The sequence below is a fragment of the Ptychodera flava genome, unplaced genomic scaffold (genome assembly GCF_041260155.1).
Source record: "Ptychodera flava strain L36383 unplaced genomic scaffold, AS_Pfla_20210202 Scaffold_28__1_contigs__length_4768798_pilon, whole genome shotgun sequence".
Lineage (NCBI taxonomy): Eukaryota > Metazoa > Hemichordata > Enteropneusta > Ptychoderidae > Ptychodera > Ptychodera flava.
In genome coordinates, this window is record NW_027248350.1 from 4,267,098 (window position 1) to 4,339,186 (window position 72,089).

The 72,089-nt window shown below is 38.8% G+C and overlaps 1 protein-coding gene across 1 annotated transcript; it reads left to right on the top strand.

The window, feature by feature from the left end:
- Positions 1 to 20,590: 20,590 nt before the first annotated feature.
- On the top strand, positions 20,591 to 22,433 carry LOC139126978 (uncharacterized). Its single transcript, XM_070692896.1, has 2 exons — positions 20,591 to 21,239; positions 21,775 to 22,433. Exons 1-2 carry the CDS (start codon positions 20,591 to 20,593, stop codon positions 22,431 to 22,433), a joined length of 1,308 nt encoding a protein of 435 aa, XP_070548997.1.
- Positions 22,434 to 72,089: the final 49,656 nt, after the last annotated feature.

The following is a 72,089-nucleotide window of genomic DNA, read 5'->3' on the forward strand; positions in this document are numbered from 1 at the left end:
TTAAAACATAATTCACTGGTACTTAGTTATTTTATGGATTTATAATTAACGACGTATAATAATGTTCATTTTATAATAATTTATTTTAATTTCTTTGCCTCATGCTAGGAAGAATAATGAAGACAAAGTATTTCTGATTCTTTAACTAAAGTAAAATTATGGCCATGTAGTGGTGCATTATTTTTTGTGTGACCTGGCGTGACCCCATAAACTCTATGATTCTGATGATTAGCTAGATCTCCCCTTTCCATGGTAGCAATGGCTAAATTTGAACATGGTCCTTGTATACCTTTAAACATTTTTCAAAACCCAGCAGGCCAAGACAAGGGGCAATATTACAAGTTAAATGTTTCATGTTTAATATTGCCCAGGGCTCGAAATAAACTTTTTTCCCTGGTAGTCCACTGGGCAACCATGTTCTGAATGTGGTAGGCCGGTGACACTGGCTGGTAGCCCATGCATATTTTAGGTCAGGGGTATCTTTTTTCGTTAACCAGATAAAAAAGGGCTATTTTACAAGGTTCTGCCCATGAAGTGAATTTTCTAGTCTTTTGATGTGTATACTTGCACACCTTTAATGCCCAAGGAAACAGTTGTAATGGACGACAGTGGGACGCAAAGTTTTGTGACCTATAAACAACCCGTTTCACTCTCACAGTTGTATGCAAATTTTAAAAGTCGCCATGACAACATGACAACAATATGGCATTTTCAGCACTGAGATATACTGTAGCAGGGCTAAAAATAGACCGTGGCCCTTCTGTTGGGAGGAGGCATAATGTCCGTGTCATTGTGATTGATACTTTATTATCAAAATGCAACGACAATGCATTTGTATTAGCCATCGTTCCTGTGCCTGTCATTCAAGTACGTCAGTTCAGATATGGAAACTTTGTTGCAAAGTTCCACCGCACGGCCGGTCGTCTCTAGAACAAGTCATACTATGGCAGATTTCTACGCCCAGCTGGGTTTGACTGCATTTATCTAGCTCGTCCCAAAGTGACGGACGCATCTTTCAACCTTTCAGCTTGGTGAAAAACGCATTTATTGATTCGCCAAAGCCTGTGGACTCGCTTATTTTTTGCACAAGTGCTACATGGATATACGAAAAAGTTGTTGAATACTCACTGTTTCAGTGAATCCGTCATGATCAGAGTTCTCAAATCAAAAAATGTTGCCGAGCTCGAATACAAAGGTCTTCTCATTAAATTACGTCATTGTTATACAAGAGTTAGCCAAAGTCTGTCACCCTGATTTTTTCAAAGTTTGGAGAAGGCCGGCATTTCCATCTGAATGATTGAACGACGTGAAACGCAAATTCCATCGCATATTAATTATCTGTCAATATTTACAGTAGAAATACGGTATACCGTCGCTCCACACCTCCAGTCCAGGTTCGTATAAGCTTATACTCCACAAAATGGCCACAGGCCGCGTGAACTTTCTGAAAGGATTTCCTAAACGTCCTACTTGTTACCTTAGGGACTCACTTGTGATCTCCTGAAAAGTATTCTCTGCAGTAATTCCAGTTTCTGTCAACATGCAAAGCTCAACGACAAGATTATAGCACGAGACGTAGTGTACAGACGACACATTCACGGGCAAACGAGTGTGCATGCGTGAAGTTATATTTGCAGCACAGATTTCGCGGAAAAACTCATGCTTTTGCTCTATTTCCATCCCAAAACTTCCTCGATCGCTCACAGTAAATGCACATGAACAAAATAAAACTCAACAACGCGTCAGCACAGGGAGAGGGTTTATGGTTTTCGCCACAACTACGACAAATGCCACGCTGAAGATACATTTAACATTCCACTGGCATAGACTCTCCACAGTCGCTGTGCCTTGTTTGGTGGCGCCCACGACTGCCACGATGGGCCTGCGATCCGAAAGGCTACGCTTTGCAGCTCAGCAGCTGTGAGCACGCGCTGCCAGAGACAACGACTGTTGGTTTTTGCAAGTATATGAATATTCATAAGGGTAGTGATGTCAAAAGAAACACCTATCTAACTGGGCGGAGAGAATATACGTACGACAATTAGAAGTCACCCCTATTGACAAAATTAAAATAAACAACACCTTTTTCCTTTTTTTCAGAATTCCCACAGCTTCAATGAATTTTTATTAGATTTCTATATAATACTTATAGCCCCTAAACTTGTAATAATAATAATAATAATAATAATAATAATAATAATAATAATAATAATAACAATAATAAATAAAAGTAGGTCACATTCTTGTGCAAGCCGTTTGTTGCAATCCGTCCGCTATTTCCTTGATGAACCATTCATATGGACAAAAGATTTAACCATGCCTGATACTTGTACAGACACACAAGGGGACATCCCAATGACTTTTAGACATTCACACATCAGCCCACCCAGTTATGCAGAAGCCATGAGTACATGTACATGTAGTTCTACTGAACCAAGTCTGCCATTTCTTCAACACATCTCTCCACAACCATATGATGACACACTTCCAGTTGTGATGTCTGGAGACTATCCAAACTCACAGGCAACTATTGAGCCTTTTCCAGTGAATTCTGCTGGTATAAGTGATACATCAGCACATCAGATACTGGAAGTGGTCTTCCAGTTAATAATCACCAACCAAAGCTCAGTTGAATGAAGAAAAGAAAGCAGCTGAAAAACAGGCCAGAATAGCAAAACAGAAACTTAAGTCTGTCACAATACAGAAAGAACAACTCAGTAGTTTAGTAGATGTAAGAGTGAAAACTTTAATGCATGAGAACGATTCACTACTACAAGTGGCAGATAGAGCATCCAAGTCAGTGAAAGCTGTTAATAAGGCAGTCAGAAATATGCAGAAAGAAAGAGACAGTCTATCTCGAAAGTAAGATGAAAAGAGCAAAGAAGCGGAGCCATGGAAAGAAACGGCAAATGAGATGATGGATATTGCAAATATCAAGGAACTGGAAGCTAAAACATCTCTTCAGAGAAAAGACCATATTGAAGTTTTAAAGACGAAAAAGCAAAATCTCAAGAAAATTATATATAGACGTGAAAAGAACATTCTTGATTTGAAGGGTGAAAGTGCAGAAGAGAAAATGGACGAGTTGGAAGACAGAGAAACAGCAGCCATAGTTTTCTTTGGAGTAATTGTGGATGAATTAAAAGAACAACTGAAAGAGAGAAAGGACAGAGAAGAGATTCTCCAAAAGCTAATATCAGAATTAGAAAACCTAGAAACACTTGATGGTGGCATCTATAAACCAGAAGTGCGACTTACTTACTATCGCTTACTAACATTGGGTGTGTCATCAAACATAATCGAATCTTTTGTAAGATCTGTTCTTACAAACCTTACAAACATTAATACGGAAAACATTGTGCTGCCCAAGAGAACCACTGCTCAGAGGATGAAGATAGAGGCAGGTCATTTAGCAACTGTAAAGGGACTAATCAACTGGTCAAAAACAAGTGATAAGAATGTTGCATACCAGAGTGACCACACAACCAAAGGTCAGTTACATTGGTTGATACACAAAATCATACTCGGCCCAAGTGCAAGTGATGACGGAATAAAGGACAGAGTTTTCTCACTTGCTATGACTCCAGTGGGAAATGAAACAGATGAAGAGACTGTGGCGGATTTGGCAAGCCATGTATCGGATTTGCAGTCAGTCAGTAGCCAAGGATGTTGATGTAAATGCTGAATTTGTGGGCTTCGACCAAATTAAATCACACATAAAAGATAGAGCAAATGTTGAGACTAAAGTGACAAGACTGCAGACCGCTGACAGAAAGAAAGTGGCTGACTTGCAGGAACATGACTCTAATTGGTCAAATCTGTCAGATGCTGAAAGGGCGAGACGAAGCAAAATTTATTATTTCACATGCGCTGCTCACGAGTACCAGAATATTACAGCTACCATGAGCAAATCAGCTGTCAACTTCCTTAAATACCAACGGCATGAAAATAGGAGACGTATGGTTGGTGCCAAGGCCCACATATATGCAAGTGACAAACAACTTTGTACAGAGAGCAGAAAAGAGTATGCCCAAGGGAAATAATTCAGAGGCTTTTCCCTTGCTCACTGTGAACTAGATAAAAATGTTCAAAAATGTTCAAGCCGATAGTTGGTAACAGATTTTGAATTTTCTGCCACAATGCCATTCCATACTATGTTGGAAGACAGATGATACAACTATATATCAACAAAAAGGTTCCCTAAACAGACTTTGAACCGCTGTACATAATGAGTATTTCAATGAAAAGGTCATGGCAGAAGAAAGAGCCTATGGAATACTATATTATGATGTATGCTTGCCCCTCATGGATATGGCTGTGAAAGTTAAAAGCCCACTGGACATGAATATGTACTATCAACTTATGTTTGACAAACTTACTGTCTGGAGTGAAGATGCAACTTCACTTTTCAATGGTACAGACAGTGTGTGGCTTGATGTAGCAAAATGTGAAACACTATCACAGTACATGGAGGCTGTCAGGGAACCGTGTGACACAGACCAGTGTGTTCTTGAACTGTTACAAGTGATGTGCAAAGCTAGGGCAGAGAAGCTGCAGAGCCATGCAAAGGAACATATCACTGAAGGAGAATATCATCATCCATCAGCAGAACACATAGCAGCTGCCAAACTTGTTGGAGATGCCACCAATCTACGTGTAGAACAAGACTTAGGTATCCTTGCACAGCCACACTATAGTGCCCCTGCATCTAACCCCTTAACTTTACAATGTATGGTACGCGCCAAACAAGATCGCCGGGCAAAGTAGCTCCAGCAGAAATCAAAGCAAACCAGATGAAATCGTGTTCAGTAGCACGCAAAGGAGCCTCAAAATTGTCACAGAAATGGGGTACAAAAGAGACACAATTGAAACGAATGTATGAGCTGGAAAAACCTCGTCGAGAACGCAGAAATGGAGGCGGGCTGCTGCAGCACAGAGAAAAGCAGACAGGAAGAGAATACTAATTCAAAAATTTGCAGTTGGAGAATTTGTAACCAACACCAGGAAAGTGACCAAAATGTCGTTGACTGCTGTCAATACTCAACTACAACTGTGGGCTGGCCTAGGCGAGTTGGATATTGATATTGAATCTGATGACAAGTTGCGTGGACGCAGCAAACTGAGCATGAATGGAAAGAAAACATTGCTGAAACACTTAATCCTGCATAATCCACAAATTATAAATGACATTGAAACTTCAGTTCCGCTGAGTGTGTATGCACATGGTGACAGAGGCAACCAGGTGAACACTGAGTCGGACTCTTCATCAAGTGAAGACCTGCCATTGAGTGCTATAGCTCAGCAAAGCAGCCATGGGTGTGAATTAGGTGGATCCTCGGAGGAGAATTTACCGTTGAGCATGTTGGTACAGCGAGGCAACCAGTGTGAATCCAGCACATTTTTGCCGATGGATAACTTGCCATTAAGTACATTTGTTCAGGGACAAAACAATGACTATGAATCAAGTGGGTCATCTGAGGAAGATCTCCAAACTGTCTAATAAATTTGATGTAGCAGCTTATTGACTATGCATATGTAGGATTTGAACCCTTTCAAGCCTGACAATGTATTGCATACATGTATATGATAATATTTAGCAATGCTCCCAGACTCAAATTTTGCTGCATATGGATAGATTTAGTCACAAACAAATGAGATCACTGGCTGAAATTGTAAAATCAATTCTCCAGCATCCCTTATACATACATACATATATATATATATATATATATATATATATATATATATATATATATATATATATATATATATATATATATATATATATATATATATATATATATATATATATATATATATAAATGTGTGTGTGTGTGTGTGTGTGTGTGTTTGTGTGCGTGTGTGTGTGGGTGTGTGTGTGTGTGTGTGTGTGTGTGTTCTATAATAAAGATACATTTCAACAGAGTGTGTTTTGCATTAATGACTCGTCGGACATGAATTGAATAATGTGTAAAAATGTTACCATGACCTATGTAAAATAACAAATTTGGCATTTTGTTACCCAAAATTGAACACTTCAGGATTAATACATATGGGTTGCATGGATACAATTTTACAGAACAGTAATGGTAGAACAGATAATCCATATATTTGAAAACAGGAATTCAAATATATGGATTTTTTTGTTGCCAAAACTTTGCAATTTCTCCATTTTTTGTGTTGAAAATTGGCTTTTTTGTAACTTTTATACCCACTTTTGCCAGCCTTCTTGCTGTCAGATGTTCTGAAAGTGAGTTTTATCTTGTCTTTGATACTTTGCTGAGTATACATTTCAAAAAATCAGACTAAAGATATTTATTTTTAAAAATAGCAGGAGCTAAAAAGTGACAAATTTCACACGAGAATATCATTTTTGGGACAACTAATTTGCATAAATTTGCATAATTGGCAATTTGACAGGATTTTTTGGTATGTGTGATTTATTTCAACCAAAATGTCACACTTTCTGAAAGTTTCAACATTCTAGCTCATTCAATTAAAAAAATCAAATTTTGCCTGATGTTGACAATTTCCAATGTATAAAATAGCAAAATTAGTGGATTTTACCCCAATTTTCAATAAAATCTAAGCATTTGTTATTTTCACTGACCATGTGACTCTCTTGACATGACACCAGAGTTTTGGCCCACAAAAAATTGTCACTGTAAATCCATTCCTTTAAATGTTATGGCTTTTTTAAAAGTCAGATTTATTCAATTTGACACTATTATTATACCATGGGCCTCCCTAGTATTGCTGCTGGCATCCTCTCTTATCTCAATCAGGTGATCTTGGAACTGGCCAACACCATCAGGGTGAGTATGTTGGCTTCTATTTCCAGATTGACGAGTTGCCCTACATAGGGGGTAACGGCTAAGAACTTAGGTATGCGATTGTAGACATCTAAGGCCTCTCCATCTGGGGCTTCTCCTAAGACATCTCTTAAAATTTCTCTCCTGGTATTTTCTCTTCTCAGTGTCGCATCTTTGTATTGTATTTTTCCTTCATTGAATGTCAACCATTGTAGGACAGCTCCCTACTTATTACCTTTGCAATGAGCCTTAAGCTTTCCACACCTGCTGGGTTGATGCCTTTTGCCTGTTTTACTAGCTCTATTTGCTGTCTTGTCAGTCTGTCTACCACAGGAATAGCCTCAGCAATAGCACCCATTTCCCCAAGCAATTTCTTCCTCAAAAATCTCGATTGGAGCATAATCATACACCTCCTCCCCAGCCCTAATAATTCGACATTTTTCATATATATTATATGCGAAAATGCCTCATAGCATATCTCTGACACCTGCTTATAGCCACAAGGTTCAACAAGGAAGAAGAGCAATGAGAACTCATCATGTGGTCACTCATAATCCCAGCTAAGCGCAGCTGAGAGAGACACTGTACATCCGGTGTCCAGGATTGGAATCTAGTGTAGTGTTTATGCCAGATTCTCTCGACCTGGTGTTTGACCTCGACATAAAAAGTGACGAGGGCGCTGTTCCTAGATGTACAGTACTTCGACATCGCTTCCAGGTAAGGACGAGATTTCCATCTTTGTAGACAGCTTTCATCAACGAATGTTGATGTATCTTGCCGTTAAAAGACTGGAGTGACTAGCCAACAACAGTTTTTGCAGGTAAAATAACAAATTTACTAACAAATGTGAGTTGGCATTTTCTTGTTGTACTACAAAGCAATCCAGCAGAAATCCAACTTGATCAAGTTCAACTTCATTATGCTTGCTGAGTGGAGTCTGTAAAAATTGTTGTCAATATCTTCAATCAACTGTAACATTCCATGACTGTCATCATCTACATTAATTACCATGCCGCCAAAGAAAATCAAAGCTACATTTGTATTAACAAGCTCTCCCCCATCAACACCTATCGGTATTTCACAATCAATAGAAGACCGTCTGGAAGAAATATGTTCTCAAGTCAGCCACATACTAGCACTTATGACCAGCATTCCGGGACTGAAAAAATGCCAAACTACAATTAAGTCATCTCTAGATTTCGTCAACGGCCTTGTAGAAGATTTGCGTGGGCGAGTCTCTGTACTTGAGGTTGCAAAATCATGAACTTAAACAAGCAAATAATCATCTTAATAATCGCATCACAGAGTTAGAGAAGTCAGCAGAAAGTTTGAACCAGTACAGTAGATGAGAAAACATAGAATTACATGGGATTCTAGAATCTACAGGCAATGAAAACACAGACGAGATTGTAGTAAGTGTGCTCCAGAAGATCGATCCAGAAGTAACAGAAAGTGACATCGACGTAACACACAGATTACGTCAGAAGCACACAGGTGATGGAAGCGGATCATTCTTACCAAAACCGATCACAGTGAGATTTTAAAGCAAGAGGAAACGGGGCTACATCTACCACAACAAAGAGAAACTAGCGAACATTACAACCAGCAACATCGGATATGACCAGCGCAGTTAAGTCTACATGAATGAAAATCTTACACCACAAGCACGCAAAGTCTTACAGTTGGCGAACGAAAAGCGCAAAACAGTACATTACAAATACATAAGGACACGTAGTTCATGGGAAGGAAAGCGAACAATCACCTTATTTAGTGATACGAAGTGAGCTTGATCTGACAAAAATTGCGTAGAGCGTACCTAATACAGTATGTTTTGTACAAGACTTTAGACTGCCATGGATTTTATCTCCGATTACGATGACATTGTTAATAATGATGTCAGATGCACAAATTATTCGTTGTTTCAATTTAATGATGAATTTTCTGTTATTGATAATAGATTTTCTATATCCCATTTAATTTAGGTCTCTAAGAACGAACTTTGATAGTTTCAAGTTATTTTTTGAAGATTGGTTGAAAACCCAATTCGAAGTGATTGCGTCGTCTGAAATTTGGCAAACAGAGGATAAAAATTTATATAATCTGCCCGACTATTCATTTGAAATTAATATACAAGGGGTCTATGTAGAGGTGGATAAGTTGGAAAGTATCTTCACAAGTCTTTAATTTACAATTTATTAAATGTTGATATCAATAATGCGGAAACACTTTGAGTTGAGGTTAATGTAGGTAAAACTGCATATTTAGTAGGTGCATTGTATAAGCCCCATATACCAATGATGATGATTTCATTACTTGCCTGGAAGATACTTTTGCTTAACTTGCTAATAAGTACAAGGGTTGTTTCTCATTGGTGATTTCAATATTGATGTGAACAGTTTGTCCAATTCAAGAGGGGCCCATTTGCTGGTAACAGATAATAACATGTCCTACAAGAATTACACAATATACCTTAACAATAATAGATAATCTTTACACTAATAACACTGGTACACAAATCAAACCTGGTACAATAATCTCGGACATCTCACATTACTTACCTATTTTTGCTATTTTTCATTCAATTCACACACCCTCTCATACTTCTACTACTGTACTATATGCCGATGATTCAAATTTGTTTCATTCTATATGCGAATCAAAAATGATATTAACTCGGAATTTGTGAAGGTGATTCAGTGGTGTGATGCTAACAAACTGACCATTAATGCTTATGATTATTGGGGGAAAGTAAACTTTTAATAGGGCTTGGGGATCGATATCTTTGAAGGGGGTTGCTTTGAAAGAAGTTGAGTACACATCTTCCGTTGGTGTTCTTATGGATAATACGTTAAAATTGAAACATCATATAGCGGAGGTGAAAAATAGATTTCTATGTTATGTGGAATTTTTTAAGTTGAGATTGATAGTACCACAGTCGACATTGATTATGCTTTATAACACTTTTATTTTACCTCATATTTCCTTAGGATTGGAAGTATGGGGAAGTACATTTAAAACTTTCTTAATGACATTCTTTTAATTCAAAAACGAATTGTACGTATTATATCAGCCAGTAATTATTATCCTCACAGTGCTCCATTATTCAAAACACTTCAAATCTTGATACATAAGAAGTTAAAATTTCAAGTCGCTATTTTTGTTCATGACACACTCCATGACAGACTCCCCCCCCCCCCCGTATTTTAACTCATATATTTCCCTTCTAGAGCATGTTTATGGCACCATGTCTAAAAAATAAAAATATTCTTCATCCCCTAAATTTAACAGAAGATTAGACCAGACTTTAATCAAATTTGTTGGTCCAGTGCTGTGGAACAGTATTCCAGAAAACATTAAAGACACTATTCAAATGTGAATTGGGAAAGTATCTCTTATTCGGCTAAAACTTGTAATTTTATATTTTACTTTTCATGCGTGCATTGCTTTTCTTAGAAACTGTTGTATTGTTTTGATTTATATTTATTTTCTTATACTTTACTGATTTACTGAGTCTGAAATTGTTCATCCATATTTCTTTTCTAAAAGGAACAGTGTAACCTAAATTACTAGTATTTTGAAAACTTGTACAGTGATTTGTGAGGCTGAACCCGATAAGTTGTGGAATACAACTATTTTTTAGTCCTTTTCTTATTGAATTTCGCCAGGTTTAATAGTGTTGTATTGTCATTTTTTCATGACCTATGAAAATAAATTATTATTATTATTATTATTATTATTATTATTATTATTATTATTATTATAAAAAAGGCCATGCAAACAATAGTGTGGTGCAGAATGTGTCCAAAAAAACATAGTCAGCCAGCTGGTTCTCAATTTCGAATGTGATATCCTGCAAGATTTGTCGCAATACCACACGATCGAGACATACAGAGATCTTTACAGACATGAAAAAGCAAGAAAGAATATGACGCTTTATGGCATCCAGGTCCTAAACTTTCAAAAGCTTCGAAGCGGTGCTGGTGATGCCAATGCCTAAGACGAAGGAGACAACTGCTTGAATCGCATTTATCAGAAAAAGTATTTTGTCATGCTCTGGACCCACTCATGAGTGGCCATGGCCCCACTTAACCCAGCACACTCAGCACACACATTGAGTGGAAAATCACCTTGGCACTGGTGGCTCAACTGATAGTCTATGAGGATACTGCTGATTGATGGTACTCACTGATGAATATCCAGATGGAGTACGAAACGATAAAAGACGGGGTTTGGCTGAGACATCACTGGCAACTGTAACAGCAGCAAGAGCTTGTTGTACGAGCATGTCCACCATTTTTACACAATCTCCTTAGAAAGCTATACCATCATCAATGAGAATGTCAATGTTCCTCACCCAAGTATGAAAGGGCTGCTCATTCTGTTCACAAAAAACACAGGCGCAAGCCTGGCTAGACAGTGGCTGTTCATGAATCCAGACCTTCAAAGCGTTAGTGTGATGATCGAAGAGATTGCGAAAACAGTCTATGCTCAGCGAATGCCCCCCCTGCATTTCTGGAAAGAGGCCCGCCAATACTTTGCAGAGGGTGCCGAAGATCAGGCCATTCATATTTCTGAGGTTGATTTTGTTAAGAATATGTTCTGCCTGTTTGTGAACTTGAGAAGCGTCAAGGATGAAATGTTACGTTGCAATGGCCTGAGAGTGTTTACCACCAAGGAGGGGAGTGCAGCTGGAAATCCGCTGAAATTAACACTGCCACAGCACATCTTGTGGCAGACACGCACACCTGGGTCAAGTCTTGCCCGAGCTGGTCACGAATTATAACAGCACCAAGCATGGCAGCATCCTCATGAAGCCAAAGGACGTGACAGTTGCAAATGACCACATAGCCTTCCAAGCCCTGTACAGGCAAGAATTTGCAGCCAGAGGGGTGAAGCCCAAGTTCCATGTGTGGGGAGGGGGAGTGCGACTTTTGAAGTAAGGGCATAAATACCAAAGGGTACCTACCAAACTGGACAGAGGAGATCTTCACTGTCTCCAGGGTCCTTCTCGACTCGAGCCCCCTCTGTACAAAATTGCCGACCTGCAGGGCGAAAAGGTCCTTGGCATCATTTACCAGGGTGAGCTGCAGAAGGTGATGAAGGTGCATGACGACGACGTCTATAAAGTCCAAAGGGTGCTTAAGATGAAGAAAATGAATGGCAAAAGTTCTTCCTGATCAAATAGAAGGGCTACCAGAACAGCTTCAACTCATGGTCTTGCTCTATTGAAAAAGGAAGTCGCTGCGGGTCCTCATCCCCATGCAATCTTGTAAGAGGCCTCAGCCTGAAGGCTAGCTTGCCGTGTTCCTGTTCCTTTGGCCTGCCAAGCAGTCACTTCACTTCGTTTTTGTCCAGCTCCATCCCGTATTATTTGATGATGATCTCATTGTCAGTCTTGCTCTGAGTGTAGAAAAGCACGAGCATCTCCATTATCTCTAAATCCCTTGCTGGTGCTGGTGTGTTGCTGTGTAAGGGCCACACATCAAGGTTGTAGTGCTGGGCGCTAAACGCCAAGTTGACAAGCTTGTTGCTCAATTTCTTGATGTATTTCGACATGGCACAGTCATCTAAAATAATCAGCGTCTGCGTTCCTGCTTATATTTTGGGGCCATCTTCATATCTGGACATTTTACTTGAATTTGACTCTGATGGTCACCTTTCTACTAGGCTATATGACAAGAGAGATGATTTCAACTTCAGTATAATCAATTTTCCACACCTCATAAGTAATATTCCACTCTCACCAGCTTATGGGGTATACATTTCCCAGCTTATTCGATATGCTAGAGCATGCAGTTCATATGGTGATTTTGTAGAGAGACATGGCCATCTCTCTTACAAACTGTTAAATCAAGGTTACACCAGAGCAAGACTTGTCTCTACATTCAAACGCTTTTTTGGCAGGTATCGCAAGCTGGTAGATAAATACAATATCTCTCTTCGACAAATGATTGCTGATGGCATCAGTGACATTGGGCCTTAGTTAGTGACCACTACCTATTTGACTTACAGATTGATATATGGCGGGTGCCACATGTGGGGCAGGATGCACTTACTTTTTTCGAAACACCTGACATCACTTCTTGGTCTTCTGGCCAGAGGTCCATATATCTTTCTTTCATGAATATAACTTTGTTTGTGTACCATCTATTTCTGTTCTTTGCTGTTTTGTGTCTATGTTTACAACTATTGTCTTACAAATTCTGACCTAATGTCATTGGATTATGGATTGGTATGATTGCGATTATTTTAGCCACTCATTTACACCTGTGCAAGAGACCGGGAGGAGGATGACATCATCGTCTTCAAAAAGGAACCTCTTGTCATAGGCTTTGTTGTTCAGGAAAGTGGGGTACAAGAAAAGGACTTGATCAACTTCAGAGAATAGGACCCCGTCAACAGGCTCAACAGGTACTCTGACTAGCTGCAATAGGTGGGCGCAGGGGACACAATCATCCATCTCTCTTTCGTTTGCTGTGAGTTGTGCATGCCTATATTTGGAAGAGGATACTGCTGAGATGGTTTTGTTCCAATGAAACCTGCGCGTCGACCAGCACATAGACTTGTGCTGGTAGTCTGTTGCCCCGCATCTTGTCACTGCTGTTGTTGTTATTGTTGTTGTTATTGTTGTTGTTATTGTTGTTGTTGTTAGGGGTGCTGATGATAATAATAATACTGCTGTGCCCCTTCTTGAAGAAACCAAGCCAGTGCTACAAGAGTGACCGCGACATTGAAGAGACCCTCGGGACTGTGATGTGAGAGAAGGATCAGGACCCCAAGGGCTGAATGGTTGTGGAGGTTTCGGCGCTCTAGTAACATTTTTGCTCCTGATAAAAGAAGGAATAGTACCCGCTCTCGACTAGATTTATAGCTGGGAGGCTTAGCCAGGTGTGGCTCAATACACTCTTCACCTATGTGCAGGGCCTCGCAATGCTAGGGGTTTCCAGGATACGGAAGGGGAGGGATTTCTAGGACATGAAGGGGGGTCCAGTGGATCTCTTTCCCTTCTCTATTGCAGAAGGCCTCGATCTTGCCAATCTCGAGGCGCATCTGGGTTTCATTGATTGCTGGCAGCCAGTAGAAGTAGCGATCATTTTTCTGCAGGCCTTCTTGCTGGAAGGCCCAGCATGTGTCCTCCAGGATCTTGGCCAGGCCTTTTATCGCCCAATAGCAGTGCATGGTTCAGAGCTAAGGCTTTTCGGTGAAAGAATCTGCAGCACGAACGGAAGGCCTTGAGGGTTCCATCCTGTGTGCTTAATGGCAAAACCCCACACCCGGACCTGTTTGCCAGCAATGTGTCCAATCGTTTCCACTGGGCTTCAAAGCGCCACTTCTACTTTGCCCATAGGGGCTGTCTACACGTCGGTCCTTAGTGATGGGTAGGTAGGTGTTTTGTTGTATTGCGAATTAAGGTTTATTCTACCAACCTTTGGTGTTTTGGTCTTAACTTAGCACCGCCCTTGACAATCTTCTGTTAACGTTTTGTCACCATGCTACATCTATTGTCTGAAGAGTTTGATCGCCTGAGCAAGTGAAAATTACTTATCTGTGGACGCTATCACCAGATTATCACTGGATTAACTTTGATAAAGTCAACAAAAGAATGACCAGCAAGGTATAACAGAAGAAAGGGGAGAAACTCTCAAAAGCCGTGTCCAGATGTGATCTGTAAACCTAGTGGACACTTTATATTCATGTATTCAGAAACAAACAGAGGCAAAAAAAAAACTTGAATATTCATTTGTAAACGAACAGGCCTGAAAGGAGGACCTCCAATGCATACGTGGTATGTGTTCAATACACCTTGCTAACGTATCAGACGTGGGTTTCAACTCTTCCGGCTGGCCCGGCAAAATGATGTTGGTCTATGTGTATAACACTGCATCGAACTTAACCAGACTTCATTGGTATGCTGAACATTTCCGTGTTAGTCAAGAACAAGAACGGGAAAGGCTTCATTTACTCGACGTTCGCCTTCAGCTTGTTCAGTTTATCAACTGCGTTCTTGCAGTACGATAAGGCACTTTCTTATTAGTCTTTTTTCAAATTACAAAACAAGACATGTTCTACATACGATGCAAGTTTTAGAGCGATATATCATGTGCCGTTCGGTTGTGTGCTCGACAATACAAGCCGGGTTGTCGGTTGGTCACTGCGACCTTGCCTGCAGATTTTACACCCTGGTATTTTGCTTTGAATTTTCAGTTGACCCCATGTGCAAGAAGAGCGTGGTATTCTCTCTGTAAATCAAGAAGCATTTCGGACATCTTGACTACAACATTACTAGCTACGAAGCTGAGCGAAAGTTATTCTCTGAAACTGGAACATTAGTCAAGCTGGGTTTTCCACGGTAGCTATAAAAGGAAACAGGCTTTTCTTTCTCAGAAAGCATGCAATGTACTGCATACTGCATATGTTCCCTTGGGTCTAAGGTTTTCGCCCTCATTGCCATAAATGTCAGTGAACTATCAGGAACTTGATAGTTTAGTCGCGTGAATCTGTCTATGTTTGATTCATTAATCTATAAATCCTTATACTCAACTACCCAACGCATCAAGCAAGGCTCGCAGCAAGTTCTTAGGGCATTTTCGATGAGGAGACATACTCGATTAGTGTTGATGTCGCAGAATGTTTTTGACTAGTTTTGAGAAGTAATAAAATAACTGGTCAACAGTGCATCTTCGCACATTAAATCGACAAGTGTATTGGTAACTTCGAACTTTTACAACCCTCACTGTAAAGTTGCTTTTATACAAAACACATTTCGAGAAAGCAGGTGTGCAAAGGAAAGACACAGTTACTTATACCAACAGTGGGACGAAAAAGTGTTTTCCCCGACAGTTTAGTCAGACATGATACAGTAGATAGTCGTTATATCATACATCTTTAAAGGGTGTCCAAACATTGACATGAAAAGATATGTCCAAAACATTGGTTCATACATAGTTTTATATTGTCACGCAATGTTTCAGGCGGATTCAAAACCTGACATAGAAAGATATGACGTCCAAAAGATTTCTTTTATTCAACTGACTGATTTATCGTCTTTGCTATCGCCTAATTTTCCCAATTTTCGTTAAAAAAGACTTAGACATTATATCTCCAAGACAATATCCCCCCCAACGCATAGATCGACCTGGTGGGGTATGGATGTGCTTTCAGTGTATCTTCCCAGTTTTACAAAACATCTTGTCAACTATTTGCATAGTGCATGGGCCATGTCTTGCAGGTTAATTGCTAGTCAGAAACGAATGACATTAACTTAGGATATTTATTGGTCATATTAGGATGGAATATTGAACATGAAAGTACTTTTGCCGACTTGTCAGTTTTTATGCAAGAAGCTGCGAGTTTCTCCCTCAAACGTTGACCAGCCTTCGTCAACTTGAAAGCGCATACATTGTAATGTCCGTATTTATAAACAGCGCTGAGCTTGACCCTCAAACCACGTATCCCAAATCATCTTGGTTATTTTGTTCACCCGTATCGATCATGTGAGCTGAAATCAAAACATTATGAAGGCCAAAGGTTGCTAGTTCCAGCTTCTGGTCTGACAGACCACATCAGGACAACGACTCCACATCTTTGAACAGTGTTCTGCAGCCCAAAGAAGCAACCCATGAATTGATCTGTCCGCCTTCCAACATGTTACAAAACTGCTGGCGTTCATAAAATTGGGAAGTGTTTATCATAAAGTAGGTTTCTGTGGACACGACTTTTGAGAGTTTCATCCCTTCCTTTGTTATACCTTTCTGGTGGGTCGTTGTTGACTTTGTCAAAGTTAATCCTGTGATGATCTGGTGACAGCGCCCAGAGATTAGCAATTCACCCTTACTTGTTTTGGAGCATTAGGCAATCAAACGTATCAGATAATAGAGCAACACGGTGACAAACTGCGTAAGATTGTCAAAGGACAAACACGTGACACGGCGAAGGAGAAAGAAATCGTTACAAAACCAGTGCTAACATAAAACCAAGACACCAAAGGTTGGCAGTATTCTTTATTGGCAATACATATCATATCATAGTCAAACGTATTAAAATGAAATAAACAATAGCATGAAGAATCTTGTGCTGAGACCAAGACATCCTTACCCTGTCTCTGCCCCTTGGGACAGACATTTTGTGCAGCCCCTATACTTTGCCCCTGCCAGTCTCCCATGCCTCGTTGGTATCTGCCATCGTGCATTGAAGGGGGGATCCCTATATCAATTTTATTTTCTTACAAACAGTTTGATCCAGTTCCCAAATGGTGTTGGGAGACATCCTGGGTGCATCAACATATCCAGCACGAAATATTGTAAGCTCGCATAGGCGCAGTTCCCTTTAAATAACAGATATCATTACTTTTTACATGAAGTACTTTGTGTAATTATAATTTATATCGCTCTGATAGATAGATAGATAGATAGATAGATTGATAGATGGATGGATAGATATATTGATAGATGGATGGATAGATATAAAATTAGGATACTGTACGTACAAAGTACTAATATCTCTAACTTGAGAATGAATCATGAAATCATCAGAAGATACATGAAACTCTGTGCATATGTGTGTATGTATACAGGGCAAGAATAAAAACAAATCACTTCAAAAAAAATCACACACATTTCTTAGATAAAACATACGCAGTTATGATTTAACAATACGCAACTGTATGTTTACACCAACAGCAACCACCCACTATATATAATCAACAATATTCTGGTAACAATCAACAGAAGAATGTCCAGCATCTCGCTAGCAAACAGTCATTCAACGCAGCCATTTCCATATGTAACCCATGGTTACTTTGACATCGATTTCTGTATTGCTATATAGCGAAACTTGCAAAGTTCCCTTTATAGAGGGCGCTTTTTAGTTTGTGTTTATTATGCTAATCAGTAAGTTGTACGCAACATAAACAACTAAAAACAAAGTTTTAGCAGTATATGCACTGTAGTTTATGTCGACATTATTCAGCCATTACAATACTTACCTGTCGGCAGTATGGATTTTGCAACACAATGATTACAGTATTTCAGTAGGTTTCAGTACCTTCTGTAACACATACAGTGAGAAATTCCACTTTTGTATTCCAGATGCTGTTATCATGTGAAGCGCAGTGTTTTGAAAATCGCGCGAGTGAAAGGGTTGTTTCAGGTATCATTGTTTGCATTATAAACCATCAAAATGACATGCTTTATTTCTATATTGTACTCTCTGTATGATATCAGTAGTCAGGAACGTCTATTTTGTTTGCATTTTAACAAAGTTTAGTATATTTTTGAAGAACTCATTTGGCGTATGAATTTCAAAGAGTTGTTTGGTGTTTCAATTTAAAGGGACAATAGAAAATTGTCCGTGGTCGTTGCGCAGTGTTGGTTTTCAGTGCAGGTCGTGTAAACGTGTGCGTAGTTGTTTTGAAGTCTAAACGTGGCGACAGCGTAATTTTGACTGTAAAGAGATACCATAGTGTGGACTTTTGAAGCTGCAACTTCAGTCGAGTGTTGGTAACGTGTTCAACATTAGAACGATGAAGTTTGGTGCGCTGTAGTGTTCATTTAGTCAAGTTATGACAAGTTTTGGAACTCCAGTTGTGATTTTTCCTGACTAAAGTGCCAGATGTTGTACATTTAAAGCCAGAACTGTTGAAGTCTCTGTGAGAAGTTTCTGCAGAACTATTCTGTCCTAGAGTTACTCTGTATTCGAACTCTGAGATTGTATTCGCCGTGTAGAGTTGTGAAAGTCATCGTCGCTGTTATTTGTATGCTGGACTAGACTTTGCATAAACAGAATACCAGCGTACCAGATGTTGTGCAATGCGGTTTATGCAAATAGAGTCGTCTGTGAGCAGAACGAGTTCATTCGTGAGAGTTTCAGAAAGAACTGTAAGCTCTCAGTACCGTTCCGTACATTTCATTGGCATTGCTTAGTGTTCCTTGAGCCGCCACCTTGGACAACATACAGAAAACGTTTGGTCAACAGTGGATTGATGCCGTGCTGATTGAGACAAATTTGATTGTGAAAACATGCTTTCATTTGAAAGATATTTTTTGAGTGTGCGTAGTACAAAGAAAACACCTAATTTCCTTGGTGAATATTTATTTCTATGATCTGTAGTTTTTCAGCGTACATGTCACTTCAGTGTCCATAGTTTACTAAGCATTCATTATGTGTATTTTTGATTGTCAGTGAACAGAGAAATTGAGAAATCTATCCGTGTTTATTTGTAGAGATGATCCTTTTGAGAATAGTTTGTAACAGTGGTTTAGATCATTGTATAAAACTATTGTGAACACAAATATAAAAAAAAGCAGTTGTGCTGAACATTGGAAATTGAAGTATTTTGTGAACAGTTACTCACTATTTGGAGAATGGTTTGTAATAGAGTGATTCAGACCATTGTATAAAAATATTGTGAATGGACTATGAAAGTAATATACAGTCATTTTTGATTTTCACAGTATAATTTGTATCGAGTGTTTTATTACCCTGCTAATGCTATTGTATGAGTGCTCTTCTGACATGAAATCATGGTGCCGTAATGCTATCTGGGACTCACGTTAAAAAAATAATTTGTGATAGCCAAGATAGTTTCTGGTTTCGGCTAGTTTGGCATTTTCATGTGGTTGGTGTCAAATTGGGGTTGTTATCATTCTTGGGCTACACAACTGGCGCCCAACGTGGGGCTCCAGTATAGTTACAGATTAATTTCTGGCATTCGTTTTCATTGTTGCAGAAGAGTAGGGGTAAACAAAACACGTCTAATTTTTTTGTATCATTTGGTGAAGTCAATGTGTAGTGATACTACACTACAGAGCAACATATTGCATTATAAAAAATATTTCTCTTCAGTTGGAGATGTTTTCGCCCAATATTGTGTGGGTGTTTCTCAAGAATTTTTTTTTTATGAAAACGTCAGTCTGTTTATCGCATGTGGTTTGATTTAGTGATTTCAAAATTGAGAAATTCAAAGTAATTTCATATGGTATATGGGCTATAATAAAAAAAGTTGTAAAGTTTGTAACTTTATTGTGAGAAGTCCATCATGGAAATTTTGTTCTTCTGTTACTTTGATATCACAATTTGCATACGTATTAGCAAATGTTGAACTGTATTGTAACTGTTAAGATATTTTTGCAATAGTTACAGTATATATTGATCATCGGTAAACCCGCGTGTTGTAAATTGGATCAAAGTGTTATACAGTATGGCATCTGGAGGAGAAGAATTTGAGGAGGACATGAAACCACCTCGCAGTGAAGAGCAACAGGAAATGATAGAAAGGACACGTTTACTTGAAGAGAAGGAACGGAGGGAAAAATTTAACAAATACTTGATCATGAAGAGAAATTGCTGGCAGAAGGACTCAGAATAGAAAGAGAACGCCGTAGAAGGAAAAGGGAGATGGAAGCAGAAAAAAGAAATATGCAAGGATATCCAGGTAAAGATTATGGAACATTTATGTCTAACCCAGCAGACAGCCAGTCCATGGCAACTTCAGGGCTCCCTGGTCAACCAGAAAGAGACACATCCAGGGTCAGAGGTGAGACAGAAGTTCAACATAATGGTGTGAATACTGATGGTACTAGGAGGTCTCAACAGCCAGTTTACTTTACACAGAGGTCCAAATTATCCGCTTTCTCCGATGAACCATCTCGCAAAGGAGATGCAGACTTGAAGTTTGGAAACAAGAAGTTCTGTGGTTTGAGAGAAACTATTCAAGTTCTCCTTCATTGGTACTGCAAACTGTCAGAGAGTCACTACGTGGTCGAGCTGCTTTACTGATCATGGGTATGGGACTAGATGCTACAGTTGGTGATATATTGGATAAGTTAGAAGGTCGCTTTGGAGAAGTGGAGTCTGGTGATGATCTGTTGGCACGTTTCTATGGTAACAGTAAACAGAAACCTGGTGAGTCCATTTCTGATTTTGGAACCAGATTAGAGTTGAGTTTAGATATGGTATGTAAGAGAGGTGGACTTGCATATGAAGAGAGAGATCACACATTACGAACTGTGTTTTGGAGAAACATTAACAATGATCAGGTGAGAGAGATAGCACGACATGGATACAGAGAAGCAAGGACTTATGATGACCTTCTGCGTATTGTGAGAAGTGCTGAACAAGAAGTTATAGAGCATTCTGCCTTCAAAACAGCTACTCCAGTCCGTAAAGCCTCTGTTAAAACACAGCAAGCAACAGCTGATGGTGAAGATTTGGAGGGGGAGCGCCCAGTTGAGCAACAATCGGTGAGTGCAAGTGACATTGCCAAGATGACAAAAGCACTTCAGGCTAATACATTGATGATGTCAGAGATGAAGGAAAAGATAGAAATGTTGGAAGAGAGACAAAAGAATTTTGAAAAGAAAACAGAACAGTTTCAGCCAGTATCCACACTGCCTTCTGCACCAGTTGACATCTGTTACACATGTGGAGGTAAAGGTCATTATTCGAGACAGTGTCCTGTAAAGAAGTCAAAGAAGTCTGTTGTCTGTTATAATTGTGGAGAAGAAGGTCACATATCAACACGATGTCCCATCCCAAGACAGAAAAGAAAGATAAACAAGTCAAGAAGTCTACACAGTCTGGCAGTAAGAGTTTACGTGTACAGCATGATGTGACTACAGTTGTGTGCTATGCTTGTGGGGGAAGAGGGCATGTGCAAAGAGTTTGTCCATCTGTTCGTCATCCAGCCTTGGAGAAATCAGTATTGAAGCATAATTTTCAGCACAAGAGGAAGTCTATCACAAGGCAAGTAAAGACTGGTACACAAAGTAGCAATCCAATGCTGATGAATAGTAGACAATGGCACAAGCTTGTTGGACCAACACCTGAGGAGTATGTTTTTATAAATGGAGTGAAGTGTCCTTGTTGATTGACACGGGATCACAAGTCACCACAGTATCATACACATTTTATAGACAAAATCTTTCTGATGTACCACTGAAACTGTTAGATGATTCTTTCATAGTAACCAGTGCTGGAGGAGAACATCTACCATACCTTGGATACATAGAAGCGACTATGTCATTTCCCATGTCTGTGTTTGCATCAGAAGAGAGCCATGATGTCTTAGTTTTGGTGGCTGCTGACAATAACTACAATGTACAAGTACCAGTGACTACAGGCACTAACTTGTTGAGTTTCTTCATGGACAGTGGTACTCTGACCAGGAAACAGAAGAAAATTTGGTCAATGCGTATGTCTACTACAGGCGCGAGGACATGTGACTTATTGATGAAAAGAGAGACTTTTGTCGGAAAGAAAGGCTTCCTAGGAGATGTGAAGGCTTTGTGCAAGTCTCCAATAACTGTCAAGCCGGAGAGTGATCGAGTGGTTTGGGGAAGAGTTCGTGATGGTACTCCTAATGATGAATATATTGTTACAGTGGAACCAAGCATGAAAACTCCATGTAATATAGCGACAAGTCCCACTGCTGAAGTGTTGACATGCCACAAACGCAAGTCTCAAGTGCCAGTGCGTATCAGCAATACAACTGATAAACCCATCACTGTTAGACTTGGCGATATTATTGGAGAAGCGAGAGCAGTTACATGGATAACACAACCAGGACAGAATTCAGCTTTAGCTTCAATTGAAGATAACTCTGATGCTGAACAACATTCTTAAGACAAGTTTACAGTTAGTGGTATACAGTTTGATATGACGAGTGCTAATTTGACTTCTGAGCAGTTACTGCAAGTGAAGAAAATGTGTACACAGGAACAGGATGTCTTTTCAAAAGGTGAAAATGACCTGGTACTTGTGGATTAGAAAGACACCGTATCAGACTTACAGATGACACTCCTATCAGTGAATGTCACCGACGTGTACCCCCCGCAATGTATAATGAATTGAAACTGTTTTACAAGGCATGGTTGACAGTGGCGTGATTAGAGAATCGCACAGTCCTTGGGCGGCCCTATCGTAATAGTTGGTAAGAAAGACGGCAGTAAAGGCTTTGTATTGATTATCGCAAGCTTAATGGTCGTACTATCAAAGACGCCTATGCATCACCACGTATTGAGGAGACGTTTGATGCTTTAAAAGGAGCAGCTCTATTCAGTACAGTTGATCTTAAGTCTGGTTATTGGCAGATACTGATGGATGAAATGATGTTGAGAAGACTGCATTCATCACACCTGTTGGACATTATGAATGTTTGAAATTACCTATGGGATTGACCACAAGTCCAGCAACATTCCAGCGCGTAATGGAAAAATGTCTCGGAGACCTTAACTACAAGATATGCCTCGTATACTTAGATGACATTATCATATATTCGAGCAACTTTAAAGAACATTTAGACAGACTACAACAAGTGTTCAGGAGATTGATAGAAGCTGGATTAAAACTACAGGCGAAGAAGTGCTCTTTCTTCAAAGAAGAAGTGAAATACTTGGGACACATCGTGTCAAAAGAGGGTGTGAAGACAGACCCGAGAAAACTAAAGCCCTGAAGACCTGGCCAGTGCCTACTAGTGCAAAAGAAGTGAAAACTTTCCTTGGTGTAACCGGCTACTTCTGAAGATATGTGAAGGCGTTCTCAAAGATTGCAAAACCTCTGAATGATCTCACAGTTGGCCTGTACAAGCGGGTAAACCCTGTGGTAATATGAAACTAGTCAGAGAAGAAGACAGACCAAAGTTTGAGTGGACTGACGACTGTCAGCTAGCATTTGAAACTCTTATTCAGAGATTAACAAATCCACCCATATTGGCATATGCGGACTACGAAAAATCATTTGAATTGCATACAGATGCAAGTTTCCTCGGATTAGGTGCAGCTCTGTATCAACAACAAGAGGATGTAAAAAGGGTGATTGCATATGCAAGCCGAAGATTGTCAAAGAGTGAACGAAATTACCCAGCTCACAAGTTGGAGTTCCTGACATTAAAATGGGCGGTGACAGAAAAATTCAAGGATTATCTGTATGGTACGAAGTTTGTGGTGATAACTGACAACAATCCGTTAACATATGTGATGACTACTGCAAAACATGATGCCACTGGACACAGGTGGTTGGCTGCACTCGCACAGTATAGCTTTGAAGTTCAGTACAGACCTGGGACTCTTCATGGTGATGCAGACGGATTATCCAGGAAACCTTGCCAAGGCTACTCTACCAGACAGAGATGGTAATTCACATTGGTTGGATTGGTTGCCCCCTGCAGAGAGAGAAACTCTGAATTGTGATACAGTAGATGCAATTAACCACAGTAGTCAAGTTTCAGTCCTTCCCACAGTTGAAGTGATGGGAACTGAAGCAAAAACTTTAGGAAAAGTTCATGATGATATGAAAGAGTGGTCTGAACCGTCGTCTTTACCATATGTCAGTACAGAAGAATGGAAAATGGCTCAAAGATCAGGTCCTGTGATAGGAAGACTCTGCTGGTATTTCAATAGATGTAGACGTCCAACTCCAAGAGAAAGAGACAAGGAGTCCAGATTGGTTCAAATTGGTCTGAAGGAACGGGAACACCTGTGCTACCGCAATGGATATTGCATCAAAAGAGAAGAGATCTTCATGGTGAAGAGTATTATCAATTGGCACTTCCTGAGGTATGTCGTGGTACAGCTATGGAGGCTCTTCATGACGACATGGGTCATCCTGGAAAACAAAGGACCACTGATTTGATCAGATCCAGGTTCTATTGGCCAAAGATGAGTGTCGATATTGAAGGAAAGCTGAAGACATGTGAAAGATGTAATTGAAGAAAAAATGACTCAAGAAGCTAGAACCATAGCACCTTTGTGTAAACTGGAGTCAAAGCAGCCACTTGATTTAGTCTGTATGGATTATTTAACTTTTGAACAATGTAAACGCAATGATAAGGATATTTTGATTATAACTGACCACTTCACACTTTATGCCATAGCTATACCTACCAAAGACCAGACTGCCAAGACTACAGCAAGTGCACTGATGGAACACTTTTTGCTACATTATGGTTTCCCTGTTCGGCTGCATTCTGATCAGGGCAGAAATTTCGAGTCGAAGGTAATCAGGAGCTGTGTAAGATTCTAGGTATAAAGAAATCCAGAACGACTCCTTATCATCCGCAAGGCAATTCTCAATGTGAGAGGTTTAACAGAACATTAATGGATATGTTGGGCACATTAGAGGAGGATAAAAAGCAAGATTGGAAAGAAGTACATTAGTTCGATGGTACATGCATATAATTGTACTAAAGGAGAGAGTACTGGTTTCTCACCATATTTTTTGATGTACGGTCATCATCCGAGACTTCCAGTTGATGTATATCTAGGTACAAGCCTTTAGATGAGGTAGAGATAGTGTTGAAGACTACGTCAGTAAGCTTCAAGAAAGACTTGAAGTGGCGTATGAGTTAGCTTCAAAAGAGGCCATGAAACAGCACCAAGCCAACAAGAGGAGATATGACATCAAAGCTCGAGACGCTCTGTTGAAACCTGGTGATCGAGTATTGGTTCGTAATGTTGGTGTGAAGGGAAAGCACAAAATTGCAGATCGTTGGGACAAAACTGTGTATATTGTGGTTCGCCAAGTCAACCCTGATATCCCTGTGTACGAAATCAGACCAGAATCAGGAGAACAAGTTACCAGAACTTTGCATCGCAATTTGTTATTACCCTGTAGTTCACTACCTATGCCTTATTCTATGCGACCGATGAGGAAACAGTACAAGACAATCCGTCAAGGACAGAAGATGAGGACTCGTCAGAAACCAAAGACCACCAGTTCCAGTAGTGAAATCGTGTCATCTGACAGTGATGGTGAACGAGTTTATTGGCTTGGATATACAGGATGTGACAGATTACAGTCTGAATACAGAGATGGTCAAGTTGGAATCTTTTCAGAGAACAATATACATTGTACTGACCAGCCAATAAGTTCCAATGGTGAGCTGAGACCCACTGCACCAGAGTTTGTCCCTACTACACCTACAGAGAAGACATTTGAAGCATTCATGAATGTGAACAGAGATGTACATAACAGTGTATCTGAGATCAGTGTTCAAGATGTTGAGCCAAGCAATATGAACAAAACTACAGATGCTTTTGAGCCTGTGGATCACGACACTGCAAGTCTGAGAGAAGAGGAGGCAACGTTCCCAGTGGTGAAACGCTGATAAGAGAGACTACTGCCGCCGAGACGGGAACAGAGACACAGTCAGTGAGAAGGTCAACCCGTATCAGAAAAGTTCCGGAACGATATGGATGGGCACAGCAGCAACAGTGTGTGCCAGGCCAAATTTTGAAAGAATTGTTATCTTTAACCAGAGAATGGCTCAGGATGAACTGTAATGAAAATATACCTGACAATGCGTATTATGCCTAAGCATAGTAAAACCGTTTAACGTATTGGGAGTCACATAAAGTTCAATATGGAAATTTCATGTGGAAAAAAACATGCAAAAGGTATCGTTGATAGGTGTCGAACATTTTGATGACAGGTATGTTAAAGTGAGCTTCTTTCAAGAAGTACATAAGGTGTAACTATTCTCAGAGTTACAGGGTGGTTTGATACTACAAGTTTTATCATAAACATGGTAAATAATTCTGTATATCCTACATAGTTTGTACATACTCCTGCATGGTCAGGGATGACCATGATTTGGAGGGGGAGTGTGTAACCCATGGTTACTTTGACATCGATTTCTGTATTGCTATATAACGAAACTTGCAAAGTTCCCTTTATAGAGGGCGCCTTTTAGTTTGTGTTTATTATGCTAATCAGTAAGTTGTACGCAACATAAACAACTAAAAACAAAGTTTTGAGCAGTATATGCACTGCATTTTATGTCGACATTATTCAGCCATTACAATACTTACCTGTCGGCAGTATGGATTTACAACACAATGATTACAGTATTTCAGTAGGTTTCAGTATACACATATTGACTGGCCATGAGGGCAACAGCATACGTCTGTACCCCGAGGGACTGTGAGTCACCCCCAAAAACAGACTGTTTCCCGAGGCCGTAGGCCGAGGGAAACAGTCTGTTTTTGGGGGTGACTCACAGGCCCGAGGGGTTAAAGACGTATGCTGTTGCCCTAATGGCCAGTCAATATGTGTTTTGTAACACACCTCATCCGTAGTCATACATAAGAACGTACCATACACAAAAGTTGTCGCATGTAAGCTTATGATGTAATATGTTGGAGTGGTTCAGCAAGAAAAAGTTTTTCCCGACAGGGTCGCAATACTTCTGCAAAACGTTCAATGCACCTTTGATTATCGTCTTCGTTCGTTCGAGTCCTTGTTTGAAACCAGAGCATTCAGTTCTTCTTCACAAAGTAGGATAAACCGAGAAATTTCTCGACTATCATTCCGCTCGGCCGCAGACGACATCTTTGTTTAAATTCCAGTTCGCGCATGCGCAAATGTTATTTTGACGTCAGCGGGCATCATTTTTCGGAACTGATGCTGGCAGGCAACAGTTTCGACAAATGATGCCAGATGACGTCGTTTACGTGGATCAGCACAAAAAGAACGCATCCCATGTGACTATCAATTGGCGAATTAGAACACAGACTGCGGATGAGGTGTGTTACAATACCTTCTGTAACACATACAGTGAGATATTTCACTTTTGTATTCCAGATGCTGTTATCATGTGAAGCGCAGTGTTTTGAAAATCGCGCGAGTGAAAGGGTTGTTTCAGGTATCATTGTTTGCATTATAAACCATCAAAATGACATGCTTTATTTCTATATTGTACTCTCTGTATGATATCAGTAGTCAGGAACGTCTATTTTGTTTGCATTTTAACAAAGTTCAGTATATTTTGAAGAACTCATTTGGCGTATGAATTTCAAAGAGTTGTTTGGTTTTTCAATTTAAAGGGACAATAGAAAATTGTCCGTGGTCGTTGCGCATTGTTGGTTTTCAGTGCAGGTCATGTAAACGTGTGCGTAGTTGTTTTGAAGTCTAAACGTGGCGACAGCGTAATTTTGACTGTTAAAAGAGATGCTAGTGTGGACTTTTGAAGATGCAACTTCAGTCGAGTGTTGGTAACGTGTTCAACATTAGAACGATGAAGTTTGGTGCGCTGTAGTGTTCATTTAGTCAAGTTATGACAAGTTTTGGAACTCCAGTTGTGATTTTTCCTGACTAAAGTGCCAGATGTTGTACATTTAAAGCCAGAACTGTTGAAGTCTCTGTGAGAAGTTTCTGCAGAACTATTCTGTCCTAGAGTTACTCTGTATTCGAACTCTGAGATTGTATTCGCCGTGTAGAGTTGTGAAAGTCATCGTCGCTGTTATTTGTATGCTGGACTAGACTTTGCATAAACAGAATACCAGCGTACCAGATGTTGTGCAATGCGGTTTATGCAAATAGAGTCGTCTGTGAGCAGAACGAGTTCATTACTGATGTCGTGAGAGTTTCAGAAAGAACTGTAAGCTGTCAGTACCGTTCCGTACATTTCATTGGCATCGCATAGTGTTCCTTGAGCCGCCACCTTGGACAACATACAGAAAACGTTTGGTCAACAGTGGATTGATGCCGTGCTGATTGAGACAAATTTGATGTAATTGTGAAAACATGCTTTCATTTGAAAGATATTTTTTTGAGTGTGCGTAGTACAAAGAAAACACCTAATTTCCTTGGTGAATATTTATTTCTATGATCTGTAGTTTTTCAGTGTACATGTCACTTCAGTGTCCATAGTTTACTAAGCATTCATTATGTGTATTTTAGATTGTAAGTGAACACAGAAATTGAGAAATCTATCCGTGTTTATTTGTAGAGACGATACTTTTGAGAATAGTTTGTAACAGTGGTTTAGATCATTGTATAAAACTATTGTGAACACAATTATAAAAAAAGCAATTGTGCTGAACATTGGAAGTTGAAGTATTTTGTGAAGTTATTCACTATTTGGAGAATGGTTTGTAATAGAGTGATTCAGACCATTGTATAAAAATATTGTGAACGAATATGAAAGTAATATACAGTCATTTTTGATTTTCACAGTATAATTTGTATCGAGTGTTTTTGTTACCCTGCTAATGCTATTGTATGAGTGCTCTTCTGACATGAAATCATGGTGCCGCAATGCTATCTGGGACTCACGTTAAACAAATAATTTGTGATAGCCAAGATAGTTTCTGGTTTCGGCTAGTTGGCATTTTCAAAGTATAAAAATTATGGTTGGTGTCAAATTTGGGGTTGATAGTATTCTTGGGCTACACATACAAGAAGTTGAGGGGTTAAAAGTCGTAAAAGTCAAAACCAGCCCGTAAAAGGCAGAAATCACGTCCGAAAACATTACAGCAGTGAACATACATACACAAATTAATTTTAGAACAACTTTGTTGTGTTTTGTCAAGAGCGGTAGAAAACTCAAATGGATGTTTAAATGCTTAGATTATTCTAATTTTGGAAAAGTATGGTGAAATCGCATGTTACGTATTTTTTAAAGCTTTTTAATGTTGTTTGTACCACACAGTAAATACGTCACATTTCCTTATGTCTTCATATTTGATGTTCAGGGTTTTATACAGTTATTTAGTTCAGATTAGGATTAGACAGTTTCAATGTTTTCACTCCAAAATCATATTACGCACATTTTTAACAATCGCAATTTAATCATACAGAGGCACAAATGTTTCGCTGTCTTCCTTATCTGCGTTGTGTAATGCAGTAATTTGCTTTTTTTCACAAGTCGAACAAAGAATGGGAATATGTGATAGATCTGCCAATTAACATTCCATACACCACATTCCTTTTTATACTTACTTGTCGACATTTCAGTTTATATTCTATTCGGTCAGCGGCACATACTTACTCTGCCATTATTACTAAAGGTAATTTCCATGATATGATACCTTCCTGCTGCGTGACGACAAACATCACAGGATACGTTTCAAGAGCGTTGCTGCTATTGACCTCTACACGAACTGTTGCTGACTAAAACAAAAACAGAGAAAACGGGAAGATTCTATCATTCCAATGACATTATTTCTACTATGAGCCTGCTTTTTTTATTTTAATATGTCTCTCTAGTTCATTTATCCACCTAAGACTGTTGAGCTGATTGTAGTTAGGTTTCCCACCACAAGTCAATGCTGCTCTTGAAACCTTCATTGTTGTCTGCCTGATAGGACATATTAGCTTATAAGGTCATTTAAGCAAGTGCAAAGAACTCAAATTCACGTGCGGTTTTCTCAACTCAAAATGCCTTCATTTAAATCAAATGCAGCATACAGTGGACCCAATTCAAAACTGGTTTGCCCAAACCAAGTTCCCCCGCCCCTCTCTCACACACACTGAATTGCGCCGTCTCGAATGCATTCAGCTCAAAAATGAGTTTAAAGCGAGACGAAAGCAGTCTGAGCAGTGTTGTTCAAATGAGTTGAGCTTCAAGGGTAATCTAGGGAATCCGATACAAATGAGTTGCGGTGCAAAGTAGATGCGTTGCACACGAGTTGGATTTAGGTTGGTTCAAAGCGAATGCATTTCACGAGATGTGCATTGAGGTTCGTGCGATTTGCAGGTGCCACCAACTAAGCTGTTCGTGCAAAAAGGTGTTCGTGCGAAGTTTTTCAGCGGGCGGGCAAATTTCAAAACTAATCAGCGGGCGGGGAGAAAATATCGATATTTACTGTGGGCGGGGAAGAAATTTCAATACTTTCAGCGGGCGGGGAGAAAATTTTTGACAGTGGGCACCGGAAAATACATAGAGGGAGGGGAAAGCGGCGTGCTTGATAGAACTTGCAGGAGAAATTAAGCGCCTAACTTAGAGGGGAGCAATGTTCCGAGGTATACTGCTAACTGCTCGCACGGTTTTGCGTTTTTCTTGGGTGCCTAGTGGGCATCTAGTCGGCAATGGGAAATTTCAGTAGTGTGGAGAGGGTAGCGGGGAGCTTGAATTGTTGTGGGGAGTGGGGAGCGGGCAGACTGTAGATACCGGAGGGCAGTGGGCATCAAAATTCAGTGGGAGGGCATATTTTCAGCGTATGCCAGTGGGAGGGCAGTTAAGAACAGCTCTCACTTTCCCTCCAAATTTTAGGTCAGGGTCAAAATAAGAAAAACCGGTATATCAGCCTTCAAAACATGTTTTGTGAAGATTTTGCGAAATTCATGAAATTTACCAGTTGGCGTCACCTGGAGTTGCATTGGGTTGGCGCAAAGCAAATGCATTTCACTCAAAATGTAAGGTGCTAGTTTTGGCCCTGTTTATGCGTCATACACGTCTCTAACCTGTAAACCGTGCTTTTAGTATGATGTACATTGTGGTTCACTTTGAAGAAAATGGTTAATTTTGGATTCTTGTCTCACCTTGTTCATGCTTTCTTCCACTTTGAACACATATTGCATTTCTTCACCGTCACTAACTTTACCATGATATAAAGTGTCGAAGTCACATGAAAAATTGCAATGGTCATCAATTTTGCCAACCATTGGCTTGACTTGCATGTCGGTCAATGAAAAACTCAATGATGTCTTGACTGAAAAGGTCATATCGACGAACAGCAGCAAAACAAGCCTTGAAAGTAAATTCTTCAGTAGTGCAAACTCCATCTGTCAAATGAATGCATGAAAGTAATGTAATCATCCCTTATTATCGTAGGTATATTTTAATTGTATCTATAACTGTTAAGGTGGAATGCGCTTCGGGGACAGACATTCAGACTCTCTACCTTTTGCAATTCTTTTCTGACCTACCACTTGTAATAGTGCATTTTAAAGGAAACTTTTCACTGTCTTAGTTTTCTGAAAATCGAAAATTTTATTGTTCTCCATAGAGTTAACAAAGGGACGGCGGCCATTTTGAATTTCAAATGTGCGTAAATTTTGGGTAATTTGTATCTCTAGTACCAAAATTTGCACGGTGACCCTCGATTTTTATCCTTGATTTTGAAAGACAATGGTTGAAATATTCCTTGAGAAAAGTTTGAGCAAAAGTTTTCCTTTCACTTTGGAGGCGCATACTACCTTAAGTAGTAAAACTGTAAAATTGCTTCCTGAGATAATATCAAACTCCATCGGTAGCACGGGTGCAGTCATTTTTGCAATCTGTATATCAACTTCATCCCCTTAATGAGGATCTGGTGTACAAATAAATTGAACCTTCATTTTGATTTGTGAAATTCGTCGATATCTATTTCCAAATACTTAAAAATCTTCAGAGAAAGCCTAACAATTTTGACGAATTTCATTGCGATTTTCTTATGACTTAATCTTTCACAGTCATGGGAAGAATGTGGCCTTAGCCCTAAGAAAACCGATTCCTAGGTATTTTTATGTTGGGCCTAGTAGGGTACAGTCTGGTAGGTTTTGGGTCAGACAGTACAATTAATAATTCTTTGCTGTCGTTGCCGGTAACACAACGCGCCTTGTGTAATGTAAACAATATAATCTTTTGGGGTTTAGTACAACAGTATGGACAGTAACTTGCAACTGTAGTCGAGCAATAAAATAAATTATTAACCAATCACTAAGGTGATGTGTAGCGGACCATTCTAAGATAAATACTGTTGTCAATCAATGCTGGATATTATTGATTACACGCACACCTGCTTTGTCATGATGGTGTTACTGGTGAGCCTTTATTCAGTCTCAACAAATATCATTAGTAGTTATATCAACGCTTCAATCTAAAAGTTACTCAAAGGAAACGGAAAACATCTTTAAAGCGTTCGCTGACTTGTTCAGCTTAACAACTGTTTACTGCCACTGCTACAATCATTTTTTATTGTATAAGGTCATGGTCACAACTGATCTTAAATTTTTATGGTCATTTCTTACTTTGCTGCTTGAATCTGCGCGTCTTAAAATCAGCTTTTCTTGGGAATATTGGAGACAGTGATTTTGAGTGGTACTTTGGATATTCTATTGTGATACTGTAGATTGGAAGAAAAGGGAATAATTTCACCGAAGTATAACTATAACCATAGTGGCACATGGATGGCAATAAAATTATGAGAAAAAATAATACTGCAGTCAAACACTGTTTTGTATACGAGCCTTTTTTCTTTGTTCTCTACTTTCTTGCCCCATATCTTTATTCATGTTGAAGGAACATCGCCAGATTTTTATCCGATGAGTTTCTCACCTGTCAATGTTCGCTGTGTTTGAAACGGTCCGAAACATCTGAGCTCATCGATTGGTCATTGCTGTTTTCAAAAATCATTCTAAACGGACGAATTTCGTCAGTGTCCTTAGATTATTGCATTTGCAAAGTTGCCATTGGTCTTACATCGAAATAAAACTACAGTCAGTTTGAATGATGAAACGAAGTCGGGTACGCATCAGCCCTTTATTGCAATCGATATTGCGGCATAGGGATTCGTGACGCCTAATGAAACTTCAAGTCAACTGATTTGACAGTCTGAACAGAATAAGCTTTTAGGAATCATGGTGTCTGTACGACTTAAATTGTTTCCCGGTCAGCAACAATGAGTTAACAATAAGTTTTCAAATTTCAGATCATGTCAGATAAATATTTGACTGACTGCCATAGTAAAGCTACGTTTTGACACGGTCCCTCTATCACACAGCGATATTGGTGGGCCTGAATGAATGATAGATACCTGTACGGTTGTCCATGAAGGGGAGTAGAATTAAAATAACCTATATTTTTTGGTGATTTTTAAGATTAATTTTTTATCTACCATTTCTACAAATTCTTTGATCGGCAATCTCTGGAAAAGCTGAGAGCTGGTCCAGGTTCAAATGTGTTGTCATTGAATATTGTTCCTCGGGCACTGATCATACAAAACTGAAATGAAAATATCAGTGTCGAATGTATTTTCAAACAGTTTTACTTAGTGCAGAGCAAACACCTCTCAGATTGCACCATTGCACAAATCAATTTCTCAAAGAGAGGGGGTTATCTTGTGTTCACCTCATTAGCAACTTGCGCGTTCTCCCTCTGCACTTTCAAATTCTTCCCTGAGTGATATCCTAGTGAAAACCCTGAGTAATTACGCATTTTCGCGCCAGTAGTTAGTAAATATTCCTTTCCATGATAAATAAGAATATTTACACCCATTTTATTCATTTAGCTACAGGAAGTGAAGGAAAAATTCACCATCCATGTAGCTAAAATAACATGAAGTGACCCTGACCTATATGATCTCACGTACGCGTGACAGCTGGTGTATAATAACACTAACGTCAGCTCACTGTCATATAAATAGACATTTATGTCACACCCGTTTACAGATGACTCACTGACATTTAGGTCAGCACTCAGCAGGAGACCTTCGGAACGATTCCAATAACAACAGCTGAGTTCAGTCATTTGTTCGATAGATTCTGACTGTGATGTACCGGAATGATCCTGCTCTTACGAAGGCAACAGAGGAACCGAGCCCCCTATCGGAACGGTTCCGGAGGTGATTCTCGTCTTCTGGATGTAAGTATGAATTTTATCAATATCTGTTGGCTGGTCCCTTTCACTATGTTTCTCATTTTTCCTACGGAGCAATATTAACACTTATGTTAGATTTTCAACCCCTACGGTTCCAATAGGGATGTTGCGCAATACCTTCCCAGCAGGGGCTTTCCAGTATGACTTTCCGATAGGCTTCGAGTGTTGCTTAGCAGCCTGTGATGTCATGTTACAGGTCTGTCTTATTCTACAGTTTTCATGAAAAATGTCTACAGAATTTTTCTGAACTCGAGAGTTAACTAACTTTCATATCCATTTAATCCATAATGTCGTATGTATCTTTCTAGCGGCGGACTAAATCCTTCTTGTTTTTGTATTTCCAATGCCTGATGAAATATGTCCTGAATAAGTTCTGAGGCGTTTTCTGTTGTTGCGCCTTTTTCTTGTATTTGTGTAAGCAGCTGTTTATATTGAACGTAATAATGTATATTCTCTCGCCTTTTTGATACTCCTGTTTTTCCTTGTATTACATCAATAATAACACCTGGTATAGGAGTTAAATCTAAAAGAACTGGAACTGCTAGAATTGCTGCTATGACAGCTGAACTTACAAGAACTCCCTTAGTCACATTAAGAGCCATATCAAGTGGTCCCATTAATTTATAACTGCGGCGATATGCAGCACTAGTTCTTTCAATATAGTCAGCCAACTGTTCAACGCTTTCAAAAACTGACACGTGCATTTTTTTTACTGTATATGTAAGGGATGATAAAAATAATTGTAGTAATATAGAGAGACAATATGGCAGAAGGAGGAGAAAATATAGAACTCCAGGATTTCGATAATGCAAATTTAAATGATGATGATGATGCTACTGCTGAAACATACTTTATAGACGATAATGCCCTTGCAGAAGCCGATCCTTTCCAGGCTAGCTCACGCGATAGTCCGTATGTGGATCGTACGACTAAACAGAGAGTAGAAATTACAAAGCAAATGGCTGAACAATTCTTAGACGAGAATAATATTACTGATGAAGCAGCACGAATTGAATTGATTACTAATGCTGAGATTAGGGATGGAAGGCTGTATTATAAAAACCTCAGGCTATCAAAACTTACAGGACGTGGATTTAGATCGCTCAAGACATTAAGAAGAGAAGGAGGAGTAGGATATGAATTTGTAACTAAAGTATACAGTCGGAGGGGGGAAAGCTATCGCTCTAGCGCAGAGCCTGACTATGTAAGTTCTACATTGCATTCTGAAGATGTGAAAAACAATAAAATACCGGCTGAGAAGATGACACCAGAAGACATGGGTATATACAAAGATGAACTGACATTCTTACGGCAAGATGCTAGCGGCAATGCAGATAAAATACAAGCTTTTGAAAATAAAATCGATGAATGGAACAATCTAAACCCTGAATATAGAGCTATTAATGATGAATTAAGGATTGCGAATATGCGTCTTGGCGAGCTTAACAACGAAAAAGATAAAATAAGGCTAGAGAAAAGAGCAGTTGAAAAACAGTTAAAGGAAATTCCTGAAGAACACACCCAAGCAAAAGAAAAAGCCGAAAAACTACTAGCTGAACTCATAACAAGAGAAGCTAAAATTGTTGATCGAATTGAATATGAACATGATAAGATCAGTGAGGCACGTGAAAGTCTGGCGTCGACTAGGTCTCTTCGTGATGTAATTTCCGATCCAGAATTGTCACTCAGGCTGAAGCTGACAGAGTTATTTAAACGGAATGGTATTACAATAGCTGCATTACTTACTGCCCTTGGAATGACAATATCAACAATTGCCCTGGCTGTGACTAAAGGAGGACGAGGGGGAGCAGCAGGAACTGGAGCAAACAATGGTTCAGGTCCGCCCAAAGTATATACAAAAGCGAAAGAAATTGTAAAGCAATTTGGCGAATGGTTAAAAACATTGGCCGCAAAAAGTGCTGCTGCAATACCAGGTTTAATCGGTTCCCTTGTTAGTTTTCTATTAAAAACAGCAGGATCGGTGGTCGGATTTGTTGGAGAACAGCTATGGATATTTTTAACTGGTTTAACATTAGTCATTATAAATAAAATTATGTATTAATATATGACCAAGCATGTTTGGTGAAAAGAATATTACAAAGTTTCTTTCTAAAAATAAAGACCTGTTTGGTTTCTCTGTCGAATTGGAATGGTGCAAACTCCGACGAGTAAATCGACATATCCTTCGAGCAAATCCAGGTGTCCGACTCAAAGATGATAATCTATATCATAACATATTAGCTTTCGTGAAGGAATGTCAAAAGACTAACTTTTTTAAGCGACTAGAATTCATAAACGTCTTTCAGGAGGTTGATAATGATGAAATGGAAGTCCAACATTTACAAGAATATTGGGTTCTTCGATTGATTCGCGACACAGGTAATCGATTTATCTTTCAGTCAGACGGAAATATTTATGTGAAGATGTGATTTATTTTCTTTTTAACTGTAATTTTTTCTTCTACACTACTATATACATTACACGAAAATGGGGTACGATATAACATTATCACCGAATTTCACCAACCGAATACCGAAGGGAACGAAGTCAGAAAGAACTCATCATGTGATTGCTCATAATCCAAGTGAGGCAGATCCAGGCCAGACACTTATCATACGATGTCCGAAGTTAGAAAGCAGAGTAGTACTAGTTCCAGATACTTTCGACCTGGTTTTTGATCTCGAAGTAACTGGACGTGAACATAAACGAGCAGTACAAAATGTTGCAAAAAATTCAGTGGAGCGTATGGTCCTCACATTTGAGGGTCAGGCACTTTTCAATTTAAATAAATATAATCTTATTGAATGTTATCGCGATCTCTTCAAACATAAAAAGGAGAGAACAAACATGACACTGTACGGAATTCAGAATGAAAATCTAAGAAAATTGAGAAGTGGCGCGGCCGATGCAGATGCCGCTGTCGAGGACGATAATTTACTTTTCACCACATGTAAAACAAAATATGCTATTCGTCTGAATCATCCCATCATAACAGGCCATGGGGTTGCATATCCAAAAGCGTTAGGGAGTCATATTGAATGGGAAATTACACTTGCACCCGTCTCCCAATTAATTGTCAGTAATCATGTTGTTACACTCAATTATAAATTAAAAAACATTCAATGGAATATGAAACAATTAAGGATGACTCCCTCGTGAGAGAAACTGCTGGTTATTACAACAGTGGAAAAAGTTACCTTTACGAGCATATACATTATTTTAGAACAATCCCATTCAAAGAATCAACCACGGTTATCAATGAAAATATAAATGTACCACGACGTAGCATGAGAGGTATTGCGATACTCTTCACTAAAAATCAGAATCAGTCAGAACTTAATAGTGAACTTTTCTTTAATCCATCCATTGAATCTGTGTCTGTAATGATTGAGGGCATTGCAAATAAAATATATGCTCAGAAGATGTTACCAAGACAATTTTGGCGAGAGGCACGACGGTATTTTGCTGAAGATAAAGATTGGTGTGAAATTGATATAGATGAGGTCGATTATTTGAAGAATAAATTTTGTTTGTTTATCGATCTGCGTAGTTTTAAAGATATTGAATTTCATGGAAATGGACTAAGAGTAATGAACACAAAAGATGGTATACAACTTGAAATCCTGAAAATGGATACTTCAGTGAAAGGTGTCGATGACGCCCGTGATGATAATATATTTGCTCATGTTTATGTTATCAGTGATGCTCAGGTCGACGTTGAAAATAGTAGATTAAAGTCTATACTATTTTAACTCCGTTAGCATTCCGAAGGGGAACTCCGTCCTATCGGCCATGTTTCTGCCAGCCATTCGCCCGTGTCTGGATTGTATAACTGCACACGTTTGATATCATTTGGCGCCATCATGATTTTACTACGCTTTTCACTACGGATTTCTCCAGGTTTTTTCCGTACAAACTGTACAAATTGTGCCCGCTCGGTCTCCTTCCTTCGGAATTTCCCAGTTTCAAACAGATCCTTATAGTCTTCAAAGTTCAAATGTTTTCTAACACAAACATCTTTTATCCCTTTATTTTTTTTCGTCTCCGAAGTTGGAGTCCGAAAAGCATACACTTTCGAGTGTATGCCGACAAAATCAAGAATAGGTTCACCATTCAACTCATCTTTAAATTTACCTATCACCTTTTTATTAATCTTTGGAAAATCGGGGGCTATTGCGGAGCTCATCCCACTAGTATCATATATAGACTTCTCACCATTCTGTTCTACATCTTCTCGGACTATATCATTGAAAGTTGTGTCTGCAGAAGGAAGAGGCACACTGTAAACAAAACTGTCAGTATCCATGTAGGCTAATCGTATTCCTTTGAACTGCTTTCGAAAGTAATTGTAATGCGTCTCATACATAAGCAGCTTAGAAAGTTCAAGCACTGCCGCACCAATGAAAACTGGCTTTTTATATTCATATTGATCCCTTTTCAGTTCCAGTAGGACACTGTCGCAGGAATCGCCATCCTCTTCGGAAGTTATGAGAGTTATATGTTTCATCTTTGGATTATACTTCTGAATCTTTTTACGACCACTATCCGTACCCCTATCGGAACGGTTCCGGCCCGAAACAAATTTAAAGTCTCTGTACTTTCGAACGTCTTCTATTGTCTTGCCGAACATTGCATTATTCATCAGCTTATAGAAATTCTTTTCAAAATCTGTCTTTCCCTTTGCCCTCATTTTAGTGTTAAAGTCAATATATTTCGCGAGACACGGCGCCTCTTCGAAGGCAAGCGCCCGATGAATCTTTTTCAGTCGCATTCCCATCCGAAGATAGAATTCAAGCAACTTATAATGTAAGACGTATCTCTCTCTGTCCATAAGACTTGTAATCAGTCGACTACCCTGCCTCGGAAATTCGTAGTGATGTGGCGCGAGTGGTATATCGGAATGTTCTTCATGTAATTCGGTAGGGTATTCTAAGTCTACTTCTAGAAAACTTGATGGAAATCTAGCGCCGGGTCCCCAATCCAAGCCTGCTCCGCCTTCCCATTCTAACAATTCTTCCATCGTCATCCAATGAAGTCCGCCCACTGGCATTGCCTGACTCATTGCCCAGCCATAAAGATTGTTAGCATCGAGATATTTTATTTCAGTTAACGGTTTCTCCGGATCGTAATTCCCGCCAGTGGCGGCGTAAGCCGGATGATTTGTCTGTAAATAATGAATATTACACTGACTGATACCACCTCGAATTCCCCTCTGAATGAAATTCATCTGCTCAGCATCTTGAATGAGTTTAAATTTATTACCTGTATAAAGTAACATAGCATCCCATGTTAAGCCGGGCGCTGACATATAGTGGGCTGGATCTAACTTATATGCTTCTAAACATGTGTCACGGAAATTTTCGAATATATTTGCAAGAAGGAGAACGTCCGTCTCACAATAGAATTCCATATAATCACGAATCGTCCGGCATCCAACTTCGTCCCATACTCGCAATGCATGTTCGTAATCAGACTCCGAAATCCCCTCTTCCGTTAATTCGCTATAAAATTTGTGTCTCTCCGGGAGCTGGTCCTCTTCCAATCGCTTGGGAGAATCTAAATATTCATACGGGAAGAAACCTTTCGCCCGCTGAATGTCCGGGTACGAAAGTGGTACTGCCATCCATCCATCCTCTGGCACAGTCTTTGCCAACTTCGCGAGCGACCCAGACATCAACTGAGCACTGTCCATAAACTTTATAGAAAAGAAACGTTTCTTTGTCTCCCTCTCCCCATCAACAACAATTGAGGCACTAAAAATAAATGTTTTCATAAGACACATAATTCCACCATTGCCCGTCTTAGCTATGATATTTGGCTCTGGTTGTTACCCTCATCCCTGATTTCATGTATTTTTTGTAAAATAAAAGAACCATCGTATCCCTTGAGGTTGTGAAAGTAGATAGGAATGGTTCTTGATGGGCGGCACTTTTCACAATAAAAAGTATTTTCATCCTTCACTATTCGGTATCCGGCTTGATCTCCACATGCAATACAGTCTGGATCATTGTAATTAGAAGTATCTTTCATCGGTTTTATTTTCCAATAATACGATTTCGAATAATTCTCAGCCCTTTTCTTCATATCCTTTAGAAATTCTGTAACACAATCTGTACCTGTGAATGTTCTTTTACTAAAAACTTTCGGCCTGGAACCGTTCCGGCAGGGGCCTGACCATCGTTCAATCATAACATACGAAATACAAATTGGAATGTGTCGGCCAGTGTCCTTCTCAATAATTGCCTCAGTATCTGCATACATGACGTAGGGACAAGGAACCTTTTTCCGATGTCCTTCAAATTGACACACTTCCTTAGGAAAAACTGGCTGAGCAGTGTCTGTTCCACAATACACCTCATGTACTTCCAACTTTTCTGTTGACGCAAATCCTTTCCCACAAACTGTACAAATACACTTCTGCCTGTGTTTATTCTTACGATTTTTATTAGAATTAATAAGGCGATTTAATTTAGTAATTGGTACATAGTGGCTGCCGTCTTCACCAACTATTAGTAAAATATTCGCTGTCTGTGCTCCTGGCTCCCTATCGGAACGGCCACTATACAAGACAGTTATGCCGGACGGATCTGGATCATTTTCATAGATCTGAAATACTTGAAGTCTAACGTTCGGATTTTGCTGCTCGAAGCGCTTAACCCCTTGACTACCAAGGCCAATGTATTCCTATATACCAGGCCCCTTATGTAAATATTGATAAAATCTTGGGTGTGGTCATTGCATGAACACTGCTTAGAGTAAAAATTAAGTAAGTACCAATAAAACATATATTTTCTGAATCAGCATGAAATTTTCAACTTTTTCATACATAAGTTTTGTATTTCCAGGTCGCGGGACTGATCACATGACACATCACGTGACCAGAGTTTGCAAAGAATATGAATATTTGAAGCATCAGGACGTGTTTTGAACCCATAAAATGACGCAAATTTGAATACAATTGCAATTTTCATGGTATTGTCTTTACACATATGTAATATTAACTACCCTTTACTTTATTTATAGATGTATCTATCTAAGATTTTTCTCAAAAAAGGCAGAGTAAATGAACCACAAACATCAGCATCTGACATGATTCTGTATTTGAAAATCAACACATTTTATATTTGTAACCTGCCTTATGTCTTTCTTGCAGAAACAATCATTTAAAATGGTTATAATTTATCGAAAAATAATTCACAATATTTAAAAATACATTTTGGGGAACAACATATCACATGACCAAACACATGACCAGTTGTGTGACCAGTCATATTGATAATATGGCTGCTATAAAATTTCACTGACTTATAGTAAAAATTGTATTTCCTCTAGTTTCATTCACGAATATTGCTGTTAACAGAACATATTTACATATAAATCATTTGTTTTCCATAAATAAACATTTCACTTCATTAAAAACACAAACCATAAACATCTTCGCAATAGTCCGTACTTCTGAAAACTGTAAACAATCAGCGCGACGCTTCTGTGATCAGTCTGACCTTTTAGGGTCGAGGTCATGGGTCACGACATTTGCTTCCGGATTTTGGCCATACTCGGACGTACGGGGGCGCAATCACATTCAGGCAAGATTGGAATACATCAATCTTAGTTGCGCTGTGTGCAGACGCCGAAATTACGGATTTTAGCAACAAAAACGAAGCAAATACGTCCATGTAACTGTGCCGGATATTTCCGGCACTCAAGGTATATGGTAATTCAATATTGCGCCGGATATATCCGGCGCCATAGGTAGTCAAGGGGTTAAACATGGTCAGATCAGCAGGCGTAGGAAATGGTATTCCATCAAAACAGTAATCGCCCATAAATGGAGTGTACGTATTCCATTTTTTTCTAGTCTGACCACATTTCTTTTCACGAAACTTTTCGTCACCTAACTTTATACTTGCTACAACTGCGTATTGAAAACAATTCTCGCTGCCGAAAGGAAGAATAAGATCGCTCACACAATGCTTATTTTTTAACCATTTTGGAAGTTGAATCGGGCTGGTGCGGCCGGCCCCGAGTAAAACTTCTACTAGAATTACTTCAAAATTAAGTATCTCCTCGAGAACGAGACCAGAACCCTCAACATTGCTAATTGTATCAAGCATATGGTCGTAGCGATCTATTAATTGTTGTTTCACATCCGATCCTCTTACATCTTTTGTGTATGTATCTTTTAATTTAACAGGCAATGTACGATTTTGTGTATTACCGTTTTTCGGATCCACTAATTTGACTTCCATTTCTGTATAAACAGAGTACATCTTTCTTTCTTTGGTCATACCTTCGATATCAATCGTTTCGATATCCTCAACTCGCTGGACTTCAGGAAATTCTTTTCGTAAAACTGCTCCCTTGAATGGTGTACGTAATCGACGGGAAATGTTGGCATTTATTTGTTTATATATCTCGCCTAATCTTTCTAAGTCAACTAGTTCTTCCGCGTCTTGAATTTCTGGTTTATTAGGCGTGGCACAAAATAACCTCTCTATAGTGAAAGAAAGTGTACTTTTAAATAAGCGTGGTTTAAATGCTAAGAATTCTATCTTACTACCTTTTCGGATATTACGAGGTACAATAGCAGGATTTTCTCTGGCTGGCAATCGGCTCACTGCTTTAAAACCACAGTCAATTTCTTGAACTATATCAATACATGTAGCGAAATCGGCCCCTCTTTTAAACCGAAATTTAAAATACTTTGTCTGTTTGTCGCTCCCTCGCTTCTGATACACTTTAGATGGATTGTAAAATAATAAATTAATCTTAGAGGAAAGGCTTGCAGCATAACTTTTAGCGGTGGATGCATCGAAACTTTCACCTAAGGTACGGAATACTATTAAATCGGTAAACTTTTGAAGACTTTGTTGCCAACGGACACACATTTCATCACATGTAGCAGGATCTTTTGAACCATATTTAGGCCCGATATTGAAAACCACTTCTAGCTCACTGTCTACATATATAATAGGATCTACATATTCACCAAATACTAATTTGCCGTCACTGATTTGGGTATTGTTTTCTCCACTTTCAAGTATTTTTATTGCATCTGAAATAGAAAGGATTGCCATTGTCTTATCGTATATATCTTTACGAAAAATAATTTAAAAAAATTTTTTCTATGATATATAGAACAAAAATGTCATACATATTCATAAATGGACCAACTGGAAGTGGTAAGAGTTACGATGCAGTAAATTTGGCTGCGACTCACGTACCAGAATTTGACACTAGTTTTTCTAGCAACATTGCCGACTTTTATAATGGGAAAGTTTCGATTGCCGATTTTCAGAACCAGTTTATAGAACATACTCTTAGTTTACAATGTCGGGCTGGGAAAGCCAACTACATTATTTGTGACTCTTCCATAATTCAACATCTAACTTTTTCTAGAATCCGAGGCGTTTCCGTTTCGTCGGAAGAAAAAAAGATTGTTTCTAGAGCATTTGATCATTTACATAGTTTCATTATCATATTCAAAGATATGCCTTTTGATTATTGCAGGCGGAATATTCTGACTCGAGCAAGACAATATGAAATAACCGAGTCCGCCTTAAAAGAACTAGAAGAGATTCATGATAAGTTCAAAAAGTTTTCTTAGAAATTTGTAATGACTACAGGCTTCCATGTTTGGTAATTCATCAATCTCTTACGCCTGAAGTTCTCAAGAATATACTTAATCCAACAATTGATACCGAGACAGTCGGGCCAGTAGATTTTCCACGAGCTTTTGACTTTGGAATTGCATGGGGCGGCCCTTCGGCACGCGATAGCGGCAGCCAAGGATTTTTAATAGACGGTTTCGGCGAGGAGGAACTTGAAAAAGCTTATTATCCACCTAATCAAGAACAACTAGAACAACCTCGAGTCTCACTCAAGAACCTACACAAACTTCTTAATGCTTGTGAATCTGTGTACGCTTACAATGCTCCGTTTGACTTACAGGCACTTGATATGATGAAGCCCTACGGTTACCGTTCCGAAAGGGGACAAGACTTTTAAGTTACTTGTCTATGGCTCATGTCAGTTGTGTACATTATACTTCAACCAGAACTTATCGATAAAGCTGAACAAGGAGGACTCGAAAGAACGGACCATGGCAACATGAGAAGTCGCTTTGAAGATCTTGCAAACTTAATATGTGCCTCCGGAGGATCCTCCCCTGTACCACCTCATCCACATACAGCCAAAAAAGATGCAATAAGTGAACATTACTTACGCCAATACATGATAAATACTTGGCCAGGTGGTTGGAAGCGGGGTGGTAAACTGACACTTTCGGCTTTCAAGAAATTAAGACTTCTTCCATGGTACTTATTGAATAACTTTCGTAATTACTTACGTTAGTACTTGAGTAGTACTTGACAAGTACCAGCACAGGAACTACAGAGCATTCCGAAGGGTACTTACGAAGTTCTAATAACATTTTCCTCTGGCTCCCAACTATTGAAACTTTCTGGATAACCTTTCCATTTTATCAGATAATATTTCTTTCCTCTAATTTTTTTCATCTTCAAAATTCGTTCTACTCTGTACAGCTCGTCGGCACCAGCAGCACTCTGCAGTTCATATGAATAGAAAGTGCCGAGTATTTCCTCTCCATTCAGATCTTTTATCTTATAAACTGGCGGCGTTCCCAGTCCAGCTGCGTACACCACTTTTGAAACTATGAAAATCTCCTCTGTCCAATTTGGTAAATATCCTTTCCTGAAAGTGGTCTTGTATTTTGTAATTCGGACCCGTTCTCCCGGCTTGAATTCAGGGTTAGCTCCCATGGCTGCCAACTCAGGGTAAAGTGTATAAAATGCCTGCCAATCGTTGTCCTCTGTTACGTCGACGGGTTTCATTTTGATACTTCCGTGAACGGTGTTATTGTAATTCTCGAGAAGTTGTGGTAGAATGGGGAGCCATTCACGTGTCTGTCTGTATGTAAAGTATTTCCACATCATCGTCTTAAGGGTCCGATTAAAACGTTCAACAACGCTAGCTTTTTTGTCACTGTAGGTGTGAAACCAGTGAATTCCCGACTCCTCCAACCATTTCTGCATTTTTCGATTAGTAAATTCCCGCCCCTCATCTGTCTGAAGTTTGTCGGGTTGCCTCCCGGATTTCTTAATTATGTCTTGTAGCGCCTTCAGAGTATCATCTGCCGTTTTTGACTGTATCGGCCTGGCCCATGCATATTTACTGAGTACATCGATTACTGTTAGCATGTATCGAATGTTTTTATTCTCTTTTGCGAATGGTGAAGGGAATTCCACGAGATCTGCTTGCCAAAACTCGTCTATCGATGTTACGAAAACGCGCCTCCCGCCCGAACCACCACCTCGAGTACGAGGTACCGGTTTATGTAGATTATAAGTTAGCTGAGTTTTTAACCAGTCCTGTACCTCTTTCTTAGTAACTTTTAGTCCGCTGGCACGTGCTGCATCATATAATTTTTGTACACCTCCAAAACCAGTTTTCGGGTTGTAATATAATTCTCTTAGAGTTCCTTCGGTGTTCCTATCGGTAGAGCCTTCAGGTTCCATGATTAGCTATATTATACGAAAAATTGTATGTCGTACGGATGCCGTAAATGAAATACTAGTTTACTGAATGGTGTATTTTTCAATTGCCTGATTAGGGAAGTGGCTTCCCGTTCTGACACCTCCATTCCATATTCTTTTATAATAGTCTTGTTGTCTGTCTTGCTGGGTGTGTAAAATAGTACTAACATTTGTATGTTTTCCCTGAATGGTTTACTAATACTAGTATATTGTTGAGTCAGAACCCAGACAGATAATCCGTCGTGTCTTGCGCTGAAACCAAGTTTGACTAAAACATCACTGCGCTTCTTCATATCTTTGGACGAGGCGCAGTCGTCGAGTATTATTAAAGTGTTCGTGCCGGCCCATTCTTTATGCACGAAGGCTAGTGTATCATCCACAGCATCGAGTCCGACCGGAAACACAAACACGTTGTCATCGGTGAAAATGAATCTTTTATTATACGTTTTATTGTTCATGAATGTCGGACAAATGAAAACTATATATTCAAATTTCCTTAAGTACGGACCGGTGAGGAGATCCATCACATATTCCGTTTTGCCAGAATTTGTCGGTCCAGTTATAATCATGTTGAATGGCACGGTTGCATACATCGGATCTATATACTGTACATAAATGTAATGAACATGGCTAAAGATAACAAACCAATTTTGCCGTATTCGTGAATAGGATCCGCGCCGGCGACTGTCACGGCTGCTGCCTTCTGTTCCGAAGCGTTCCGAAGGGGTGATAAGGGAATCCGACTTGTGTCATTGTGAGGTGACACAGCATCCTGCCACTTCACAGCATCCTCCTCCCCTTCCATCTCGTGTATAGCACTTTCTGGAATTTCGGAAAGAATAACCATTTTAGACGGCAAGAGAAGTAAATTGGGCGAAACGGCCATATCAAGTTTTACACCAGTATTCATTATTGTGTCTTGGTATCGCCTATAACTGATTACTTTGTCGGTATTACGAATTTCATCTTCGAGGAGAACGCCGAATTCTTTTCGGACTTGCTGTGCACTGCCAGTATCACCCACTATGGTACTGCGAATATTTGCTTGTGCACCGAGTATGCAATATACGTAGGCTTCAAGGCTTTCATTGAGGCGGGCTAGACCGGCCTTTGTTAATCCCGTGTCTCCCTTCAGAGGGATGAAACTATTGTATTGCCCCTCCGATCCATCATTTCGGAAGAAATAATAGTGTGGTCTGTCTTTGTCGGGCAGTACATTGTTTTTCTTTCCAAAAATGGTATGTGTATAGAAAACGCCACTGTCAGCGGAGAGGAAAAAGTCATGACCATTGTATATTGCTTTTGGCTGTCGAACGGGCCCACGATTAGTATAGTATTCATAACCATAGCCAAGACCTGAGTTTTGACCTTTGCGATATCGAAAGTCGGACTTCGTGGGACTTATATTTCCAAATTCTGTACATAGAAGTTCATATTGGACGAGATTGTATGGATTGTCGCCGGCTTTGAAGATCCCTTCATCGTCTGGAAGTGCAACGCCCATTTCATGAAGGATCCGACGTACTGTAAAGTATACATGAAAACGACAGAATGATCGTATTTGCGGCGGAAATTTCTTATCAAAGAGATGGGCGAATGATATACCACAACCAGTAGTGCTGCACCATACAGCAAAATTTAATTGCTGGTCCCAGTATTTCATGTGCGGGCCGCCCAGCCAGACATTACTTTCTTTAGCTGATCGATGAGTGATTACGTTATCTTTGAACACATCCCGAGGATGAAAAGTAAATTTATCTGTCGGCGTTACATATATTTCTAAGTCCATGAGAATAGGTTTTATGTCATTCGGTTTGGGAGGAATATCAGCATGCTGTACTGTCGGTACGCTCGTCTTATTCAATTGAAAAGCAACTGGGAATAGGTCTGTACTCATGATTCGTGTTTCTATATACAGATAGATTTTAATGGAGGAGAATTTTCCATACTTCGGAATCGGAATCGTTCCGTTAGGGGTACTAACATTCCAGACTATGTTAATACTATATTTCGGATTCAGGTTTAAACGAATTTTTTATTTTTTACTAAGAATAGATAACATACTGCAAACAATGGAGAATTTAATAAAGACATCGGCAGCGGCAAATACAACAGCGGCACTACCAACCGCAGCGTCGGACGCTCGATCCATAATAGAGACTAAACGTGAAAAAATACTCTGTGTCATCGCAAGTGGTCAGAGTAAGTTATTTTTTGGTAAGGAGATTTCAGTTGCTGACGTAGAAAAATGGGGAGATGAAACGGTAAATAAAGCCTTCAAAATGTATGAAGCAAAATACAGTTCTCTTATAAGTGATAATATCACTCAAAGTTTCATAGATCTAGGAGCCCGCGCAATAAGTCAGGTAGTTCCAATCGATGACCGAGATAACTATGCCACTGATCTTAAAAAGGATTTTATTCTAAACAGTGAAATAAAACGATTATCAGGACGGATAGCCTACACATGGGGTCCCCTACTTGCTCTAGTTTCCACCGGTTTAATTACGGGTAAACATTTAAATTTTAAAAAAATCGGGTTTAATATAATACCCGAAATAAATGGATTCAACTTCGCAAGCACCAACTCAGCAAACGGTTCCAACACCGACTCAGCAAACGGAAACGGCCCCGCCGACTCCGACGACTACCCTCCGGAACGAGCGCAATATAGAGAAAATTACATCACCAACGAAGCATCCAGGGAGAGTGGAAGCCAGCAAGAGATTAGCAGAATGGAACAGGCAAAACAAGGAGAAGAAACGAAAAGCAATGACTAGCTCCGCGATGCGGTAGCAGCAAACTTTATAAGCCCTTCCGGATCTTCCGCCTACGAAAAAGAACAGTGTGATAGCTGGTATAATAAATGTTATCTTGTTTTAGGAATTATAGGAGTTTCATTGACTGCATTAGGACTATATTGGGGGCGTGCTCGGCATAATTGTCCCCTCCGGAAAGATGAGCCGCTTCAGAAAGCGACAAAAACAGAGCCCGTAGCGGAAAGTAAGTTTTCTCCCTCCAGAACGGAACCAAGTCCCGGCTCCTCTACATTGTATGAGATGGATTAACTCCGTAAGGAATTCCGTAATTATTTTATTTTTCTATTTTATATACTTGTCAGCAATCATGGATACTAAAACAGTTGTAAACACAATGTACGATGGTATTGTAATCGCTGGACTTGCGATGGGATATCTAATGATCTCCAGCAAATTTCTGAAAATGGATATGGGCGATCCAAGTCGACCAAATTTGACTCGGTGGCTAAAATTAGGCGGTGCGACTGCTGCCGCGGTTGCGACCAAAGATCTCCTTGAACAGAAAAATATTATTCCTGCAGAACCTTATACTTTGTAATGTATATACAACGCGGAGATGATCATTTGGATTGTAAGCAAAACAGGCGAACCGGTTACTGTTAATTTTAACCCTTGAATTGACATGACACAGTTTACTAAAATAAGACTTTTACAGTGTTCACTTTTTAACTCATGGTATAACATAACGGGGACGAATAGTATATTAAAATATCAAGAAGGTGACCAACCGAAGAAGACTAAATCAATACGTCCAGGTAACTACAATATCGATACACTCAACAAAGCAATCGGGTTGAAACAGAAAATTAATTTTGAAAAACATCTGCCGACAAACCGTGTTTATCTAACTTTGGCTAAAGATGTTAAAGTATTTTTAATGCTACAGGTAACTTCGCTAACCTCGTCGGCTTTTCAGATAAAAATGAGGACAACCCCGTGATAAAAAGTACTATGAGTCCAGGTCGAGCGGATTTCTTAACAGTCAATAAATATATAGTTCATTCAGATGTCGTTGATGTTACTGGAAATTATGTTTCATTTGGCTCCGGTGAATACATACAGGGGAAAGTATCGGACTGTTTACAAATACTTCCCGTCCAGGATACAAAAGAAATAAGTGAAAAGGTCACCTATGATTTTAAAAACGGGGGCTCAATTTCCATGCCATTGAGAAAGGGTTCAGACCATATGAGTTCAATGCGTATTTGGATAACAGATCAGGATGGAAACATAGTTAATTTCAATAACTGGCCAACTACCTTTTGTATTGAATTATTGTAGCTAACGCAGCATAAACCATCCCAGAGTTGGCTTGTGCCACCGCTGCTGCTTCTTCCAGGATTTCTGCATCTGTATCTCTTAACTCAGCTGCAGCATGCGCGTCCTTTGCTTGATTTTCTCTTTCCCAATCAGCTTGGAGTAATCTTTTTTCTGACCAGACGGCACGATCATGTTCAAATTTTTCTAATGCTTTATCATGTCTAATTTTCTCTTCAATAAGAGCCTCACCATTCCCGGAAAGCTTTTGTCCGATAATATTTCCTCCTGTGAATGCCGTTGCATTTAATACAGCACCGAGAACTGTCATTCCTATAGCTGAAGCCATGATTGTATATTATTACAAGGTATTATTTTAATTTTCACTGTATATAGGATAATTATGTCTGGCCCAAGTAACTTCGGTCTAGGTACAATTCACACACAAAATCTCGAGCTCGAAGATCTGAGTGATGTTAAAGTTAACAATAATACTAAGATAGCTGGTAATCATAATAAGGATTACGTCCTTCGTTACAAAGACCGTGAGAAACTTTTTGTTTTAGCCTCTGCCGCGGTGCAAACCCACGAACATTCTGTAGAATTTTCCGAACTGAAAGATGTCGATGAAATCACAATAGACGCTACAAAGGCTGCAAATGATCCTACTCCTTTTGCTCTGACATGGGATAAGGCTAGTCAGAAATTCATGCCTTATAATGTACCGCGTAACATCTTAGATATATTGGATAGTGAAATTGCAGGAGGTGTTGCTGAACTGCCAGGAACTCCGAATGTGATTTATTTTGATAGCAATGATAACAAATATAAATTGTCCGATTTTCGCCTTTATCTTAAACCTAATAACCCATACATTACACTACTCGGTATACCGGTTCACCTTAAAATTAGTCCTCTTAATACAATAATGTCTTCAGATAATACACTGCGAAGGTGGATAAATAATGGGGAGAATTATTGTTCATATACAGCTAGCGGAGTTCCAGTAAGATTATTTTGGGACACAACTTTAAAGAAACTGGGTCTGAAAAGTGTGGGGGAGGGGACAGCTGAATTAAATTTACAGACTGCAAATCAACAGATGACTGATAATATGAAAATAATTGAACATGGTACAGTTTTTATCAAATGCATAAAGTTAAGTACAGGAGACAGAGTTTGACGATTTAGTTGGAAATATCGCTATAAAAACAGATTCAAGAACGGGTTGCAATATTATCATAACCATTGATAAAGATAGAAAAGATTTAGATATTGTTGCTCATAGTAGTCCTCCGGAAGAAAGTAATAACATTTCATTTGTTAAAAAAAATACAAATTGCACTTGAGATATCAGTACAATTTATCTAAAACGTCTCATAATATTTGAAGTAATGGTCTTCCGACATATTTTAAGTTCAGAGGAAATTTCTAAAATTTTATCTATCGGGTGAACAAGTTCGTACCGATAGAAACTCTCGAGTTCAGAAAAAATTCTGTAGAAATTTTCCATGAAAACTGTAGAATGACAGACCTCTGTCATGACATCAATGGCTGCTAAGCAACACTCGAAGTCCACCGGAAAGTCATACTGGAAAGCCCCTGCTGGAAAGGTATTGCGCAACATCCCTATTGGAACCGTAGGGGTTGAAAATCTAACATAAGTGTTAATATTGTTCCGTAGGAAAAATGAGAAACATAGTGAAAAGGGACCAGACAGATATTGATAAAATTCATACTTACATCCAGAAGACGAGAATCACCTCCGGAACCGTTCCGATAGGGGGCTCGGTTCCTCTGTTGCCTTCGTAAGAGCAGAATCATTCCGGTACATCACAGTCAGAATCTATCGAACAAATGACTGAACTCAGCTGTTGTTATTGGAATCGTTCCGAAGGTCTCCCGCTGAGTGCTGACCTAAATGTCAGTGAGTCATCTGTAAATGGGTGTGACGTAAATGTCTATTTATATGACAGTGAGCTGACGTTAGTGTTTATTATACACCAGCTGTCGCGCGTACGTGAGTTCTTATATAGGTCAGGGTCACTTCATGTTATTTTAGCTACATGGATGGTGAATTTTTCCTTCACTTCCTGTAGCTAAAACGGATAAAATGGGTGTAAATATTCTTATTTATCACGGAAAAGAATATTTACTAACTACTCGCGCCTTTCGCTGCAAAAGTCGATAGAAACCCGTTGATACTTTGATATTGATGTTATATTTATGTGTCAGACCGAGGAGTTTATTGAATGAAATAAAAGTCTTTTTCATTTGAATAATGTTACCTTTGCAATATCACCCATCCTGAGTATGTTTAAGTATGAGTGGAAGTATCACAGTAAAGAAATGATGGGTACCTCTGATCAACATTCAACAATTAAGTTTCATGTGTTGGGGGTATTGATGAAAACGTAAAGATTTAAGGGGGCTCTACACCAACACAGCGTATTTTGCTACAAAATCATTGTTTTTTGCAAATATTCAATCAATTTTAAATAACTTGTCGACCCAAGATTAAAATATTGGTTGGGTTCACCTTTTAGCTTATAAAGCAGTCATAAGTTACGTAATAAAGAAGTGCTAATTTATGCAAATATATGCAAATCACCCAATTTTCTGTCTTCTCTTTTCTCCTAATTTCAAGATTTCAAGGAATTTAACTCCACTCTGGATGGGTTAAAGTTTCTGAAATTTTCATATATTCTTTAAATGCAATATAACAAAAGGACAATTTTATTTGGCAATTAAGTTTTTACACATTGAATAACAGGCATTTGTAATTTTGGTAATCATGTCTTTAATCACTTTATTGAGTGTCAGTCTTTAAACCCTTGCCATGTTAGAATAAGGATATATAATGCAATATAAAAAAGTAGTTTTTTTTCTACATACTTTTCTTTCAAGTGCAATATTGAATTTCAGAAAATAGAGTCAAGTTTTCTATTAAATTAATATTTATCCTCAATACTAAAATGTAGGTTTTTACCCAAAATATATACCCACTTCATCCTTCGAGTAAACTATTGCTACCATACTAAAATTTAGATTCTCTGCTTTTTGAAAATATATAGTATGAGGGGTTTCCTTGTCATCTAAGATGAGAAATATTCCTTTGAAAAAACTGTGTTGGCAACATGCAGCTCCACCTTAAGTTTTTGTCACAAATTGAACTTTTGATGTCGCCCCCTATAGTATGGTGCATGGTGGTTAACGCAGAAATCCTGCGTGTAAAATTCACCAAGAGAGGGCGCACTACAACATACTGCATTTATAAACAGTTATACAATAGTTGTGAAATTACAGACGACGGACTCACTGATATTTACAAGAGAAAGCTGTTATCATCAACATCATGAGTTACAATACATTACCTTTAGCAGTTTTCATGGAAAAGACAATTGCTTCCTCCAGTGACTCTGCCCAAGTTGGTAATTAGATACTTTGCAAAGTTATTTACTCATGTATGTTCATTGTTGCGTATACTGCATTTACTGATGCAATTCAGTTATGTAATTATGTAATTTTTTCACTTTGTACTAAGAGTACTGTACCTTACAACACTCACTGATAGTGTATGTTGAGTACTAATAAAATGTTAAAATATTAAAATGTTAAATATATTATGCTAACACTTTATCGTCAGGACTCAATGCACAAAGTGAGGAAACATAGGGCAAGAAAGAAGAGAACAAGGAAAAAGGCTCGTACACAAAACAAGGTTTAATAGCAGTATTCTTTATTCTTTCTCATATTTTAATGGCTATTCATGTGCCCCTGTGCTATAACTCTGTTTGATGTTAGAGGTGAAGAGCAGCTCAAGGATTGGCTTACCATTTTGAAGTAGTCTATCGCCTTCAGTTGTTGAGAAATATTATGCAAATATACGTTTCTGAATTCCTTGATAATGAAGGCAGATCAACAGTTTATCAATCCCTCCTGATATCACATGTTTACACAGTTTTAATTCTTTTTGGCATGAGTCATCTGCAACCGATTAAAGTCAAACACGCCTCTTTACTTTCAATCGATCAAACCGGTTATACAACAGCGTGAGTCAGACGTGCATTATGTTGTTCAAGTATGCTAAGAGCGTGACACTTTTCAGTGGAACTAGTCGTTACTTATCCACCCACGGATACGCGACAGTTGTTGTACCAGTAGTTTATCACAGCAGTAGTTATATAATTTTAAGAAATAGAGCCGCTGTTTTTCTCTCGATCACTTGAACTCAAAAGTACCTGCTTCGCAAACAATCCGCACAAAAGTTTATCAGTAGGCCACATATGCATGTATATCACTCACATTCCGCAGACTCTACCTAGACTATCTCGAACCCGCAAAACTCACTTATTTTCCATTTTTCCCTAAATCCATCGTTTTTTGTTCTGCGGTAATGCTTTTACACTTGAAAATACTACGAATCGGGCTTTCATAACAACAAAACAAACATTAATAGGGTGCTACGGAAGACTTGTGTAATGACTATTTAGTAAATTATTAACTGCATTCTTATACAGTTTTGTCGAAGCCATAAGTACTCCAATATCATATAGCTATGAATTATCTTAAGGTAGAATGTGCCTCCGGGACAGATATTCGGACTCTCAAACTGTTAAAATTCTTTTCTGACCTTCCACTTGTGCCCTTGGTGTAAGAAAACTTTTCATCCTCTTAGTTTTTCGAAAATCGGAAATTTAATTTTCTCCGAATAGTTAACGGAGGGATGATGGCCGTTTTGGATTTCAAATATCGGTTTATGTTGTATAATGTGATTCTCTGTTACCAAAATTTGCAATGTGACCCCGATTTTATTCTTGATTTTGAAAGAGAATGGTTGAAATATGCCTCAAGGTAATTATGAGCAAAAGTTAAAGTCTTTCACTTTCGAGCCGCATACTACCTTAATCTGCTCTAAAAATGAGATCTTTGAAACCATGTGTAATTACTGATATATTTTCCCTTTACTGACTCCATTTACAGCAAAATTACAACTTAATCGGACACCATACCAGCTGATTACCAAACAAGCTTTAACTGATACTGTTGCAATTTTGATAAGTCAATCCATCTAATACTTGTCATCTGATCTGACCGCAATAAGTCGATGGATGGGAATGAGGAAACAGCTGCTGATAGCATACACGACTTTTGACCTTAGTTAAAAGCTGTTCCGGATATTCAACATTGAACAAATATCTATAACTAGTTTAACAATGTGATAAGATGAGGGAAGTGACAAAACACTATGATCTGCTGAAAAAGTTTGAATTTGCAGCAAAATTCTAAATAACTTTAGTGAATATTATTTCTTTTGGAATAATATTTACAATACTTAACCTATTTTGATAATTTTTATTCCTTCTACAGTTGGTCATTCATGTTACTGCCGTCCGTTTTATTGAGGAATGCCTTTGTGGATCAACCACTGTCACAAATCGGTTTATGGCACTTATTATCTTGTTGTTTGCGTTGTGTGTACGATACTGTTTGTATTTTAGGTGTATATTATGTTTGGCCGTTTTATGTATATACTGATTAGCCATGGCGAGAAGTAATCTACGTGTCTTCGCACAGTTTGTAATTCAAGATGTTTGCTAATAATATTGATTAAAGGGACAAAGTCACCCATGAATTTTGTGCGATCGAGATACTACTTATATTGTTTGACATGTTGAAAGATACTGGATGAATGGGTGACCATGCATAATTTCGACCCCAGTTTTAGACACGATCAATGAAACCATCGTGAAAATGAATTAATGGTCATGACCAATAATTCATTTTCGTCATGGTTTCATTTAATTTGTCTAAAATTGGGGTCGAATATATTCATAGTCACCCATTCAATCATTATCTTTCAACATGTCAAACAATATATTATAAGTAGTATCTCATATCAAACAAACTTCATAAAAAATGGGTGATTTTGTCCCTTTAATCAATATTTATAGCAAACATCTTGAATTACAAACTGTGCGAAGACACGTAGATTACTTCTCGCCATGGCTAATCAGTTATATACATAAAACGGCCAAACATAATATACACCTAAAATACAAACAGTATCGTACACACAACGCAAACAACAAGATATGAGGAGTTACTTCCCCTTTATTGCAAAATGTACTCCAAAGCGTTACATCAAGCTGAAATATTGATAAAAACTATAACCTTTGCATTCTATAATATTTGGTAACTTTTCATGTCCGTTAATACCACAACATGTTAGCCATAAGTCAGTATGCTGTCCGTTTGTTGTTCTTCCTTGAAATCCAAATTATGTCAACTATACATTTCGGACTTTCAGAACGCATGAGATACCGAGCAACCAACAAAATCTGCCCCGGCTCAAGGACCACAAGCACTGCAGACAAATTACTCTTTTTGAGATATTCTAACGACAAAATATTACTTGAGAACCAATTTTACCACATGCATTATTTTATAAAGTTTTAAGCCAATTTTATAATTTACTTGTCCAATGTTTCACAAAGAAATGGTTTCCTAATGCAGTAAAAGCCCATATCCTCTCAGAGGGTAGAGTTCAGAGAAAACCAGGAGGGAATATTGAGGTCAACATATTTCAAGAGTTGCAACTAACGGGGTTTCAATGTTTCTGTCCCGACGCTATGTTATCCATGAAGCATACCCGTGAAAGGGGCACTTCAAAATTACTATGAGTTGGTAGACATACTTGAAATTTTTGAGATTGTTGGGATGTACTCTATAAATGAGCATTTGTGAACGTGGCCTAATGCAATACAAATAGAATGAAATTTCAACTCGCGCAGCGCAGTGCACGTGGTGGACCTCTGAAGTCAGGGACACCTTTAAGGTTTCTACACACGTGGTAGAAATTGTAGTTCAGCGGCATAATTTCACTTAATTTACAGGTTTCGGAATGACCATCATTCACTGTGTGAAGTACTGAATGTTTCGAAGTATATTTTTGTGATAGAAAATGTAGGAGCCTCTCTTGTTTTTCCCCAGTGTTGATGTAAAGGTGTTATAAAAAGGTCAAATAACGTCCAATGACACCTAAGTGAATGTGTTCCGCGTCAAAGTTATTGGACTCCGCGTCCTCTGATACTGGAACTTAAAGTACGATGATACTCCATACTTAACAGACGCAGATGTATAATAATACAATATTATTTAAAAAGTAAAATTTCACGGTGCTGTAAAACAGCAAAAATCTTACACCAGAATGTGACATTACAAAATCATATTCTCCGCAAAACAGAAAAGGGGATAGCTTGTGACATTAAGAGCAATGCAACCATGCAGTGGTCATGTACATGTGGAGGGTGTCGACCCTCCCGTTGTAGACACTTGAAAATTCAGCCGTTGAAATGCTGTCATTTTGTGGCATTTTAGGTGAATTTTTAGACATGTGCTAGCCATGTATATGATATCACAATATTAACTGTTCTAAACACAGAAAAACGGATGGATATTTTTCAACAGATAGTGGTGAGATGGAACTGTGCAGTGTTCATGTTTGGGAGGTCTCCTGTTGAAGAAACTTTAGTTATTGAAATGATGTCATTTGGTGACATTATGAGTTAACATTTAGACAGGTACCGGCCAATAGGCCAAACCCGGAATTCGACTCGACCACGGTACAAACAAAGCCATGTGCGCAAACGCGCATAGACGTACGTGTATTTCCATACGCGTTGGTATACATGTGGGTTTGTTGTACCGGCATCACGTGATTATTTGGGCGTACTGAGTCTGTAGAACCCATCGCGTCCTTTTTATTCCGGAGTAGAACCATTGTCTAACACAAGGACTGGGGAAATTTTGAATTTTGTACAGATGTGTATTTTGGACTTTTGTATCATACTTCATCTAAGAATCGTTGCACGAAAAGTAGTGGCCCTCCCTCATATGTTTGTACAAATTGTAAACGCCGTGCCCCTAAAATTGCATGAAGAATAATGACCTATCCAAAACTGCACAAACGCTCCCCCTGTTAATTATGTCCTGGCCCTTGTGCAGAGTATTTTGTCTGAGGTTCCGACACTGAAAAAAAATGTACTTTTGTGAGTCATTGCTGAATGTCACAAATGAAACATTTTCTGGCGCAATCGGACCAACATTAACAGATTACTATTTCTCACATCTTTTTCGTTATGTTATAACAGAATGACTTAAATTGGTGTCATGTGACTGGGACATTTGCACGTTTTATAATTATGTCTTTCATTTCTCCAAGCCACAAACATCATGTTATCTTCAACGTAATATTCTGTCATGATCAAAATATATGATGTTCTAAAATCTTGGATTTTCTAGTTTCTCTTTCGTTTTCAATGTAAAAAATGAAGCTACATGTATATACTATTTAGCAAAATGCTGCGTGTCTAGTCTGTCAATTCAAATGCGTCCAATTACAGAAATTCTGACCGGTAGCGAATGAGACCCTATCCCCTTCGAGTATCAGGAGCACCAACTAACGAGGTAACCCTAATTCAAGCGCCATAAGCCACGTGCCGCGTACCGCGAGCCAACGTTCACGATGCACGTTAAGCTAGAAATAGCTGCATTGTCACTCCAATTTAATTCATTGATTCATTTTCATGGATAAATGAACATTTGGGCTTCAATGCCGCCTTCTAAATGCATGAACTGGTGACCAGCGAATGTGTGTTTACGAATTTTATATCAAGGGGCATATGCAGAAAGGGACTCGAGAGAAATTATAGGGAGGGCAAGTATTTTTCAAAATCACACCGCGTAAAATTGTAACATTAAAAATTGATCAATCAAAATTCTGTACATTAATTTTGTAGACCATATGCTATATTTCAAATATCTAGGTCGTAAGCCATGATAATATTAAGATTTTTACAAAATTATTTTTGAGAATTTTTGTCACCTTCGACCTGCCCTATGCCTCTGCAGCTACGCTGTGGCTATATCTTTTCCTACATTAGTGTCAAAGACGGCTGGTGTCTATTGAACTGTGGCTGGTATAAGCCCACGACCTTTACCCTCAAATCGTAATGTACCTCATTAATTATGCTCATCTACAAATTATAGCGGAGGGAGAGGTGTGAAGTTTAGTGGACGGAGATGATTATGTTAACTGAGATTACTTCTAAAATGTCAAGCGACCAGGATGACATTGACCTCGATTTAACTAATATTCCGATAAATCAATAACTACAAGTTTTATACCATTGATATTTATGGACATGAAGCAACCAATGGTGTAACATCCTGTTTCTTATTAATTATGCACATGTCTAATTCACGGCTAGCCAATATGACTACAGGTCTGATTTTTGCCGGACGCCCATCATGGGAGGAAATATTACAGCAAAAATATTACGTGACCAGGATGACCTTTGACCTAAATTTAACTTATTTGCCAGTAAATTAGTGCAACAGCCTTCATATTTGGTTGGATGAGGCGTCACATTATGAATTAGTAAATATTTGTCAAATAAAATATCATTGATGTTGACTATGGGATGTACAGGGACGATCAATGTTTGTTGGACATAACAATTGGGGAGAGTCACTTTTCTCAGCATCATTTTGAAAATTCGCCCTCCCTCCCTATAATTTTTTTCCAGTCCCTTACCGGCCAGCACATGTTGAATTCGTGAACACACATATCGCAGGTCACCACTTTATGCACATACAAGGCGTCTATTAAATGTGATTTAACAGTGAAGATGAATCGATAAAGTGAATTAGAGTGAAAGTGCATCTATTTCTAGCTTAAAATGCAAACTATGAATCGTGAGTTTTGGCATGCGGCACGTGGCGCTTGAATTAGGCTTACCCAAATAACGACATGGTAACATACACTCCGTTGAATATCTCGCAAAATTGATATGAACACGTAACCCGAAGTGACTCGCATGTGAATGATGGCATATTTTGAGGGGAACTTTGGAAATACACAACAAATGATATGTGAAATTATTAACATGTAAATTATTAGCTCATGATTACGATAAGCTTAAATGTTAACATTCAAGAAATACGGGAAAATAGATTTATGTTAATTATTCAAACAATTTTGTGTATGGTTACTGCGATTGGTATCGTCTCGACTTGCCTGACTTGAAATAGGTCAACTTTGTCATCAGTAGGTATCGCTCTCCTCATGCTGAGAGTGACCTGCTGGTGCACCCGCACCCATAAAAACACCTGATTTATTCGCCGATTCTGAAAACATCTCGCAAATCATATTGCCTGTTGTGTTGTACAATACCAGGGCCTGGCAGTCTGTCTGTGTGCGTCGGCCGAACTACCTCCCAAGAGTTACAGGTTACACTGAGCCTAATTCTTGGACCGATCGACACAGACAGGGACAATGAGTCGTTTAATTAGGAATTAAATAATTCCGAATAATGACGAACATATCATAAAGAAGGTATGTTTTGTTCAAATTTTCTTCGGTGTAAAAGGGCGGAGATGACATCATGATGACGTAGCAAGGCATATTTGTCGGTGAAAGTTTGACTTCACCCAAAATCACTTCATGTCCTGCGCATGAGTAGCTTTCCTCTGGCGACACACACGAGGCAACTCTCCAAACGCAGCGATAGGCGATTGCAGACTGTTCATGTGAAAAACCCACATGTTGGTTTTCCAAGCGACCTCGCCTGACGTCCCAAGGCGACGCGACGATATCATACAAACGAGGCGATGCGACGGGCAACATGGAGTTACACACAGGTGCCCGGAGTTGACGGTGTACATGCATGGAGCTATGCATGTACACTGGCAACTCCGGGCACCTGTGAAGTTGCAGCCCTGGTGTTGCTCGCTGAGTTGTCTAGCGTAACTCTGCTTGTGTTGGGAACGCCGGGAACACACAGTACGCAGGGCTAGATGCTCCAGAGCGCACCAGTCTCTTACAACAAATGTTTCTTGGAAAAAAATGGGATTTTTCTTTTGATTGTTGGTAATAAACTAGGAATAAAGGGCTCCGCTATAGGAGATGAGAACACCTACAAAATTAGCCTGATCTTTTTGTTTGAAACTGATGTCATCATAATCATAGCTTCATTTTGCTATCTGGTCCATTTCATGACGTTATTTGGTCATTATTTGCCAGTATTTGGTTATTTGGTAGTTGTTATGTCATTTGACTACTCAATTGTTATTATCTCATTATATAATACGGATGTCCTCATCTGCAACGTTTGACAACATATTGACCGAAAAATACATAAAACGACCGAATAGTAAGCTTAGTTAGCATGGCACAAGTTCCGATAATATAAAGGGTAGAGCTAATTCTGGCGGTGTTTGCACGCAAGCGCTGACCATTAAATTCATTTATCGGTTCGGAGAATAGGAGAGCTGTAGACTCATTGACACGTCAGGGCTGGACTCCGCCTCGCCTGTTAATTTTGTCGAGGGTCTTGTCCTTGCTCATAACACTACAGGTCAGCGCGTCGCTCTATCTCTTCACGTCTGACTCGGCGGGAGGTCATTCATAGTGCTCTATCGATTACTTGTCAAGTTGCTGTCCCAATCAATTCATGCCGGCTAAGGGACTGAACGGAAATTACCAGGGAGAGGGCTTCGGAGGGATCTGGGAAGATGCTGGCCAGAAATAAATGACACCTCCCCCACCAACTGCTCAAAAAAGAATGACCCTCCCCGACGGTTAAGCTCAAACATTTATGAACCCCGTCAACAACAAAAAATGGTACTCTGTTTATTTAGAAAAGGCAATCAAATTAGCAATGTTGTTAAGTGATTCATACAGTTTACTGTAAATAAAATCATAAAGCTGCATTCACAGACACCTCTAGAGAATTGACTGGGGGGACTTGAAAATATCAAGGGTATCGTTTTGGGCTCTTGAAAGGATTTGGGGGGGGACTCGAAACAAAACTGTCTGTGATTGATACGAAATATGTGTTGGTTGTCAATTTTAAGTTATACGTTTGGCTAATTTTTGGGTTGTTTTGTTTTGTGTATCCACTGCAGTTTTTTGTTCTACTCCTTGAAGCTTGATGGAAAGTCCAGCACAGCCATTTGTGTAGTCACCATTATTTTGTTTAAAATTAAATTCAAGTCCAGACTTGAATATATTTGTCAACAAGAACAATGATGACGGTTCTTACACATGCATAAAATAGTAATCGCCAAATTAAATAGATTTTTATTAATTCTCGCATGCTGTGGGAGTAGAACAAGAAACTGCAGTCGATACACAGAACAAATTTTTTTTTCTATATAAAATTGAATATCAATATCTGTGCATTTTTTGGATAATTGATATAAATGTACTTGATCACAATAGGATTGCTAAAAGCGTATATATATATATATATATATATATATATATATATATATATATATATAATATATATATATATATATATACACAAAAAATTGGATTTTTGGAATTTCACTGAAAATGTGGATCCACTTTACATAGGACACTATGGGAAAAATATGAATATTTTTTTCTGATATAAATATCAATATCTATGCATTTATAGATGTTGGATAATTGACATGAATGTACTTGATTAGAATAGGAGGGTTACAAGTGCCTATGTGTACAATAAATTTAATTTTGGAATTTCATCGAAAATGATACACAGTTGCTCCTTTGTACATGGTAGTTCCTGAGAAAACTATGAACATTTCGTTTCCAATATAAAAGTAGCGTTGTCCGTGCATTTATAGATTGTGGAAAATTGACATAAACATACTTGATTACAAAAGAACTGTTTCAAGTAAGTAAGTGTGCAAGAAATTTGACTTGTATTTTTGAAGATTTTTTTAAATTTTCAACTCTCTCTCTCTCTTTTAATTTTCAACTCTCTTAAACTTTGCTTGAAGGTTCCTGAGAGTGTTCTCTGTCAGATTTACTTTACTACCAAAATTACGCTGAGAAATTCAGTTTTCATTCAGTGATTAAGGCTCACACATAGATAGTTTTGTTTTTAAAATTTATCACTCTATGACCCGACACACTTGTGTGCCAGAGTCTAAGGAACTTAAAGCACTACATCTCTGGAATCACCGTCCGGCAAAAGAGTTGAAAATAAACATCGATCAGTGAACGGAGTTGACTGAAGTTTTACTACAATAAATTATAACTGTATTATTGCAGAGAATCGACCTCAGTGCCACACTGACATGATATTTCCAGTACCAAACCATATAGAGCCCTTTTAATTTGGAAATAATCCCGGCTAAAAAATTTGTGAACTTTCCCCAAATATAGTTTTACAAATCATGACCCTCCCCTAAACATGGGCATGAAAATTTACGACCCATCCCTAGTCCCCCAGCCCTTCCCCCGGTAATTTACGTCCAGTCCCTAAGGTCAAGGATGATATGAATGCAGAGCGAGGCTATTCCCCAGTAAAACGCAAAGTGAAGGTGGAGAGAGCTGCGACATATATACTGACCTCGTTTATCGTACAAATGTTAACCTTGCACTGGCCGAAATTTAAGCTGGAAAAATGTCAATAAATATTCTATGGTGATATTAGTGTTACCGCGGCAGAAAACACACACATATCTTCATCTTTGTTCTCACTGACCCAGTACATTTAAGGCGGCAATATCTCAGACAGTGACATTGGAAAAACGACGAATCGGGCGAGAATATGCCTCTGCCTTCACATGCAACACAAAGACATTCTTTTGACATTATGGAAAGTAGTCACGCTTAAAGCAGTCAGGCTTAAAGACCCAATAGCTGTATCTTTTAGCTTTTTTTTTGTGATTTTACTTCTAAACTAAAACAAGTTCGTGGGAATGTACTCATCGAGGGATGTTTACACAAGTAGAATAAGCTGTCCACTTGGACTGCATGTGCAATTTTGAGCAAGATAAATAGTAAACGTTTGTCCAAACAAAACTGGCGCCCTCATGCAAATAAAGCAAAAAAATTGTAAGTCATGCATATATGCATTGGAATCTTCACAGAAACGACAGAATAGTCAAATATAATGCATAGTGCTGAATGTTTTCCACTGGGACATCACATATGCTTTGTTTTCTTTGTAGTATTTCCAGGTTTTAAAAATGGCGGGAAATCAAAATACCGGTGACAAAAGACCCTGTTATGAAGTATTATTTACAATAAGCGCTCATTAATTAAGCCAGTAGATACAGAAAGTGTATAGACGTACCCACTGTTACGGAGATGTTTTATCCCACACAAAGGTTAATGAACCTAGCGGTCATTGATACCAGTAAAATTATCAATTAAAACAACAAGATCTCAATTATAAGTCGATTTCCGTACAAACCATATTTGAGACAAACGCACAATAACGCTAATTACGTTTTACGAGGATGTTTACGGAAGTCTGGAATATATTTGAATTGTATTAAGAATCATGAAGGTAGTCAATTACGTTTGCATATTAATGGTAACATGTCAATTTAAGATCAAGACCTGGATTGATGTTTATGATTGGATGTATCATTTTATCTGTAATTTATGTCTATCGTATGATCAAAGCCACGCCTTAAAGATAACGTTTAAAATCCCATAAACGATACAACGAAGATAGTTGTTTGAAGATGGTTGCTCGTAGATAGTTGCTTGAGAGAGAGGAACACAGCAGACCCAAGACATTTAGACTATGGGAGAAGCGTATCTTGGGCGATGGCAACTGTCAAGCTTGTCTACAGAGAAATAAAGTTTATGTAGTACCAACGAACTCTGAAAGTCTCGTGTAGTCAATACACTGAAGATCCCCAGGTACCTTTCAGCAGGCCAAGGTGAGTCTACGAGATAAACGATTTCCCTTTGAAAGAACGAATAGTAACATGGTGGCCGGAACGTTACTTTGAAGTTAAAACGTATAGTAACACCACCAATAGGTTCTCTTGTGGATGTTTGTAAATAGGTTCAGTCAAAAGTGAAAATATCAGGAGAAATAATTGTAGACTGTACTATTTCTTACTATTAGCGCGGCCAAAATCGCATCGCGAACAGACACTTACCTTTGATTGCCACAAGAGTAACACTTTGAAATCAGCTAGCAGTTGATGCCAATAAAAGACTCGCTCTAACTTCTTTCGCTTTCTTTATATATATCGTACGATGACCTTTCACATAGTCTGATACAGCACACACAGCTAACAACCAATAGCTACACAGATATATCATAAAAATCATTTGATGGACAGGCCATCTGAAGAAGGAATTTGGTGCATGTACATACTAGTTGTGTCCCTTTGAAACAAGGGTACTAGATCCTTTGATTACTGCCATTTTTGCATGAAGGGCGCAGCCCGGCCAAAGTGCCAAGAAGAGGGGGAGGGAGGGGCGGCAGAACGTAGCTTTTACATATTGGCAGCGTAAAATTCAGCTGCTCCTCCACACCCCCGCAGGCTAGTACGGTCCTGGAACAAGTGTTTACTTTGCATGGCTCAGCATAATGGGTATGTAAGTCACAATTCCGATTTTCGGTAGTTTTAAACTTTTCGCGTAGTAAGTTTTTTATCGATATTTTTCATCAATTATGATTTTATCAAAAGCTACTAATCAGAAAGGAACCTCAACCCTGATGGAATACTGACACGGTTTTATTGATATCAATATTTCGTATTGACATAATTTTGCTGGTAGATCTGAGCCCTCAGTTTCGACTCTCGATGTATTTGGCAGTGCTTGTCAATGTGTTCCATCCGTAAAATGTAGTTTCCTGTTTTGATCTCGAAGTCATGTTGAACGTATGATTCCAAATGTTATTGTTGACTGGAGTCTAAAGTCAGGACTCGAATACATTTCAATCTGATGTTAAAAACATTGATTTGAATATTGCCTGTGATACGAAATACACTAAATGAAAACGTAAATCATAATTATCATTACTTATAGCAGAAGTTGAAGTAACTGTACAGTGCCTGATTTAACAGGCACAGGCACAATCGTGGCAGCAAAAGTAACTATGAATTTCAACACAGCCGTGGAATGTAGAATAAGAAAATGTGCATGTTCCTGGCACAAAAATATTGAAAACATTATCATACCTACAACGATTGACCCTTTCAAGTAAGAAAATATTCTCCATTGATGTTACCAACTAAAAGTTCACTGGAAAGAAATTACCATGGCTGGAAAGTGTCATTCAAATGGCAATACAAACTCATTTCTCATGTTACTCCCTGTACGAGACATTCTTGTTTGGATATGTAGTAAAAAGCAAATTATTTGCAAAGCGATGAAACAATCGATTATGACGTTATATCAATCTAAATTACTGCCAGTGGTCGATTTAAAATGACACATGGGTTGAGTGTTTTCACGAGTCAGTGTAAATTTTATTTAAATTGCCGTACTATAATATGTATAGCCCCGACAGTATACGTATAGCTACTGGAACATATAGCCCTCTAGAGGGCGCGCCCTGGGGGCGTCATAAGAAAGAAATCATAATTTCTCAATGCACGATAGAGGGCGTCCTCTACTTGAACTTGACTTCCCATTTTCGAGACAGCTTTCGAGAGCACGAATACAGTAATATTAAAACACGAAATTAATCACATAAAAGGGCAGATTATACAACCATCAATGCATTTCACTTTGAATCTACCAGTGCTTCAATGTTACCCACGATTAGACATTAAAATCGAGAGTGTTGTCCATTCCGAAATGCGAGCGAGATGAGCCAGCACGATGATTTGTCTTGACTTCATATATTCCATTACATTTTAGACACCAGAGGGCGGTTTTCTATCAAGTTTGCCGTTCCACAAGTACAAGGTCACATTGTGAGTTTGCTGCTGCAAAATACTAACCCTTTGAGTGCTGTAATTTTTCCTCATCAAAATTATAGTGCAACATACTATGATTCTTTCTATAATATTTTAAAAATTTTAGACCTAGTGCATACCACTTTCATAACCTACAGTTTGTGATCAAAATTTTAGAAAAACCATGAAAATATTGACTAGGTTGTATTTTATACAGTAAATTAAAGTTGACTGTGGCATAGAACATTCATGGGTTGGAAATGTCACTGCCATGCCATGACCAATATGCAAATTATATCAGTGACTATAAGGTATCAACCTCATTAATGTTTTAACGAATTGGAAAGATAGGAAATAATAATCATAGATTGAAATTCAATATAGGCACTAAATTCAGCCATATTTGAAAAAGAAAACTCACTTAAATCTTGCAGTATTCCTCAACATAGGTATTTTGATTAACTCGTTGATTGTCACTATACACAGTGGGTCACACATCAATTTGCATTATAAAACAAGTTCTTTCACAGCTCAAAGATTCTAAATGACAATGTAGTTGTGGGGGACAAAACTTCAAAATATTGAGCCTTGCTGTGTTCTGTTAAATTCTTTGGAAATGAACATTTGCATTTGGTTAAAAGTATACAGTCACCTGTAATCTAACTATCCCATATATGGTCAAAGGAGCGTTCCTTGGTATTCAAAATGCCCATGTGAGGGCGCTGTTTTAAAAATGTGGTCATCTGCTTGAAATCTATGATTGGCTAGATTTTCTCTTTCCATGGTAACTGTTGCAAAATTGGAACAGGTGACAGTGTACCTTTAATTGCCTGTGAAAAGATTGATCACTGTGATTGATATTTAGTGTAAAAAAATATGCAAAAACAGTGATGTTTGGAATTCATTGGTCTGTCGATCAAGCCAATTGTGTCATTCATCACATGGTGTGGTGACTTCAGAGTAGAACTCACTACAAAGCCTGTCATTGTAACACAAGATGAGAATTTATTTTCACATGATCAAAGCAATTACACAACATAAATAATCACATACATCATAAATTTTTACATCTTTGTATTGACTAACAAGAAAACAAGCTGACAAGAAGCATATAGGCTTAATGTTGAGTGCCTAATAGAGTACACACAAAATTTGAATATCACAATTTGTGCATCTGGTCGATACACCACACAAGTTCTGCTGATGCACATTTAAAACTCCCAAAAAGATGAAACATTTAATAATAAACTTTCAGATTTTAAGAGAGTGACAACCAGTTCTCAGTGTTTTGTTATAGATAAAGAATTTCCCATGATTCTATAAACATTTACTGATGTACATGAACTGTACCCTTCTAATATTTTACCTCAAGATCTTGGCAACACCACCACTAACACAATATGCACACCACCATCAGCTGATTAAACAGTACACTTAAGGAAGCTCCTTGTAATTTATGTAAATATGCAAGACATTTGGTAAAGCAAGAGACTCAGTGACGATTGGTGCACACAGCTACAGACCACATAAATCTAATTATACTACGGAGTTGTTAGCGTTACAAACAGTAGTCCCAGATCCCTCGGTCTTCTTTGTATTAAAGGGACAAAGTTGACCATTTTTCATGAATTTTGTATGATGCAAGATACTACATATATTGTTTGACATGTTTAAAGATATTGAATGAATGGGTGACCATGCATATATTCGACTCCGATTTTAGACAAATTAAATGAAACCAGCGCAAAATGAATTAATGGTCATGACCATTAATTCATTTTTGCGATTCAGCGACATTGAAGTTTTTCATACATAAACTAAATGTATTGTTGGAATCAAGTATACTTTTTGAACGGGCTTTCTTCGGGAAAAAATATTCCATCGGCAAGGTGCCAGTGGCCGACGCCACATTTCTTTTTGACGCCATCGTTAACAGGTTAAAGATGACCTAAGATGACCTTCATACTAATCAAACCAATCACGCTGCTCGTAACAAAGGCAACACCATAGGCGCGTCCATCAGCCAATCACACTATTTAACAAGTAAAAGATCGGGCTCAAAAGCCACAAATGGGTATCTAGAAACTGTTTTATGTTTGTGCAGTTCAAAGTGGGGAAAGGGGTCGCGAAACTGCTAATCGTACGTGTGCCGTCTAACAGCTGGAAGTGCGATCCCGAAATTAATAGGTCTATAAAAATAATCTAATAATCTAATTCCGTTAAAAGAGGCGAAAACAGGCGGGTTATTCACCCGGCACCCGGCTTCTAAGGACAACACAATTTATGTCAGGATATTTCATTTTATTGGATGTCATTTTTAGATAATAAGGTTCATCGATAGAGTATGATACTAAAGGACCACGTCAAAAGATCGATGTCGGATAAAAATCTAAATTATTTAAAATGTTTTTCATCCGACAAAAACGATATTCTAGTCTGATTAGGTTGAAAATTATTAAAAAAATGATGATGTAATTACATGTTTTAGCTCCCAACATTGCCGTAATTGAAACTGGAAAACTTCTTTTTCTTCTAGTTAACTGAAATAGAGATTTTTATATTGGTGCATGTGTTTACATTACAATAAATAACACAAACAAATCAAAATCATGTTTGTTTGCTTTGTTGTATGTGAGCCACGTCTAGGACACACAACAAAAGTAATGTTTCAGTCTCAGCTAAATGTTCAATAAATTAGTCAAATGTCACCTCAGATGCCACCACAGAACACTATTTCCAAACCAAAATTTCATTTTTCGCCTTGCCACAGGGGGGAACACCCCCCTCTCGCGCTCCCCCCCCCCCTCATTCGCTACGCTCACTCGCCGCTCGGCCGCTTGGCTTCCTCGCAGTCCACCCGTCTACTTTCTTAACTACCTGGCTACTTTTAAATATAAGGACAACACTGGCGCTTCCTTGGGGCTGTCAATTAGGCACAAGACCACTAATTAATTTCCCATAGGCCACCACAGTAGCGTTGAGCTCAATTTTCCTATTTTAAAACATTCAGCGGCACGAATCCTCTTAACAGGTGTTAGGTCAATGTCAGCTTGACTACTGATGAATTTTTCGTGTGGGCAAGTCCACGGAAATTTTGAGATAGCGATGAAAATAACGCCCTCAGTGGTGTTTTTGACAAAATTCAGGCTTATTGTTATGATTTCTATGGACCTTAGAATTCCCATATTACCACCGAATGCTTCAGCCATTATTCACAACAGTCTGCATTTGATTCAAGCAGAAAAATATCTTTACAAAAATACTTGACATTAAAGTTCAAACCAAACAAGCATCCATGCAGGTATCAAAATTTCAAGGTCTGCACTATTTTTCTTCCGAACTATCTTCGTGAATAGTGGTCTTGTGCCAATATGTTGATACAATATAGACTGCTAATAACTCACGCGAGAATTCAAAATCCGTTGCAGAGTCCACCAATGATTCCAATATTTGTTCAGGGTTTCTCAGTTCCGTCCAAGCCTCTTTTACAATAGTCTAACCTCAAGTAACAGTGTAATTCGCCCATTATAATTTAATTTCGTTTGTCAACTTGATTGCTGGGCAGTTTCAAGTTAAAAGACTGGAATCTATAGTTACGTTTGAAAATATTTGGCAGCTTTTCTCCCTCTACAGCACGTTTGCAAAAATGTGCAGCGTACATCGTTTTGGCATGCGATGGAAATATTAACCTCTACTTTAATACATCACCCTTCGCTCGTTCTTAGGTCAGACCTGTTACATATTAATATTTACTGGCTAAAAAAAGATATATTTTTATTAATGGCATGTTATAAAATAATACATGTTTACGACCACTAAAAAAACATAGCGGCGCCTGTGAATTTAGTCGGGTACAAGCCGGTTACTCGCATAGTATATTATGTGTGTACGCCACTAACGCGCATCGACTATTAACAAAAGTTAATTACTTGTAGAACAAATGAGAACAACAGAGAGCTTGGCAGTCTGAGGTGGGAACACCTCATTTATTGTAGGTGACCCGCAAAATGGCCACAAAATCAACAAGATACATAACTCACAGAAATACAAAGTATATAAGGCTAACAAATCAACCCAATAAAAGGGTGGGTGGGTGTGGTTGCCAAAACTCAGACGAGCTGCAAACACAGGCTAACTCGACTGAAAGTTTGATGTCAAAGGTCACAACTCTGAAAAACTTAATTACTCCCTTTGAGGGCGCTCGACTCGCTCCCCCAAAGGGGCACAATTAATTACTTGTAGAACAAATGAGAACAACAGAGAGCTTGGCAGTCTGAGGCAGGAACAGCTCATTTATTGTAGGTGATCATGACCCGCAAAATGGCCAAGGATGAAAGACGGCCAAGCTCATAACACATCACTTTGGGAAGTAAACTGATGCATTTCATAGTAATATCATGCATAAGGCAACTGCAAAATAGTAAAGTGAACAAACAGTCAACACTTGAAAGAGCGCAAATAACCATTTATGCGTTCTGAAACCTCAACTCTTTTTGAAATGGTATCTCAAGGTACAAAAGTTAGGCCCCAGATTTCCAGTCGCCATGGCTTTGAACTAGCTCCCCGGAAACATGGGCGGTAAGGCAGTGGTGGCACCCCCTCTCTGCGGAAACTGTGGCCAGAAAAAGACTGAGATGGGAAACCGGCTGAATCTATCAGAGAACGGAGTTTGGCTGTGAAACTACGATGCGTAAACGTCGTCAACCCTGAGCTGCCCGGGTAAACAAAGGCTGGACTTGACGGGGAAGCTGGGATGGTGTGAAACATGTGGCGCAAAGCAGAAACTAAACACAGGGGTGAACCCGGTATTAGTAAAATTGGTACAGAATGAATTGTGGCCCTACACTGATTAGTTTTAGACCATGTAGTAGCAATAACAACTCCAACCGAAGTGAATTTAAAGTTGCGGCGGGCTAGGTGCTTAGATGGGTCTATGTGGGCTAGGGGCACCAAGTTAGATTTGCGCAAAAATAAATGGAAGGCAGTGAGGAAGGCCTCCCAGAGTGTGATATCTGAAGGCTTTGAAAAATCCAAAAGCTTGTAAAGGGTGAGCAAAATGGAAGGTGTAATGGCCAATTTGCGCTTGGGAACTTGAGGATAGCTGTGTGCTATTCCCTGAAGGGTTAAGCGTAAAAACAAATGGTGAATTACTTGCCCGTCAAAACCGCTCAACTCGTGTAAGAGGCGAACTGCATTGAGGTAGTTTTTTTAAGTACCAACATTTTTAATTGTTTCTGATAAACACTGAACAAACAAAGCCAAACTTGTGGGGGAAGCGGGAACTGGCTTCAAACCATAGAAAATACAAAACAGGAAGTAAGTCTTCCATTGTGAGTTGAAATTGGAGATAGTCCCATGGGCATAGGCAGCAGAAATGGTGGAAGTCCACTTCTGGTGAAGAACTCTTAATCCTTGGTTGAAGGTTTCTGCTCCTGTGAAAAAGTGAGAAATTACCAATCGTGAGTGAAATTGAATAATGAACTGTCTGCATGCTTTTCTTTCATTGGATTATTCCCTGTAAGTTCCATGAATTTGGCATGGCTAGAATTGTCACTGTCCCAACGACTTAGTATGT

What these genes read in the sequence shown, in the direction of transcription:
- LOC139126978 (XM_070692896.1), top strand. Translation starts at nt 20,591, where the DNA reads ATGGGTATGGGACTAGATGCTACAGTTGGTGATATATTGGATAAGTTA. An exon ending in CATCTGTTACACATGTGGAG is followed by an intron (nt 21,240 to 21,774) that starts GTAAAGGTCATT and finishes ATTCTTTCATAG; the next exon opens with TAACCAGTGCTGGAGGAGAA.